This window comes from Corvus cornix, chromosome 7, assembly GCF_000738735.6.
Source record: "Corvus cornix cornix isolate S_Up_H32 chromosome 7, ASM73873v5, whole genome shotgun sequence".
Classification (NCBI taxonomy): Eukaryota; Metazoa; Chordata; class Aves; order Passeriformes; family Corvidae; genus Corvus; species Corvus cornix.
Genome location: NC_046337.1, coordinates 28,411,661 through 28,483,439, shown reverse-complemented (window position 1 = coordinate 28,483,439; position 71,779 = coordinate 28,411,661). Strand labels below are relative to the sequence as shown.

The 71,779-nt window shown below is 42.9% G+C and overlaps 1 protein-coding gene across 1 annotated transcript; it reads left to right on the top strand.

Moving 5' to 3' along the window:
* The first annotated feature begins 26,636 nt into the window (after positions 1-26,636).
* Positions 26,637-67,963, top strand: PLCL1 (phospholipase C like 1 (inactive)). The gene is made up of 5 exons (XM_019290544.3): positions 26,637-29,127; positions 31,348-31,551; positions 41,153-41,228; positions 44,362-44,471; positions 65,922-67,963. Exons 1-5 carry the CDS (start codon positions 26,707-26,709, stop codon positions 66,102-66,104), a joined length of 2,994 nt encoding a protein of 997 aa, XP_019146089.1. The 5' UTR covers positions 26,637-26,706; the 3' UTR covers positions 66,105-67,963.
* The last annotated feature ends 3,816 nt before the right edge of the window (positions 67,964-71,779 follow it).

Here is a 71,779-nt window from a genome sequence, read left to right as displayed (position 1 = left end):
CAGATGAACAGTCTCTTTTTACTCCCGTTAAATTCTCCATGGAGGTGTGAATATATATAATTAGAGACTTGGGGATAGGCTGTGAAATGGAAAATGAGAGAGCAAGACTTCTCCATTTCTGAAATCATCTCAGTGTCATCCACTAATTACAGTGACTTTCTTGTACCCGGGATATTGTGTGGCTGTGAGAGCACTGCAGCATCTCCAGACAAGCATGGGGGGCAGAGGGAGCTTAAGGCAAAGCTTTTGGCTCTCACAGGAAGGGAGTCCTGGAAGATGCACAGTTTGGGAGGTGCTATGGCTGCTTTCAATGAGTCTGAAGCATATAAAGTACGTTAAAAACACTGTGGCTCTTTCCAGAAGGTGCAGCTGAATTAAGTGCATGCCAGAAGACCATGGTGTTAGGCAGAGCTTCGTGTAAAGCAGACCATTATTATTGTGGGATGAGGCCGAATATATTGTCACACCTGTGCAGCTCAACAGGCGTTACTTTTTTACAAAAGTATGTTTGTCTTGCAAATTGTGTTGATCTTAATTTCAAAACAGCAGTAATATGCTTAACAGACTAAGTAAAATATAAATAGTCACTTGACAGTTGAGAAGGGCTCTTGTGTCTTTTTATTTGTTCACATAGGCTCCTGTTGAAAGCCGATGCTTTCTCTTATACACAATTTTGAAATAGCTTTTAATAATCTGACCTTAGGCCTCAAAGGTTGTACTTAACTGTCAAGTAGTAGAAGCCTGAATCAGACTGAGAGATTAAAGTTTCTATGCAGGGAACCAAGTTCATATTTACTATCTGTAAAGAACTTACAGTAAATGCAACCCCAGGTGTAAGAATGTTGAGGCACTGTGCAGGGTGTGGTAAGCAGCAGTTACAGTAGAGATGCTGTAGATATGAGCACGTGGATCCTTTATCTTGCTCTTCTCTTGAGACTCTTGGTGCAGCAACAGAAACCTCAGCCTGTGCTTAAGGGAGCAGGGGTTCTTGGGGACTATGCAGCAGATATTTTCAGTGCATTAGAGGTATTAACCTGTCAGTCAGCTTGGAAGAACAAACTGAATGCTTTTGAAGAGAATCCTGTAACGCTGTTTTTCACAAGTACACTGCATTTTCCGAGAAATGTCAACTAACACCCACAAAATTTTGATTTATTAAACAGTAGATAACCTAGGGTGTTGGTGTTTGTCCTGCTGTAATTAGTTACCTGAATGAAGCACTACACAGGTGTTAGGCACATGGAGGTGAAAGTATGTGTATATATTCCTTTGTATACCATCATCTTTTAAAAATGTTTGTGCAGGTCCATACCTGAGTTTTGATCAGTGAATTCCCTTCACCAGATGGCCAAGTGCTTTTTGTTGATACAGACTTCAGCTGGGTGGTGCTCTGCAAATTTTATGGGAAAGAATAGCTAATATAGACTTCATGTACACTCATTAATTGCTTTTTTCTCTTTTTTCACTTCTGATGGAGAGGTTTAAAGGATATTGAGCCTTGGGGAGCTGAATTTGCCCTTTTTGGGGAAGGTGGGAATGCTGACAAGATAGATGACCATCCCCAGAGCTTGGGTAGGTCATGGCTGTCCTTGGAGGAAAGCAGTATTGCTTTGCCAGACTATCCATCTGTTGTTTCCAAACCTTAGCCGTGTATTCTGGTTTCCTTGCTGCATTACTGACAGTGTTTAACAAGGCACGTCGCTAATGCTTGTCTTGTGATCCCTCATCAGTCAAAGGCACATTTGCAAGGAGCAGAGAATACATCCCAGTCTGATAGACCATCCTAGACCAGTCAGTCTGGATGGACTTTCTAAATGCCATGGAAATAATTGTTTAGTTGTGTGACAACTAAATGCTTTTAAAATTATTTTTGTAATAACTTACTTATATTTTCATTGCAGCTTATGGGTCTGTGTCCCTGCCACAGCAGGAAGCACACTCATCCTGTAGGTATGGTCCACTGCTGGGAGAGTGAGTGCAGAGGAGGGACACAGGGCCTCCTCCCTGGCTGTGCCCCTCTCCATTCTGGTGTCCTTTCCCCTGCTTCCCACCTATGCACCCTGGTGCCTCCACTGAGCGGAGGAAGGCAGAAATTAATCTGGAGGGGAAATTGTTCTGCCTGAGTGGGCAAACAGAAGGAAGTTGTCTCATTGACTTTGATGCTTTAATCTCTTTTTATGAGCTACCTGGAGTGCAGAGCCCTTTATTTGACCCGCTATCAGAGCTGGCAGGGGCACAGCAGGATCTCTGCTAGTTTGAGCTGAAGGATTTACTGGCTTTTGCCAGCTGCCTTCCCCTTGGCAAATCTCCCTGTGAGCAGAACCAAGAGCAGGGTGTCTTGGTGTGTGCAGCTGGATGCAGCCCCCGGGAAGCCCGGCAGCAGCTGTTACCCGAGTGCTGCACTGTGGTGGGCCTGGGCTCCTGCTTCCCCTTCTGGTCTTGGAAGGCCCTGTGCACTCCGTGGCAGATGGGTGGGAGCGATGCCCGTGTTTCCTGAAGGTTCAATCCCGCAGGCCCTTGTGTGGGCCAAGGGCTGCCTTCCCCTCACTGCGCACTGGCAATGTGCCTGGTGAAACTCTGCTTTGCACGTGGGCTGCAGTTAATCTGTATGAAAGGAAATGGTGCATCCTTGTTTACCTTTCACCTTCCTATGTCCTCCTGCAATTGCTCCCTCATCCCTGTTGAACTGCAGCCCTTGGGCCGGGACTAGCCATCAGTTTGGCAGGGGTGTTCCTGCTGCAGCAGGATGAGATAGCAAGGACCTTCCCTTCCTTAGCCTCACTGGATTGATAGGCTCCCTTCTCCTTCCCTCGTCTCCTCCAGGCAGGGGAAGAGGCTTGGATCTCCTTCCTTAAAATATTCACCTTGTTGACCTTGACTATGACCACTTACTTTTTGTGTGTGCCTAAGCTGTGCTGTTTGACCTCCATATGTGGCTGGGGGAAAACTTTCTATCTGCCTGAGACTGACTGTGGGCACACTCAGCTTGCTCAAGAGACTGAGTTTTAGTCTATAACGTAACAGGTGCATGAAAAGATTTAAATGGAAAATCAATGGAAGGCTAATGATCATAGCCAGATTAATGGTTTTAAACCACTGTTTTTCATATCTTGCAAATGAATATAAAAATTTGCAGTTTCAAAGGAGATCTTGAACAATGTAGTACAAGTGTTAAATTTAGCATGAATTGGGGGAGAAGGGGGAGAGTGTTGCATATGGTCACGTCAAAAACAGGAGCCATGAGTGAGACAGGCCACCGTGTTCCCACAGCCACAGCACTGAGAGCAGAGAGGGGTTCATGGGAAAACTGAGGACATGCGCCTTTGAAATCCCAGTGGGTTTGTTACTCTTTCCACTGAAACCTTGAACCTTTTGTTTAAAGTAAGCTGCTCACATCAGTGGGAAGCTTAACAGCACTCGAAACAGCTCCCCACCAACTTTCCATTTTCATTGAGGGTGAAAAATACAGATGAATGGAGCCCGATAAGGTCAATTCATTTAATGCAAGTCTTGAGTCCATTTTGCGATTAAATATTCTTTCATTTTTCATAAACTCTTTTCCACTTCAATTTTAAAATTACTCTTGTATAACATGGGAAATGTCTTAAACCCACCACCCCATACAATGAGCAGCACATGTAGTAATACAGAGAAGAAAACCACTGCTCTTATTAGGCTTTATCTCAGACTATGTAATTTATTGTTACTGCTCTGTGTAATTTCTCTTTATTGTTAATGCAGTATTTATTTTTAATTATTATTAACACACTTATTCTGTGTTAATAGCTTGACTGATGAGCCAGTGTATTTTCTGAGTGTCTTTTAAATTAAATTTCCTTCTAAGATTTTTTTTTTTTAGAAATTAGAATAATGCAAGCAATATTAACAGTCAACCCTTTAGGCCAACTGTTGCCTCTTTTTTTCACACACCTACCAGTGTTCTGCAACATCCCATTGCAACATCTGGTTGCTGCCATCACACAACTGTTTACTAACCACTAATTATAGCACTCAGCAATAGAAAAGAAAATGTTAAGCATACTGTGTTGGTATTTTTAAGGGTAACTAGCTGGTTTTATTTCCTACTACTCTTGTAGTTGCATGTTAGCTAACTTGCACCCCAGTGTGTTCTGCTGAAGGTTGTTTATATCTTCCATGCTGAGGTCTTGTTGGGCTGTGGTTGTTATTTTTCTGATGACAGGGCTATAAATTAATTTTGAATTGGATAGCTCTGGGAGACAAAACCCCCACATGTAACTAATGGTCCATAAACAGATGAAAGTTTGTGTTTGAACATCACCCATTGTTTGTGACTTTGTTTTTAATAAAAATGTTTTTTAATTTAATAAGGAAAAACAGAATAGAATTGAGCTTCACACTTCTCAAAGGGAGCCAAGTTTCAGCATAGGTGACTTACTTGGGGCACTGGAGGTTCATGACCTGAGCAAAATCTCTCAGATTAGTCCTAAAACCAGCTGGGCTGCCACTGGGGAGGGCTGGCAGTGCATAGCTGGAAGGGCTATCGCAGTCTTTGTGTCTCAAGAGCACATCTGTGCTAACCAAGTCATTGGGTTTTGCTGTGTCTTTCTCTTTCATCTTTCTAAATATATTTATGGAAGAGAAGTACTTCCAGACACATCTTCCTACAAAGAGGACTTGTGAGAAACATTATGTGCTTTCAAATAAGGAATAAAATGTACTTGCTGATCAATTTTCTGTCCTCATTAAGTCTCTCAGAGGTGAGTTCAAGGGAAAAAATAAAGATGGGAAGAGTTTGGAAATGAAGTCTATTTACAGTGAAAAAAGATAACTCAAGAATACTGAAAAAAGGCTGAAACTCAATGGCTGGAGAGATGGAGAACAGACTCAATTGTCCTAATGTTGTGCAGCTGCACTACCACATGAATTGTTTTCACTTTACTATCAGATATTTAATGCATGTGGGTAGCCAGTGTTCTCTTTTTGTTTGTTCTAAATATTTCCTATGTGTAATGCAGTAAAAGATGTTGTTCTCAGTTGTTAGAACAGAACAATTTGGTAGAGCAAAAAAACACTCATCAGTGTTTGCACACACTACAAATTTAATGACAGAAACAGACTAATAATAGAAAGTTTATTCCTGTAATAAAGGAAAGGAGAAAAAAAAGGCAAACAAACTCATACCTTGAATGTGGAATTTCAGTTTAAGGAAAAAATTCTTATCATAGTGATCCACTTTTAGTAATTAGTTGTGTGCACTCTTAGACCAAATTTGCACACAACGTGCAGGGTGAATCATTTCCTCCTGTTCCTGGATGCACAAGTGAGATTATTTCTCTGTTGTGCTCCTGGAAATTCCAAGGGTGCACAGAAAAGCATCCTTCTGTGCTTCTAATAAGCAGGAATGTGTCTGTAGCCAGCAATGTCCCAGAGGTTCCGATCCAAAGCTGTGAAACTTGGTTTTTCACTATATAGGCTACTCCACTGGGGGAGGGGGTGGGGAGAAGGGGCAAGATGAGTATTTTGGGTCTTGAAGGGAAGTTAAACTAAATTGTTCCCTGTGAGGTGAGGTTTGTTTCTTGGATTTGAGGTCATGGCGAGACAGGCAAAAATAGTGTTAATGCACAGCTATATATTACCAGTATTTTCCATTTATCTGACAGGTGAAACAATGCTGATGAAGTTTAATGAACAAATGAAGTAATTATGCATTATCTTGTGATGTAGTCCTTACAAGAAAGAGACGTATATAAATCTAAAGACCGCATAAATGAGGGAAGATGAGGAAAAGCACTCAGATAATTCTGCTGGTTTTCTACAATGTTGCATGATTTGCTATTTTGTTCTTCCATATTAATGTTACATTTCAAGGTGCAAATTTTGTTAATCCTTCTTCCATCACCAGTTTCTTATATTTGCTGGTGTTTCAGAAGACATGTGAGCTAATAATTGTTGAGTCTAGGGAAGAACAGTTTTCTTTCTCTCCATACCTCGTATTTTGACAGACACAGCATACATTCATTCCACTTTCCTCTTGCTTCTGATTCTCATAGAATGAGAGAGAAAGGGAAACGTGAGGGGGGAAAAAAGAAAATGGTTAAACATCCTTTATAATATTTGCTGTTGGGGAGGATAAGGGGAGGATTCAGCCTAGAAGGCCCCAATTAGGCACACACTAGTGAACAAGCAGTTTAGTTTTAGTTGGCTGTTTCCACCAGGAGGAAGTACCTTCAGTGTGAAGAGACTTCTTGGGTTTTGCGGCAACCCTGGAAGCAGGACGTGAGCACCATGCTTTGCTTTCCACCTGCTCTGCTGAGTGTGTGCCGGCATTTGGACACACTCCAAGTTAAGGTTTCACATGACCCTGAGATTGTCATAAGGGATGAGAACAAGTCCTGACCCCCTCCAGGACCCAGGGGAAGATTTAAGAAGATGCGTTGTCACGTTTGCTCTTTTCCTTGCTCTATAGCAAGCTCAGGTCTCCCTAATCTTGACAATGGCACCTCGAAATACAGGTTACAAGTTAGGCCTATTCAGTGACAATACTTTGTCAGTCAGCATCAGGAAGGTAAGGGGCAACTGGATCAATCTTTAGCCTCTACATGCAGTGGAAGTGTACACCTTCCCATTTCTTTCTTATCTCAGTAGACCGTGGAGGGAGATCAGTGTCAGTATCGAGGAGGAGGGGGACTTTCAGTGAGAGAAGAGTGGGAAGGTGAATGCCATCTTATGACTAGCTCCTTGCTGCATGTCCTTCGGAGTCAGCAGTTTGGTGCATGGGATATTTGCATGCAACTTACACTTTGGAATATGCATGTCAGAAGCCATTTGCATTGGGAAGACAATTACAGGTTGAACACATTCCATATTTTTCCATATACTTCATTGTGAATATGTACAGAATAACGTTGCTTTTATGTAGGCTGCTTTTTAACTATGGTAAGTGTCTCAGTGTTGGTTGGAGCTCAATAATTAAGTAATTCTAAACAGGGTTTAAAATCCTAGATAGCTGAAGCTATTTTTAACATGTGGATTATGATTTGGCTCTCCACGGTCTTTGTCTTCTCACCCAGTTTTATCTATTGTAGCATGGCTGATAAAGGGCTGGTGTCGTGTGCTGTGCGTTCTTTGTCTCAGCCATGAGGCTGCTGACTTCCTCCCTTTTATTTCAGGAGGTCATTAGTGCTGATGAGATTAGAGGTTTATAACTTCAGGTCTAAGTCATTATTCCTAATTTAATCAATGCATTTGAAAATGTTTCCTCTAATAAAATTGTAATGACTTTACATGATTTGTCATGCTTATCAAAAACATGGTTTTAACATTTTTGTATTTAGAGGCACTGAGCTTCTGGAGAAGAGTACACGTTAGTACATCATTGCTGGGCCAATTTCCTGCCTCTCTGTCTCTCTCTGCTGTAAATCAGAATAACCTAGTCAGTGTAATCACAGTGATGTACAGCCAGCGTGGCACTGGAGTCAGGCCTTCACAAACAGCATAAAATCCTGGGAGAGGTCCCTCACGCAAGCCCGATTACTTCCCTGCCGCCACCTTCATCATTCAGCTGGGTGCTTTGCCTCCATATGAAAGAGACTATCAGCGGGCTCATGATAAAGGAAAAAATAACCATCTATAATGTAGAGGCTTGACTGGAGAAATGGCTTTTATGTTGCAAGGGGAATGAGATAAATAGCCTCCCACAGTTACTAAGGTAAGGGGAAAGCAGCAGTGTTACGGCAGAGCTGGGTGTTTGTTTAGAGGCTTTTGAAGAAAATTCATTCAAACGCTTGGTTTTCAGGAATGCTTCTGGAGTGTGCTAGGACTACTATTTAATTCAAATTACCTCTCTCTTAAACAGTGTACTGTATGCATTTGGGTTCAGGCAGGTGAGGAAGGAACAGGGGACATGAATTTACTGTATGCCATGTAGATGAGTCCCCTGTTTGAACACACAACTGCTGCTGTTCCATGTGCTGCTCCCCCAGGTCAGCTTCTGTGGGTTGGAGCAGGAATGGAAATCGAGTGATTTTGATCTTGCAGGTGATGAACTGATGCAAGGGGGGAGGATCTGACTGTGTCTATGGTCGAATGAAGGGATCTGTGGGAGGGCTGACAATTTTATTAGCTCTTGGCCTTGCTTGGTGTCCAAAAAGCAGGTGGTGGAGTTGACAAGGTAGATGCAGTTGTGATAGAGGGGCTGCTGTCAGGCAGTGCAATGCACTGGCAGCAGAGGGGTGTCAGCTCACTGGGATTCCCTGCATGGACTTTGTGAGTGTTACTGCTCCTCACTGCTCCTAGAGAGGAAAAGCCTCCCTGTAGGGCAGTGTTTAGGATATAAACAACCAAGTCCTTCTGCCCTCTTCCTCTAACCCTAAGCCACTTGCTCCTTCTGACAAAAGCAGCGTGTGGGTAAAAAACACCAAGAGAGGTTTTTGCCTGCGTGTTTTAGCAGCGTGGTGGCTGCGGATACAACAGCGTGTAACTGGCAAATCACAGTAGGCAGATGGCAGGTCTCGCACTAGGAGAGGATGTGTAAACGACCAAAGATAGGTTTTAACAGTTTTTTTCAAAGCCAGAAGTTTGTCACTGTATAAGCTCTCAGTCTAAACATCCCTGTGAAATTTCAAGCCTCAAGTCTACTAGTGGTTTATTAAACAATTTTGGCAACTGAAATGGATGCTGTGACTCACCATGTGCACGCCTGAGTGTGGGGTGTCTTGCACGTCTCAGGCATCTGCTGCCTCTCTGCTGTCTGATGGGCTTACCCAGCTGGCCAACCTGCCTCTGGTCTGCAAAGGACGAGCAGGAGGAAAACCGACCCTGGGAAACAGCCATGTGCAAAATGCTTGTGTTTGTTGACAGGTTAGGGCAGAGCCATTGCTGGTAAAGTGGTGGCATGTTGAGTGTCACTGGCTGCCTTTGGGTGTTCACTGGAACCACGTGCCTCTGCTGCCACTGGAGGGTTGGTTGAGTTTGACCTTTAGTCTTAAGGATAGGAACTGCTGATTGCCTTCTGCATCCCCAGTCTTTGCTGTGCAGGGCTGCGTGGGGGTGCGCTGTTGCTCCGCAGACAGCTGAAAAGATCAGGCTGGCTCTTCTGCCATTCTGACCTCTCTTCTTTCTTTTTTTCCAGACTGATCTGTTTTAACAGCAAGACTCAGTTAAGGAGAAGAGTATTTCCTGTACCAATTGCCCTGTGCAAATATGTAATGTAATTCAGCTCTGTGGAACTTCCATTTTCTCTATGAACATCAGCACTGGCGCTGCCCATTTTCTTTTTTCTTTTTCTTATCAATTTTCTTTTTTCTTTTTTTCTGCCGTTTTAATACTGCAGAGAAATAATTTTCAGTTCCCAGGACCTGACAGGTACAGTGATGTTAGATACCTCAGCAGCAAGGAGCCAAGGGATGAATATAGTCCGATTACCACAAAATTAGGATCAAACCATTAGCAGCTTGAGCAGCAGATCATCATCAAATCAGCAACCCAAAACTAGCTCTAGTGATTAAACTACCCTCCTTTTATTGGCGTCAATAGTGCAACTCTCAGTAACATTTGTTGAGAAGGAAATGTGCTCCCAGGAAAACCAAGGATTTCTTTTTCAGATGCTTTTTTAATGAGGATGGAAAGCTAAACTGAGCAAGGTGTCAAAAGCTCTAACTTGTCCCCTTCTGAAGTGTGCTGCCTATGCCTGACAGCCACTTCTACATGGGCCCCTGTTTATTACTTCTGTCTTGTGTTTGTAATTTTTTCACCCTCTTTGTGTATTGTTATTCTCACTGGTCTTTTTCCCTTTTTTTTTTCTTTGACTTGAACTCTATGATTCATGCCTTAATTTTTGTTTATGTTCCCACTCTGCTTAAGGGCTCACTATTCACTGTAAGAGCACATTGCAATATGTAACATTTCATTGTCTCTCTTATTTATTTCATAGCTAGAAAATGAAGTTAAGTCATGGAATGGGCTTTATTTGTGGAATTGGAGAAAGTGTTTCAGCAAATGACCAGCAACATCAGTAGAGCCTAGTTATGTATGGTGCTGGGCCCAAAATATGTGTACACTTAGAAATTCAGACTGAAGCTGGTGACTAGTTTGAGGTGGACAAAGTTTATAACTCTGACTTCTTTGAACCAAACAGATGAACCTTTGGAAACATCAGAAACAGTAGGTTTGGAGAGAAGAGCTACAGGTCTCACTTCACGACAGTGGTCCTTGGACCTTGGATGTAGATTGAATAGTCTGATTAAAATCGTTGTGAGTTGGATGTTAGGAGTAGGTCCAAAATGGACCTTGGGCAGCATCCCCTGGGAGCTGTTGGTAGGTGAGTGCTGGTGTGTCAAACCACGTTAGCTCATTTGAAGCAATTAGCAGTTGGAGGAAGTGGGGTTAGGCTTCACTAGAGCAGTGGCTCTGGAAAATGGGTGTTGGACTCTGTGGCTCCCCTGTTACCACCTCTCCTCAGGTGAATGTTTTTGGAGAGGTGGAAGGTGGTGTTCGGCCACTGCATTTGAGTCCCACCCAAATGCTGGGGGAAGCTGAGGCAGATGAGCACACACCATGTGTGTTTGTGTGGGGTGCTAGTGGAGTTCAAGGTTTCTGTTTTGCTAAGGAGCCGTTTTTTGTCTGATGAGTGAAAAAGCTGTTTGGAGTTTCCTGAGTCATGTATCATTACTGCTATACTGCATTTAGGAGCTATTTGCTCTTGTTTTCCTGCTATTTGACTCATAGAGTTCAGCTGGGCAGTCCCTGATCCTGCTGGCATGTTACTGGCACTGAAAGGTAAGTATAGAACCCCTGGAACTTAATTCAGTGGTGCCAGTCCCTGCTGCTGGCTGAGCAGACTATTGCTTGAAACTCTTGCTCTTAGGTGTTTCTTCTTATTTTTTGTTTTATTTGCATTAGGGAGAAGATAAATCTGTTCAGCAGCATCTGTGCATCACCACTGACATTTTAATTTTCAGTTAAAAGATTTTAATTAAAGTCCAACATAATTTGGTATGAAAAATGAGATTGAATTGGTATTATACAAGCAGACTGAACTAATGTCAATTTATGTATCAGTTTCAGGAACAGCTCTGTCTGATTAATCCAGGCAGTAGCAGTGTTTGCTGGAAGGAGCTCTAGTTGCTCTTTTTGTATAATTCTGCCATTATTCTACCAAGATAATTGTAGAGAGAGAAGCTTTGTGCTGGTTTTCCCAGTTTCTCTCTGATGGAGTTCTTGTTCTGCTTCTGTCTCCTTCTGGAGGCTGTGTAGTCATGCCTGCAAGACATGATTGCCCTCTAGGCTTCAAGGAGAGATTTGTGTGGAGAAAATGTTTGTTCTTGCAATGCCTCAGAATGTACCAAGATTTTTTATAATTATGCAGGTTGCATTTGGAAAGGTGTTGGTGGAATCCCTTCATGGCTCTCTCTTAGCTGTGTGTCAGTGTGTGATGTGTGCTTACACAGCTACATGCTGGTGCTTGTGTGCCTGTCTCAAGCCACAGGACTTAGCACAGCTTTACTCTCAATTCCTTGTGTTAGTCACAAATGGAGTATAAACATGTCCAGGATGTGTATTTAAAATACATCTATTTGCTAAACATTGTCTCTTTGCAAAGGCTTAAATAGAAAACACAAGAAGATTTTCCAGGCCTTAAGTCCCATTCTTCCCTGTAGAATAAACACCTGCATCTAATAAACTTAATAGACATTTTCTGTCTCTGAAAATTCTGATTAAGCTATGGGCAGTATGTAATTTTCTTGCTGAGGCTGTGCATTTGGACATGCTTGGGAACCTGGTTTTGGGTTTGTACGGGAGCAGCTCTGCGCAAGGTCTGCTGAAACAAACATTTTTTCTTGTCATCGCTGTAAAAGTCTATAAAAAGGAAATGCCAGAGGTAATGGGGTACTTCTGTTTATATTTTCTGGTAGTACATGAATAAGAGCTCTCAAATACAGGAAGACAAAACAATTACAATGAAACTTCTAAGTAAGAAACCAGCATATAGGATTATCCAAACTCATCTGTTTATTATACCTTAATTATTGGGGAACTCACGGTGATAGGGATATGGTTTAGGTTGAGGCTTCAAGTCCATGTCTCCTGCCTGCTCTCAGATTATGTTTATGGAAAGAAATTAAAAGGGTTATTTTTCAGGTATGTAGTCTGTCTTTTTTCCGGAAGGTATTCCAAGCAATCATGTTGAAAAAAAACACTCGGGAATGATGTGTGGTGTCTTTTCTGCACTCAAAAAGAAACATCTTATTTTACCAAGTTATTACACCAAGACAACTGTTTCACTTATTTTTGCTGCATGCTGCTACATTCCTACCATAAAGATATGATTCACAAAACATGTAGGTTTGATCCAGAGCTAGAGCAGTCTCTGAAAACAGAGGGGTGGTTTTGTGGCTCGGTGTTACATGTCAGCAGCATTCACAGCATGTCTGCCTTCTGTTTCCTGCATGATTTTGGGTGCCTTAGAGATCAGCAAAGCATGAAAATGTCTCTTAAGTTTCACTGAATACAGTAGATCTGTGTTTAAATGCTTCGTTGACTCAGCAAGAGCTGGGGATGTATCATCAGACTTGTGCTTCATGCAAAACAAAGGAATGGAACTCCTTTCAACACGCTCTGCTTGTGTGGATGTTACTCTGGAGTCAGATCTGTAGCTTCAGTGATTCATATGTAAGTACCCCTGACTCTGTGTACAACATATGGGACACCTGTACTTGAGATTTTCAGAAACGGAGTGCAAGGAAAACCTGCTTCATACCCAGTTTTGTGTATTTGCCTACTGGATTTCAGAATTTGATTTCAAGCCCTAAGTGTTTTCAGGCAGTAGAGAAAGGACACTTAGCGTTAAGGTACCCAGAATGAGTGTGTCACGAAAAGTAAACGATAAACTGTGGAAGGTAACAGCCCAGCTCAGTTAATACTCTAAAAGTGTTTCACCCTTCAGTTCTTTACAGGTTTAGTTACATCACTTCTCCTGCTTCTGATGGCCACGTTGACCCTGAAATCAAAGGATGTATGCAGACCTCTTCAAAATTTGTCCTTTGAATTTTAGTATTTTGTCTGATTTCTGGATGGTGTAGTTTCCATAGTTTCATACACTTTCCCAATGTTGTGTGTGAGTTTATTCTGGGGCACATTCTTATTGATAGGAGAAAACAGTTTTCTGTGAGAGTTTAGGAAGAGACCACAGATTGAGGTTGGGTTATGCCAACTTTACAACCAAAATCTCTGTCTTGGTGTGGTGGTGCACAGTGCAGTGCTTGTTGAATGACCACATTTCACTTGGAGCTCTGAAATTAGTGTTTTGAGTTTTAAAATACCAGCAAATGGTTGCAGGGTGAGCATTCATTTTTCATGAGGGCAGTAATGCTATTTCAGTTTGCTGAGCTACAACAGTGTGCTTTGATCAACAGAGTAATTTAGCAATTACAGAGTATCTGATGTGCCTCAATTTACCGAGCAACTGAAGAACTCAATGGCAGGTAATTTGTCATTTTTAATTGTCTTTGGAAAATGAGTTAGAAATGTATTATTTTCCAAAGAACATAGTTAAAAACCAAATGTTTGCCACTTTACTGCATGCAAAGAGTTGATTCTTCTCTCAGTTACTAATGATCTCAGATGAAAACACCCTATGGGAAAAAAAAGAAATTTGTTTGGCTTACGTATAGGCGTAAGGAGGAACATAATTTCAATAAGCTTCAATATTGATTCAAAATCAGAAAAGAGCAGAGACAAAGCCCACTGAAATTAATAAGCTGTGGAGTTTAGTGTCTATGGTAGTTCTAAGAAGATTTAATTTTTGTTAATGTATGTGTAAAATGTCTGGTACTGTTACAGTGTTTTGTACTTTTCTGACTCCAAATATGCCTTAAAATTGTATATCCAGAAAATAGGGTACAGTTAAAAATGGGGTTTTCACAAATCTCATACCTTGCTCCTGTGGGCTAGATTCTGCATTCATTACACTGAGCTAAGTAAAGAACAATTGCTTTGTGTGAGCTAAGGGAATGCAATGTGATTCAGATCAATGCGAGCATTAGGGCATTCATATTTTACTGCAGCCTCTGTTGCTGAACTACAAGACAGAAGCATGTGCATACCATTTACTGTATCCAAGGACATTGTCTAGACTGTTTTCTATCTTTTCTATATTTTTGCTTTAGGAAACATGATGATAGTGTTAGAAACTGGACTGTAAACAATGTGTGCTGGATGCAGCAAGTAGAGCTGTTCTGCAATTACATAAGGTAGTTCAGATGAAAGAGCCTCTGTGTTCTGTGTCTGAGAGAGGAGACTTAATTAAGACAGACAAATTCTCCTGGGTACAACAAAGCAGTTCTCTGCTTACAGCCCTGATTAGAGTGTAGTTCTTCTAAATGCATTACCAAAGTCTTCATTATTATAATTAAACAGATATAGAATATGTTGCCCTTCATTGCATAAAGCTTTGCTTTAGGGTTAAGACTAGAAATTTCATCAAGAGCTTTGAAATGGAAAGCTGGCAAGCAAAGCAAATGATTTCTATAGTTTTGTATAATTCAAAAATTATTGTCCTTTTTAGTCTTCCATTTAAAGACAGACTTAAAAGAAATTACATCTTAAATGGTCTATTTACAGCAATATTATTTTCCTGAGGCAACCAGCTAGAAAAAACTAGTGTCATCTGTAAAAATGGAGCTCAGAAGTTGGCTTCTCCCACATATGCTGGGTTTGGAACAGTCCAGCCTGAGAATGGCTGTGCTCCCCTGGGTCTGTGGCGCTCACTGCTGCCTGCTCCTGGTGCTTTCATGCTTGCCTCTGGCCTCTTCCTTCCAAGAGTTAGCAAGTCCTGCAGCTAAAGAGAGATGTTGCTCCAAGGTAAATAAAGTGGAGGAGTATACATGTTGGGGAGCATTCATTGCTTATACATCCAGTGAAAGGAACTGATGAAAAATAACAAGAAAGAAGAAAGGAGGGAGTTAATATTTCTAGAAGAAAAAGACCTTTTCTTAACATTTGTCTTTTCACTGTATCTGCTTATGTAAAAAACATACCATTAAATTTAGAATTTGTTTCCCTGGTGGGAGGGATTACCTTTAAAAGTCTTGAAAAGCCAGACCACTGGGGTTTAAAAAGGACTTGAGGAGATGTTGGATGAACAAATGCAGTCACACCTATTTTAATCTAAATAGAATATTAACAAATGAACAGTGTGACTGTGGGGACTAAATGTGTGTGTTTGTAAGATTAAAGCTTAAAATGAGCAACAAGTGAATCACACAGTTGTTGCAAAGCATAATCTGTGCTAGAGGGCCCATTGAATGAACTGAATGCTGAGCTGATTCTTGTCCACCAACAGTGGTTCCCAGTGCTCACTAATGTCACCCTTCTGCTACCACTTGTTCACACTTGCAAAACTGAACATGGCCAGCATTTAATAGTCCTTTAGTACCCTCTGGAATTGCTCTGGGCAGAGTATGTTGGTGTTAATGACAACTGTGCAAGATAAGGGAAACTTGTGGTTTAGCAAAGGAGCCTGTGGCCTTCTGTCCTGGAGAAGGCAAATACCAAACTTGGACCTCTTAAAACAAAAAAGCTTCCCCAAACCACTGGCCCAGCTGCTCCTGCCTCCATTGCTAGACACCCCCTTTTCTGCCATGTAACCCCCCCAGGTGAGGGGGTGGATGGAGACCTGACAGAAGCTGCCTTTTCTCTGAAGGTACTGATATTTGTGTGTCAGAAACATTTTTGAGTCTTGTGGAAACCACGAGACAAATCCAGAGCAGATAGTGTTTCCTAAGGGGTCTTCCTGGGCTCATGAGCTGAACTAGAAGCCAGGAGGTTCCAACTCTTCTGGCTGCAAATCCATCATTTTTCTTCTTGCTCAACATTTTCTGAATGTTGCAAGTGTACAGAACTATTGGAGATTTGAGGTGTTACTTTCTCCATGTAAGTGCTAAGTTATGTTGCAGCTGAAGTACAGTTATGCTGCGGTTAGTGTTCAAATTTTTTCTCAAACCCCTATAACCACTAATTCATAATGTTTAAATATTAACTGGATGGAATCAATTGCAACAGATTGGTGATACACTTAAACTGTAAAAATGCATATGTAAAACCCAAGGGATTGTAATACTCAGGCGTGCTGATAGTTTACTTCTAAGAGAAAAGATTTATGATTATTTAGCAAATATATATATTGACCAGGATAAAACTACATTATAATTGCATTCCTTTATTTGTTTAAAAAAACCAAAGCCAAATGAGGAACTATGGTTTTTTTTCTCTAAGACATGGGCTATGGGAAGTAAGAGAGTTCTGCCCTTGAAGGTGGATAATTTTGAAGAAATGGGATTAAAAATTGTAGCACATCTCCATAGCAAATCAATTATTCTTTAAATAAATTGGGTGTTTATGATGCTGCAGTTTGCATCTTATCGAGGTGCTTGTAACCTGCATAATTTACTCCTTATTTTGATGACTAATGTAAACATTCTGTGTCTGCATTGGTAAAAATTTGGAATATTCCTACTTATGAGAGTCACATAATAAGATTTAATGAGGCTACCAGAGCTGTCTCTTGAATACTTCTTTCTTTTGTATTAATAGAGAAGTCTGTGTTTTGCTTGTAAGGGAGATGCTTAATTTGTCGTATGTTGCTAAGTGCTCCACCGAACTAATTGTTTTACTTGTATGTTGTTTTCAGCCCTGCCAACTCCTTTAGCAGTGTAGGAGCACATTTTGTGGCTTGAAAGTGCTGTGATACCAGCAGGCATGATTTATGTCGACACCTTCCTCTTCAGCCCAAGGATGCTGAAGGGGGATGGATGTATGGTATGCACCGTGCCCATAGTTGCAAAGCTAAAAAGCTGTAGATGGGAGAAAAATAAAAGTAAAAAATACTTGAGGGATTTTTGAGTCTGTAGTTAAGTACAGATACATTTCAGTGCTCATATTGTAGAGGAGCAATCAGAAAGTTGTCCCTAATCCTTGTTGACAAGGAGCTTGTTGAGCTTGTTGACAAGGTGTCAACACAAGGGTTAATAAATCACAAATGGGACAGGCATGGCACCGTGCAGGGAGGTGGCTCACACCTGCACCCACACCGAGCACCGGGGCTGCCGCAAGGATCTGTCCTGTGGGCTCCTGTGGAGGTGGTGCCTGTGCCCCCATGGAGAGCCTGCACACCAGCTGTACAAACTCCTACACCTCAGGGGCACTCCCCTCAGTCGATAAACAGTTTCCTCAGAGGAGCTGATGCATTTGTTGGGTATGCTGAAAGCTGCTTTTCTCTCTTGCAGAAAATGAGGGCCTTTAGATAGCACGTGGCAAAATTTCACCCCCGAGTGCATTATAGGTCAGATAAAAGACTGCCCTGTCTTGCCCATATCCTTCATATTTGACTTTATGCATTTTATCTCAACCTATTTAATAATTCAACTATGAATGACAATTGGAATTTAAAAAAAAAATCCCATTAAACCAGTTTCATTACCTAATGTTATTGATTTTTTGTAACTTCATTGCTAAATTTAGGTGTAGGGGTTGATCTGAATTGGCGTAAATGTGATTAATGAAGAAATAATTTAAGTTGATTAAAAAGGGCTTAAAATAATGTGATTAGCCTGTTGAGATTTGTGTGGCTTATTGGATTACACATTTTATTCCTGGAGGATTGCTGTAAGATTCAGAATAAAATTAAATTGGTCACCCTATTCTGGGCCCCCAGTGCTTGGTAATCTCCAGTGCCATGATGCCATGCAGAAGGCACAGTCACACTCAACCATTTTCTTTTGGAAAAACAGAGGATTTAATTTTTGAGTTAATATCTAAATAATCAGGCCAAAAAATAGCACCGAAGTCTGGTCTGCTCTCCATTAAATGGGGCTTAAATGAAATCATGCTTGATCTCATGGGATATCCTTTTGTAAGGAAGGAGGTGCTGATGAAAAAGTGATGAAGACTCTGCAGCCATCCTTGGGAGATTGTGACCATTGTCAGTTTTGCTTTTCTTGTTCAAAGTCTTGGATTAATTTTGAATGTGTTGATTTCCAGGATTTAAAAGAATGTATCACCAGACAGTACTTATCTTCAGATAATCTTTATATAATCATCTTAATAATCAATGATCCTTGTAGATCCCTTCCAGCTCAGAATAGTCTGTGATCTAAAATCTGTGACATTAGTCTACATTTTAAGTTTCTAAGGGATCCATAGGGAAATGTAATTTGAAGGGCTTTTTAAAGTACATTGATTAAGGATTTAATTAAACTACTCAATTGAAACCATTACGTTCTGAATAATAAATAATTCTGAATAAAAGTGCCCAGATACTTCTTAATTAGGGCATGATGTGTCTGCTAAAGTTTTTCCTTATATTAATGCACATTTTTATTAATACTAATTTAATAATTATTAATATGGACAATATGTGTATTGAATTAAAAGAATCTGTACTCCCTTAATTTAATGTGTTTTCTAAAATCTTCCTTATCTTTGTGGCACTTGTGAACTTTCCAGTTTTCAAGGCAATTTCTAAACTGAGAGCATCACATGATGGACAAATACAAAGATATTAGAACTTTTCTATCCTGAGTAGGTACTATGTTTATACAGTCAACTATACTATTTTGTGTTATGATCTTTTTGTTATGTTCTTTGCTGATCAGCTGTGATGATGAAAAAATTTCCCCAGAATTATTCTCCTGCATCAGAGTCCTGTAAATAAGGACTTGCCCCTTGTGGTTTCAGAATTATGACCTTGTATTTTGCTCCTTATTGGAAGATACTTATTTTTTTATGTATTGCTTGTCAAGCAGTCTTTTGACTGCTGACTCACATTCTGGTATTCATCACTGTTGAAACTTGGCTGTGTATCATCTCCAGACTCCATGTGTATTGATTTTATGCTTTCTTCCAGCTCACTCTAAAAATGCTAAAGAGCACTGGGCTGAAGAATGGGTCCCTGCAGGATCCCATTTGAAGCATTTCTTCATGACAAGTGTTTCACGTTTACTGTTGCATTTGAAAGTTATCGTTTATCTTGTGTTTGATCCATTTAATGTGTTCTGAGTTTATTTTTATTGCTGTATCTTCTTAATCAAAATGTCATTCACTACCAAGTCAAATGCATTGCAGAAACCATAATACATTACAGAGTCTATTACCAATGACTTTGTGTATCAACCAAACTTTTAATATCATAAAAGCAGAGATATCAGGTTAGTCTGACAAGCTGTTTTCCATAATGTTGGAAATAGTTAATGCTAATCATCGTTTTATTCTTAATCAAATCTTTTTCAGTTTCTCCATTATTTTGACAGTGAAAATTACCCACTCTCAGACGCAGTGCCCATGAAGTATTTAGAGGTGAAATGAAGGGGAGTACCAGTCGGGCATGTTTTTGCTTAGCCAGGTCTTTCTGAACTTATTTGGCTTTTCCTCCTTGGTTGCTATTGGCATTCTCTTATTCTCTTAATTTTTGTCCCAGATTCAGAGGAGGTTCTGTGACAGAATGAGGATTTGTACAGTGGAGTTCTCCTGCGAATGCTGCAGCTGAGATCCCCATTTTCCAGACCTTGCTGCTACTACTTCTGCTTAAAGACAGAAAGCAGCAAGTGTCTTTCTTTTCTCAGGTTTATATTCCCTGCAGGGTGATGAGTTCAATCCATGTCCAAGGTGCCCTTGCAGACTAAGAAGGATTAGAGCCTGTGAAGTAATCCAAGTACTTGGAAATAGCAGAATATTTGGGAGCGGTAGTGGTTGGAGATATTACATCCAGTGAGCTGGGTCAGTCCCTTACAGACTGTAAGTTTCCTCCCACCTGGAAGTAGATCTGGCACTTGGGGTGTCCTAAGTGAAGGGGCTTTTTCCTCAGGGAGAACGGACAGTATCCGTGAAAAATCTTCATCAGGCGGCATCTTCCGTAGGGTTATATGGAGACATTGCGTGTATGTATTGAAGTGTCTTACAGGAATCTGTTTCTCACTGTAGATGTTGCTTAATGCATAAAAGGATACTTGTACTTGTGGAAACCAGTTGGATGAAACTTTAACAATAATGGCAGAAAGCTCTGTGAAGTGGTAGCCTCATTGTAGGCTTTCATGTTACTGTGCTCTTGGAAGATTTTCAACCTTGGCTTCATGGCCTTACTTATAAAAAAGAAGGGAGAAGTAGTAACTTCAGCACGGTATTACAGCAGAAAATAAACCCTTCTTGTGTTGTGTGCTTTTCGTTTCCAAAAAGCATTTCCAGATGGAGTCTTTATGTGCTGCTGGTTTTTTCTTTTGCTCTAATTTGTCATTTAAATAGCAAAGGTAAACCTTCTTCAAGGTAAAATTGAATAAATTTAGTAATGCTAGTCATTTAAAAAAGAAAAGGAAAAAAGCAAGTACACAGCAAAGCATTTCTTAAACAGCAAATCATTTTGGTTCAGGTGTTTTTCCTAAAGATCTGCTCCAGGCATTCGTTTGTATCTCCTTCCAGCCTTACACAACAGTACTTGGAAGTGATTTTAAGTAATGGAGCAAAAGAGGAAATCAGACAAGCCATTATAGTCTTGCCTCCTGTTGAGCTTCTCCCAGAATAGCTAAGCTATTGTCTTCACTCAGTTTTCCTGCCCTGGCCGTACCTATTTTGCAGGGTGACTTTTTAAATGAGAAGCTGACTGTAGTTATTATTATAGGTCTTGGTGACAGTCCAGTGCCCATACTCAATGTCTTGGTAATCCTGGAGCTGAGGAAAGCCCACTGTAAATGCAGATATTACTTACTGTTCGCCAGGACACTTTTCTTTTCCTGTGCCTGAGCTCCCTTAGTCCTTGCTCTCTATGAATTATGGTAGTGCTGAGGCTTCTGCATGGAGCTTGCACTTGAGTTAAACTTCTGGTTAGTGACAACTCCCTGGCTTTGCAGACATGCTAGCGGGACTATTTTGGTATTTGGAGAATTGTTGGACACTGTGTTCTGAAGCTGTCTCGTGTATGTGTCCGTGTTGTATTTTCGGTCTGCCTTAAGTTTTCTGTTTATTCCATTATGTGTGTAGCTCAGCTTTTAACAGCGCATGTGCTAAATTTTTGATCTGGTCTTTGTTCCCCATGTGCACAAATCCCTGAATCAGTAGGGATTTTGCCTTGAAGAGGCTACCAAGCTTGATCTCACAGCAGTAACATCTGCTCTTGCAGTCTTCTGAGCTGTGTGTTAGCCCAGGTGTGACTGGCAGCATCCCAATAGCTGCCTGCACCAGGGATAAGGTGATTTGGCTGTTCAGCCCCTGTGCAAAGGTAGTTGCTTCGTGCCATGAGTTGTTAACCTGGATTAAATTTGAGTAGGCAACCTTTTCTTTGTTGACCTGTGAGTTGTCACAGTGGGTATCTATCTGATACCTACATCCTACAGGCCCTTGCCAAGAAAGATTAGAGGGAGTTTAACTCCTTAATTTGATGTGACAGCAGGGGCTGTGAGAAGAGTTGATAAAATCTGCAGAATGGGCAGCCCAAGGATTCTCTCTGAGATGGCCAGAACATGGCTGAGATTTACAGAAGAAAGCTTTGTGTGCTAATGATGAATACTGGCATCCAGTGATCATTGCTACCTGTAGTAATCATGTGCTGGTACTGTGGGTTCAAGCTTTGAGCTGCACCTGATCAAATGCACTAAGCCTCACATGTTTATGAGATCCAGTTGCAGCCCTGGCCTAGGCTTTGACTTTGTGTTCTCTTGGATGGTTTTTGTAAGTCTTCCCTGCTCTGGCTTACTTCATTACAGAAAAATTACACTGTCATTTGTCAGCCTGCTACACGGTGCTTTGAGTGCCATTAATGACTCACTGACTTCTTTACTTTCTGTTTAAAAGTACGTTTTCCCACCACAAGTACAGTAAAGCCTTAAGATTTTCAGGGACTGGGATTCTGTCTTTGTATAACTGAGATATCTAGAAGTATCGCAAAAAAACTTATCCTGTAGAACTTCGTTTCTCTTAGAAAACAAAGAACCAGGTAATCAGTTGGCCAATTAACTGGAGCATCTGGAGTTTCCAGAGCAGATAGCTTTTAGGATGCACTGTTTCTTACAGTCTATTTGTGAGGACAGACTAAGCTGTCTGTTACTGATTTCCTAGTGCTAGGTTCAGGAAAAATGTCAAAGATTAGACTCAAACTGGTGAAAATGTGAATAGTTTTTTTGGGGAAATAGCTCTTAATCACACTTAATGAGTTTATCTTTCAGGATTATTACTGAATTTCATATCCTTTCACAGGAGCCCTGCAGCTCTTCAAGGGTTTTTGGTGTCTTTGACTAGGTGATGGGTTTTGCCTTTCTTATCCTCCTTAGCAGAATCCTGGAAGACTGTCAGTGCTTTAGAGAGCCTTCAAGTAACTTAATTTCAGACAAATAATAATTCATGAGCTTGACCTTTGTGTGCAGGTTTGCTATTCAGCTCTTATTACTGCCCTGGTTCTTAACTTCGGATGGGCAATTTATGTCCTATAGTTTTGACAAAGAGGGTGGGATGAGGTGGAGAGCATGTTTACTCATATTTTTTTAATCCCACTTATTTATTTCTGTTAGCTCTTTGATTTAAACAGCAGAAGTTTGAGCAGTCAGAGGTCAGGGTGGATGGGGTGGAGTTTTCCCACAACTGCTGATGGCTTAGTGATCCCACTGTTTATGTATCCAGTCCCTCTGACGAGGATGATGTGTTCAACAGGAGAGCTTCTCCTATTTTGGGAGTGTGCTTAGACTGCTGTTCTGAATCCCTGCTTTAGAAACATTTAGAAAATATTAGGATGCAGTCAGGCCAGCACAAAGATACATCTCCTTGGTCCTTAATGATTTCAGAGCAGCAGTGCATGTGCTGAAATCTATTGATGTGCTCTTGTGTTTGAGGTCTCGAGGTATTTTATATAATGGATACTATGCAGGCTCAGGAGCAGGAAGGAGATGGAGTCATCCTGTTAGAGCACCTTAAAGGGGATAACCAAAGAACTGAAAGAAACCATAGTTTTGAGTCACTTTGAAAAAAGTGTCTTACCTTGGAAACATAAGGTTTCCCATATGAGTGAGGATTTCCTTTTTGTACTTGCATGTTGCATGCAAACTGATTGTGTTTGTTTCCAGGAACAGTGCTTTGTATAGAGCTTGGCTGTCTCTGGCAGGAAAGATCTTAGGATGGAAAATCTACAAGTTAGTTCCTCATTTTCACATTGATGTAGATTTTTCTTTTTGGCAAACATCATCTTTTGTTTTTGATTTTTCACTACCACAATAAATCCAGTTCCATCAGTACAAGTGACTGAGGGTAAAGGGCAGTCCTAGGCCAGTTACTGTCCAGTTACCTAGGCAAGATCAATTTTGATGACCTTAGCATATTGGAGAAAGGTAGAATTTCCAGCTCCAAGATTCAGGGCTGCATCTCATTGTGCTTTCTAATTGCTTTGGTTAATGAAGAGGAACAAGTGCTCTTGCATGCCTGAATTCTGAGGAGAGGTTTTTTGATAACTTGCAGCGTTTGATACCTTGGCAGGTAGCACAAGAGAGTAGGTTTCCTATTTATCCATGTAAGATTTTGGCAGCTTTTAGTTTGCTAGGTGACTGTACTTTTTCCTGTTCTTAGTATCCAGTAGAATGGAGCAGCAGTTTAGCCACTGGAGACATTGCAGCACAGTATTCTTAGCTGGATGTCTTGTCTTAGAAGACCAATCTGTTGAAATTGGATTAAGGTAGAGATTTAAAGAAAGCAATAGCTACACTAAAATTAGAACCCCAAGTCTGGAGTCTCAGTTGAACTAAACTCAGCATAAGATCAGTGGCAAGGCACAGGGTGTATAAATTGTCCTCTTCAGGCATTGGTGTGAGTAGGGCTCAGTGGTGGGAGGACACTTCTTGAAGAAAATACTCCTCTGCTCCCCAGGGTGGTCCCTAGGGATCTGGAGGTGTGTGGCCTGGCTAAACCATGGTGTCAGGATCCAGAGGTGCTTATTCAAACATTAGGAGTGTGGTAAAACAAAGGCGAGTGCCTGGGCTGTCAGGCTGAGAAGACAGCTTTGGAGCTTACAGAAATACCTTCTGAGTTTTTGCAAGACTGGAATAATTAACTTTGTGATAATTATGAATGAAAACTGTCACATTATATCTGAAGTAACAGCTCCCACTTTTGAAGACTGAGTATGCTCCTAGTCTAGAGAGACCGAGAGGGGAATAGCTGATGCAGTGATAAGCTCAGTTAGCAATTGCAGTTTTGTGGGGTTTTTATGTATTATACATTAGATTGAGGATATTGTTAGTTAAAATAATCCCATCAGTGTCAATAGTACTTAAATCTTGTTAGTTATAGGCAATTAGTCTGTGGATTAGGCTTGAATTCTGTTCAATTGATTGAAAGATAGAGGCAAGTCCTCCTTTGAGATGGTGAAGTGCTGTTATACAATTCTGATGTTCCATACATACCACTAAGTACAAAACCAGAAGTATCCATCAAAAATAAAAGCAGGGAGAGAGGACACAGAGGATAATCTAATCCCCACCAAAATCCCTGAGGGGTTAAGACTGAGTGTTAAAAGGAAACTTTTATCGTTTGTCCATGAGGTCAATTAGGCTTTCTTTTCCCCCACCTTAATACATGAAAAATGGCTGATTAATTCCCTGACTTACTTTGATCAAAAGGCACAGGTATCTTGAAACTAAAAATAAATGTCTTTAATTTTTTGCAGAAAAAAAAGTAGTTACATAACACTCGCGCCTCCTTAGTTAAGACAAAATGTCAGACCTGTAGATAAATCAGATAGGCTGCTCTGATGAGATTTCTAGGTCTGGCCCTGAGGAACCTCTGTCAAAGAATGAGTCACTGCAGAATCCAAGGCCATTAATACTTCTAACTATATGAGAAGAATATTCCTAATTAATCAATCTTAAATCTAAATATTGCTCCTGTAAACATAAGGAAATAAAAAAGATTACTCGTGGGGTAACCTGCTGCATTTGTTTGTATTCATTAGCGTCTACTGCCTGAAGATTTCCACAGCCAAAGCTGTGTATTAAAACACAGTATGTTAATGCAGGAACAGAATATTTTTAGCATAAAACTGTAATTAAAAAAGTAGGTGACCTGAGGCACTCGCTTTGTTTACTTTCTTCCTGTTTCTTTAAGACCCATTCTCATAATAAGTACTAAATAAATGGAAAGAGGAATTATTCTTGTCAGTAGAAGTCTCTCTATTAGTTTAATAAGAAATCTTTATCATAAGAAGTTCAGAGGTTTTAATTTTGTTCCCAGCAGATACCATGCCTTTAAATTCAGTAGTTAGAGGCCTGGGGGTTTGGAAATATTTTGGATATTATTGAATGAAGTGAGCGAATGACAACAAGGTAGAAACGTTCATACTGACTAATTTGCTGAAAGTATCTTCACAAACATGCAAATGAAGAGTGGAGAGGTTCGTATGAGCACCAAGAGTGATGCTTTGTGGCTTGGGGAGCTACACAAGGTCCTGCTCAGATGGTGCAGAGCATCAAAGGACAGAGATGGGTGGATGGAGGGCCCTGCTAGAGCAGGGCTTATATGTGGGATTTGCAGAGGAGTATGACTTGAGGGAGGTTGAATGACACAGCAGATAAACTGGAGCTCAGTGGAACCAGCTGCTGGGGTAGGGAAAGGAAGTCCAGGCTGCAGAGGGTTTGGGAGTCGGGGGTTCTGGTGCCTCAAAGCAGATCCCCAGCGGCTATTGGGAAGCTGGTGCCTGGTGCACATCAGATGTCTGGGCCTGAGGCAGCAGGGTGGAGAGCTGTGTGCTTAGGCCCAGCATTAACATTTCCTTGCCTCAGGACTCCTTTTCCATTCAAAATCCAGGCAGCTGAGGTCGCTTCAACAACAGAAGGCAGAGAATTAAGGAAGTATTGTTGGTGGCTAGGGAAATAGGAGGGAAAACAATTTTAACAAGTCTTTCACAATTAATTGCAGTCTTGAGTGATGTTTTAAAAATACTTTTGGTAGCTGTTGGATAGTTTACATACTAATGGGATAGATGGAAATCATGCAGAGAAAAGAAGGATTTATAATTTATAATTATTGTGAGATGTTTTGAATTGATAATATGCAGGGAAAGGTTCAAATTTAGTTGCTGCACTGACATTACAGACAGCTTTGCAGGCAGCTGCGTTTACATCAGTTGATACTGAAAAGACAGTCGCATGTCTGGCTGAGTATTTTCTAAAGAGGAGTTAGAATACATTTCCTAAAGACAAAGGCTTTGGATTTCTTGTCTGGCTGTCCATTTTCCTACAGTGCTTTGTAGTTGTTGTACACAGAAGTGACCAGAATAACTACTTTTCAAAACAAGTGGGGAGACAAGAGAGTGATGTATCTGCTTTGAAACTGGACATAGTTTATACAACTGGATACTGACTCCTCACAGCTGTAGCAGGTTGCTGAAATCTGGAAGACAGTTTAATAGCTGCAAATGTCACTCATGAGAACTTGCTATCTCTAATGCCACAGTCAGTCAAGTCGCTTTATAGCTCAGTATATTTTATAGCTCAGTAGGGAACTGAATTGTGGGAAGGAATAATATGTTGTGTTTTGAAGTTCAGAAGAACATTAATTATCATTACATAAATGTACCTTTTCTATTATTTATGCACTTGTGGAATGGCCAAAGAAAACCTGCTAATTTTTTTAAAAAATGTAATTATTCCACAGGATCCTTCAAACCAAAAATGTGGAAGAAAGAAAACAGTGTCCTTCAGCAGCATGCCGTCAGAGAAGAAAATAAGCAGTGCCAGTGACTGTATCAGCTTTATGCAGGCTGGGTGTGAATTGAAGAAAGTTCGTCCAAATTCCCGGATTTATAACCGTTTTTTTACTCTGGATCCTGACCTGCAGGCTCTTCGCTGGGAGCCTTCCAAGAAGGATCTTGACAAAGCCAAGCTTGATATTTCTGCTATAAAAGAAATCAGACTAGGGAAGAACACAGAAACATTCAGGAATAATGGACTTGCAGATCAGATTTCTGAGGACTGTGCGCTGTCGATAATTCATGGTGAGAACTATGAGTCCCTTGACTTGGTTGCCAATTCAGCTGATGTGGCCAATATTTGGGTATCAGGATTAAGGTACTTAGTTTCTCGTAGCAAACAACCCCTGGACTTGATGGAAAGCAGCCATAATACCCCACGGTTTGCCTGGTTAAAAACTGTATTCGAAGCAGCAGATGTTGATGGCAATGGCATAATGTTAGAAGATACAGCTGTGGAGCTAATAAAGAAGCTTAACCCCACCTTAAAGGAATCAAAGATTAGATTAAAATTTAAGGAAATTCAGAAGAGTAAAGAGAAACTGACAACACGAGTAACAAAAGAAGAGTTTTGTGAAGCATTTAGTGAACTTTGCACAAGACCTGAAGTGTATTTCTTACTTGTTCAGATATCCAAAAACAAAGAGTACCTGGATGCCAATGACCTGATGCTGTTTTTAGAGGCTGAGCAAGGAGTGACCCACATAACAGAAGAAATGTGTCTAGATATTATACGCAGGTATGAGCTTTCTGAAGAAGGGCGGTTGAAAGGTTTTCTTGCAATTGATGGATTTACTCAATACTTATTGTCCTCAGAATGTGATATTTTTGACCCAGAGCACAAAAAAATTGTCCAAGACATGACGCAGCCTTTGTCACATTACTACATCAATGCATCCCACAATACATATCTAATAGAAGACCAGCTCAGAGGCCCAGCTGATATCAATGGTTATGTCAGAGCTTTAAAGATGAGCTGCCGGAGTATTGAACTGGACGTCTGTGACGGCCCAGATAATGAACCCATTATTTGTAACCGCAACAACATGACATCGCCACTTGCCTTTCGAAATGTCATTGAGGTAATAAACAAATTGGCCTTCTTTGCCTCAGAATACCCTCTTATTCTCTGCTTGGGGAACCACTGCTCTGTACAGCAGCAGAAGGTGATGGTGCAACACATGAAAAGGATCTTTGGAAACAAGCTGTACACAGAGGCACCTTTGTCCTCAGAAGCCTACCTCCCATCCCCTGAGAAACTGAAAATGAAGATCATTGTGAAGGGGAAGAAACTGCCCTGCGACCAGGATGTATTAGAAGGAGAGGTCACCGATGAAGATGAAGAGGCTGAAATATCCCGAAGACTGTCAGAGGACTTCTCAAGGGAACCGAAGCTGATCTGGCTCTGCAGGGAGTTGTCTGACTTGGTGTCCCTATGCAAATCTGTCCAATATAAAGACTTTGAGACATCCATGAAATCTCAAAATTATTGGGAAATGTGCTCCTTCAGTGAGGCAGAAGCCAGTCGGATTGCAAATGAATACCCTGAAGATTTTGTTAACTACAACAAAAAGTTTCTGTCCAGGGTGTACCCGAGTGCTATGAGGATAGACTCCAGTAACTTAAATCCTCAAGATTTTTGGAACTGTGGTTGCCAGATAGTGGCAATGAACTATCAGACCCCGGGGCCCATGATGGACCTACACACTGGTTGGTTTCTACAGAACGGGGGATGTGGGTACGTTCTCAGGCCCTCAGTGATGCGTGATGAAGTGTCTTACTTCAGCGCAAATACCAAGGGTATTGTTCCGGGGGTCTCCCCCCAGGTCCTACATGTCAAAATTATCAGTGGGCAGAATTTTCCAAAGCCCAAGGGTGCATGTGCAAAAGGGGATGTCATAGACCCCTATGTCTGCATAGAAATACATGGCATTCCTGCAGACTGCACCGAACAAAGAACTAAAACTGTGCAGCAAAACAGTGATAACCCTATTTTTGATGAAAGCTTTGAGTTCCAGATCAATCTACCAGAGCTGGCTATGATCCGCTTTGTTGTTTTGGATGATGACTACATTGGGGATGAGTTCATAGGGCAGTACACCATCCCACTGGAGTGCTTACAGCCCGGATACAGGCACATACCACTGCGCTCTTTTGTTGGTGACATCATGGAGCACGTTACCCTCTTTGTTCACATTGCAATAACCAACCGAAGTGGAGGCGGGAAGGCACAAAAGCGCAGCCTCTCAGTGAGGATAGGGAAGAAAGCAAGGGAGTACACCATGCTGAGGAACACTGGTCTCAAGACTATTGATGACATCTTTAAGCTGGCAGTGCATCCACTGCGAGAGGCTACTGACATGAGAGAAAATATGCAGGTATGAGACTTCCATTGTGTGTGTTGATGTGTCCTGAATGTGGAAGGGAAAGTCCTGGTTTGAACTGCTGGTAGGGCATGCTTGCTGAAGCTGGTGGAAGCTGGTGAAGCTTCAGACCCACAGCTTGTCAATCTTTAAATGAACATTGGCAGGCTGATAGTTACAGGTGCTAACTAACAAGCAAATGTAGGATTAGGCAGAAACATTTTAAAAATGAGTTTTTAAAATTTGTGCCCTCTCCATGTTTTAAAATTTGTGCCCTCTCCATATTTTTTCCTGGGAAAGCAGAATTGAGGGTATATTTGTGTTCCCTGCCTCCGGTCTCAGATACTTCATTTCCTCATTGGTTCTAGAAAAAACGTCAACAAGCTTTTGGTTTGCTAACTGAGTGAGGGTTATGCTCTTAATTTTCTTTGGGTGAGTATAAGAAGCAGTCAGTGGATGTGTCATTAAGGTCTTGTCTACACCAAAGAAACCCCCTGTGCAAAGAGCAGCATGTTTTCCCAAGTGTGTGTTGCCACTGTTTGCCCCAGGGCTGCAGATGTTTGACATAGGCACTGAATGCCACTTGGATTGCAGTTTCCTCCCTGCTGAATAACTCTTTTGTCTTGGCTGGTTGAGGGCTGGCACAGACACCAGTGCCATGTCTTGGCTCAGAGGGTCCCCGGGCACTCTGTCCGTGCACCCATGCTGCTCCGTGCAGCAGAGCCTGCTGTGGCCAGCAGCATCAGGGCCCAGGCACACAGGCACTGTCACAAGTGCTTGGGTTAGACCTTCATGGATGGCAGGATGTGAAGTGGCAGCGAGGCCAAACAAGAACCTGCCCAGGGTTCTCTTCTGTGGTGGGGGTGACTTCAGGTTGATTAAAGGACAGCTCAATTCAGAGCTTCAGGCACTGCCTAGAAACAAAACTGAGTAGCATTAAACAATGAGTTTTCCTTAATAAATAGCTGGAATCAGCCATAGCTATCTCCTTAGTAAAGATACAGAAACAGTTCATTTTTTTTTTCTCTTGAAAACAGAAGAAAAACACATAGCACTTCATTGACCCCACTCTTCTGGATGGAGTCTAAAGCAAATGAAATGTTGACAGCTGGAAAAGTTTACAAAATGACATAAGCTTTAAATCACTCTCAAAGGAATAGCCTCAGCATATTTTTAAGAATGGGAAACTCTTCCCAGCCTTTCCTTTCCTTCACGCCTTGAAAGTAACTAGCTTGAACTGCTGACTCCACCTTCTGTCTAGGTCAGGCACTATATATGAGCTATATAAATGAAAATATTCGGATTTTGACTCAGAAACAGCATTAATGTGCTTTCCAAGCAAAAGTTCAGTAAAAGATCATGTTCTGGGGAATGCTGTGTAAAGACATAGTTTTGCGTTTAACTGCATGCTCTCGAATTTAATTAATGAGAAAACCATCTATTACTTAGCCAGGCATTGTCTGACCATTGGTTTTTTTTCAGCAAGTTGTGGGAGGAACATTTGCAAGGTATGGGTTGTTATAATACTCTTACTTGGGTTTTGTGCATCTTGGTCACTCCTTGTGCAACTCAAGAAGCAAAATGATGGGTGCATGTCAGCTGTATATCCTCTGACCTGATAAATAAATAAATCCTGGCATGTCAGTTTGGTTTGACCTGCATATCCGGTATTGATTTTCCTACATGGGACCTATGAAGGGGAAAGAGTGTTTGTGTTTCTTTATGATGTGGTAATGTAAGGCTGAAAACGAAGTGAGTTTTTCCTGCTTGCCTTTCCCATGGGAAATACAAGGTCTGTCAAACTTGTTCTTGCTGGAGGATGATAATGATGGGAGAACAAAGTGATTACAGCATCAAAAGCGATTGGAGTCTAAGCAGTTGGTAAGAGAAATAGCATTTTAGGCTGATGGTTTAATATGCTGGGGAACAGAACTTGTCCCTGTTAGAGCTGGATTTGCAGTGCAAAGTTGCTGAAGAGCTGGCAGTTGGGATGCCTGAGCCTGGGAGAAAGCTGGATCTGGCATTAGGCTTCGGGACAGAGAATGCGGCTGGCAGGGAATTCCTGTGTGAGATGGAATCCTGTGGTCCATGGTGGGCCCGGGGACGGTGAAGAGCGGGATAGCACTGCCTCACATCAGAGGGGAGAAGAAGAAAGGGCTGTCAAGGTAGTGGCAGGTGGAGGGGACTGAGTGGCGAGTGGCAACACGTGCTGAAGTGTTTGTGTCCCTTCCCCAGAACGCCATGGTGTCGGTGAAGGAGCTGTGTGGGCTGCCGCCCATCGCCAGCCTCAAGCAGTGCATCCTGACCCTGTCCTCGCGCCTCGTGAGCAGCGACAACGCGCCCTCCGTGGCCCTCTGCATGAAGGACACCTTTCCTTACCTGGAGCCTCTGGGGACCGTGCCCGACGTGCAGAAAAAGGTCCTGGCAGCGTATGACCTGGTAGGCACTTCGGCACTGCTACCTCTGCCTTTCCCCACTGCTGTGAATGGGGCAGGCTGTGCCCACTGGCTTTCATGCACCCAAATGGTCCAGTTAAATAAACAAAGCTCTTCAAATGACTTGGGCTCTGCCTGGTTGGCCTTTAATCACCACAATGCCACACTGGGCTTTTTGTCGTCGTTTCCTTTTTTAAACACAGTTGTGGCTAACACAGGTTGGCATTTGAAGAGGACTTTGTTTACAAACTAGCAGCAATTCAGCTTGTACTGGCACTGTTAGTCCTTGTCCTTGGGAAACGGCAAAATTTGTGTGCTGGCCTTTGCTGGCCTCCCCGCAGCAGAGCACAAGGCTGTTAGATAGGGAGCTGCAGCATGGGAGTTCCCAGGCAAAGCTGAGCCCTCCCTTTCCCTAGGCTTTGCAGCAGCACTATTAAGTACTGTCCCTGTCAGATCAAGTCAGTGTTGCTCTTGGGGAGGGCATGGCAGAGTTGGAAGGGAAGATTAAAATGCTGTTTTCTTGCATGGGGAAGGAGAGTTCAGTGTGGTACAGGAATGCTTATACAAATGCAGCGACACGAACTGGAATCATTCCAGCTGAGTGCTGCTGCTCATTGTATGACATATGTCACTGCTGTGGGTGACTGAGCAACAGCTGTGCGTGACTTCAGCAGCAGAAGTTGCTGTCACACTGTGCCTCTTGGGCTGTGGGGGTGCCCTGCTGCTTCCCGTCCTTTTTGACAGTCTGCAGCAACCGATAGCAAGATGCACAGTTCTGCCAAGCCTGACTTAAATATTGCACTGTGGCAGCCAGACTGAATCACAACTCTTGTTAAGAGGGCAGCAGTTACTTCTGCAGCTTGTGTTCATAAGGAAGAAAATGGTGAATAATGCTGGGAGTATCGAATTGCTTCCAGAGACCCTGATGTGTTGCAGAGAGTGATCGCAGCTTAGACCAACTATTCAGTGTGCCAAATGCTCACCTCCTTTGCATCTCACTTTCCTTTTCAAGGGAAAATCAGTCTGTGGGGTGGGGAAGACACTGATGGTGATTAAAACAGAAATACTAAAAGTACTCTGAAATAACCCCTAGGTTCGTTCCAGAGTAGTTTCTATTACCAGGGAGTGATTAAGTTATCAGTTGTAACAATACCAGAACAAGGATTTGCAAATCCAGTTGATTGCCTTATTTCAGATGGAACTTCTTTGGGGTAGATTTGTTACATGGTGTCATGTCTTTCTGAAAGAGCAAATACCACATAAATAAGAGATTTTTCTGTCTTTGGAGGCCTGCTTAATGGAGTTTTACCAAAATGAAAGTGTCATCTCTTATCTTTGTAATTATATACTGAAGAGTACACATGGGACTTTTCAAGGCCTCCTGGTACTCTGGAAACAGTTTTTCAATTTAAATAGGTGAAAGGACTTTTTTTAGATGCAGACAAAAACACTTGTACAACTGTTTTAAATAATGGTTGTTCTCACCTTTGTCTCTGATAGGGGAAGATGTTACTTGAACGTCAGAAGAACATGCAAACAGTTTAAAATCAGAGAGAGAGAGAAGGGAGTTGTGCCTTGCCTATGTAAGGATTGATCTGAGATATAGTTCTGTTAAGAAGAACATGATACTTTTTTTTCCCCACTTTGGCTGTGACTGCCTCTTACTGACTAAAACTATTTGCTTCTGAAAAAGAAAGCTGGATTTAATAAGTGATTTTGCTACGTTTTGGATGTTTGCCTTTTGAAACAATGCCAGCAGCAGAATATTGGAATCTATTTAGCCTTTTCTGTGTTTGAATAAATGAACTGTCTCTATCAATCTTGATATTTGAAATCACTGTGTGGGAAGGGGTTTGCATTTTGAATGTTGACAAGGGGCTTCTCCTTGCTGTATAATGACTTCATATATTCCAGGGTGTATTTCTTTTTAATAATACTTTTTTTTGTGCAAATGAGAGCACAAGGAGATGTTGTTGGAAAGCAATACAAAATATTTTAGCCTATTTATTAATTTTAATTCAAGATATACTACGGTTCAGCCTTTCATGTTGTTGATAAATATGGCTTCAAGGAACTGGATACACAAGTGCTTGCTGCATGTCTCTTCACTTCAAAGCACTTTTTGAAGGAATAGGCTTAAGAGCATTTTTAAATGCATAAAATAAAATCTGTTTATATTGGCCTGTCTCTTGTATGAACAGGCTATACTTCTTAACTCCTTTTACAGTAAAATGGAAAAAAGTTTGACCCTAAATCTCATAGTGTGACTGCAGGTCTGCCTCACTCACTGGGCCCCACAGCACAGGGAGCTTCAGTGCTGGGCAAATGCTTCCTCACCACCTCTGAAAACACTACATGTGCCACATTCTATAAAAAGTCTGCTTTGAAAATAATTTCTGATAAAAACAGCCCTAATGTGTTAGAATTTTTTCCCCTTACAGAAAATTGCTAACTGAATATACCGTTTTATTTTTCCATGGAGAGTATAGACTCTGCATGTGTGTTTTATGGGGCATAAACAGGGCTGATGGTCCAGGGCAATGGAGGTGCAAATGCTCAGAGACCTGCCACAATGATCTGGAAAACAATTAACTGTCTGTTCCCTCCTGCTCAGCCTTTGTCAGCTGTGAGATAGACAAAGACCCGTTTGTGCAGGTTGTTTGTTTTTTCCTGGGCAATTAATTTTACCATTGTGCTCTGCATTAAATATTTTCTTTTGAGAGTAACCTTATTAGAATAAAATTTAATGTGCTTTGTTTAAGGAACCAGAACAATTTTTCAGGACTGTGTTTCTCTCATTTTATGGTGGCATTGCAGTGGTTTAGTGGAGCTGTACTGTTGGCCATGTCTCGTGTAGGAAGAGGCTTCACTGATAATACTTGGTTGTGTGGGAGTTTCTGCAGAGGAGAGCAGGGAATAGGATTTGCCAAAACCAAGAAAATAAGATGGACTGTTGGCAATACACAGACAACATTTTTGAAAAGTGTGTCAATGATCAGAAATACAGTGTAGAATGGCTAATTTCAATTTACAGCTTTACTTGGTACCACACATAGAGCGTGATTAATGGATTCAGGTCATGATGTCATTGCTTCCAACACAAACATCCTAGGATAGTGTACCCTGTCACTTTTAGAGTTGTTCTTCAGAGCTTTCCTGTCCCATGAGGAAGGGCTGCTGCTCTGCCTCTCTTACCTCTGTGCTCCCCCTTGTCAGTGGTGGCTCAGGTGGGCAGCATGTGCAGTGTGCCTCACAACCTGTCAAATTAATGCTGGTGTTCTTTGATCACACCTAAGAAAGGAGTTACTCCATGTGAAGAGAAGGGATGGGGCCCAGCTGGACCTGACAGATGGTTGAATTATTCATTGCAAGCGGTTATCCTGTGAAGTTAGGGGTTTTTTTGGTTGAGAATTGTTTGGAAACAGATTGTGGTTACTCTGTCTGCACGATATATTCATGTGCTGATGCAAGTGTGCATGAACTCAGGGACACTTGTGCATTTTGCATTTCAGTTATTGGTTAAGCATTATTTTCCTCCAAGATCAAATGATTGAATCATTTGAAAATCAAAAGCAGTAAACAAGTGATAATAAGTGTTCTTGGTTTTACCCAATCTCCTGGCTCATGTGCGTACAGAAATTTTTCTAAGAAAAATGAGACCTCCAAGTTATCTTTACATGCTTTCAAATCATAAATAACAAGAAGTGTAAAAAAGGTTGAACAATGAAGTTTATTTATATAAACTCACGTTGACATTAATGTTTTTCTCTGTATTCAAGCCTAATCTTGCTATGTTGAAGCAGATAGTTATGGAAGGACAGGGTGGCTGTAGGTACTTCTGGGAGATGGCAGGGTAGTTAAGAATGTCTTGGCCAACGTGGAGATGGATTGGGGATTTTTGAGAGGAGAAGCAGCCTCTGTGAGGTTGCTGGGAAATAAGTTGAGGTATTTAATGGCAGTAGTTTTATTGATATGGGTATTGGTCCATGCACACTAGCAGAGGTCTGCTGAGGTGTGTGTGAGGTGAGCTGCTCTTTGTCTGCTCTTCTTTCGTATTCAGTCTTTTTGGGCTTGTCTTGTTGCAGGCATGACTTTATTCCCAAGAAGAAAGTCCTTTTTCCCAGTTATTATGTAAATGCAAAATGACTAAGTAGATTTTTGTGAGCTTTTTCACTGAAATTCATACCTCAGCTGGGATAGAGTCATCCCCAGAGAAACATTTTTCACAATTCTCTAAGCAGCTGAAGACAAGGGATATTGCAGAGCAGAGCATCCGCTGCCAAAGAAGTGTCATAATGCACTGATGTCAAACACAGTCCAGCACATGGACATTGTCTTGAATTTGTATTTGTTTTAAAGAATTTTCCATCCAAAATTGGACATGGACTGGGAAAGTCAGTTTCTTTTTCCACTTCTTATTAAGGAAAGTCCTGTTTCTTTCTCTATTTACAATTCTCTTACCCACTGCTCTCAAAGTTTCTTGCTTGGATTGCCCATGTCCATTAGTCACTACTAAAACAGAACCTGCAAAGAGTCAAATCAGAACTTCCCTTAGAGAATGAAGTTCCAATTGGGTACTTTGTTTTAGCATAAGCGTTTTGAAAACTGACCTCTCTCTCTCTCCCCCCCGCCCTCCATTGCTCCTGTTCTGTAGAGGACTGGTTTTCATGCAGAGATCACATCCTCCAACAATGATTCCATATTTCCCTAGAAATATTTCTAACTGAAAACACGAAATTGGAATTTAAGGTGAATTTTATGCCGTTTCTTCTCAGTTTGTGTCAGTAAGGTGTTTCAGATGTTTCCAGCTCACGTAACCATCCTTGGTAGCTGTTTCTTATGCTGGGCTGTTGCAGGAAAAGTCTTGGATACCAAAATCTGGCTTGAACTACACTAAGACAGAGACAAGGTGGTGGACAGAATGGTGGCCAGCAGCATTCCTTCCCATGTCCTGGCGCTGCATACCCATCTTTCTTTTCTTGCAAAACTTGCTGGCACATGATTGATTGCCTGACTGTTTCTTGTCCCAGATGTGTACAAGAAATGCTCAATGGTAAAGGGAATTCAAATTTTCATGAGCTCAGTTTGCTATTCAGCTGTTTTATGAACTGGTTGTTTTTGTAACCTCTTTTATTTTTGATTGATGGTGGGTTTGGTTTGTTTTTGAGAGTTTTTGTGGTTTTGTTTTTGTAACCAGGCAAAACTCTTCATTGCCAATGAAAAGCATAGAAGATTGGGACAATGGCCCTGAGGAGACACCTAAGAGAAAGCTTCCTTTTAGTCTGATGTTCAGTCAATTTCTGTTCTAAACTTTGGAATATTTATGAAAGGTTTCCTTGAACTGTCCCTTTTTTCTCATTTATCTTTCCAGCAGGAGCAGTGCTTTAATTTGCCACCAGGAGCTTTTCCTCTCTTTTTTGTCTTTTCTTGGTGAGACGCTGCTGTGTTAATTTCCTCTCTCCTTTTCAGTTTGTAGAATAATTCATAATGAAAAGAAGAAGTTGGTCTTTAGCACAAGAGTTCATTAAAGTAAAAAGAACATTCTTTTGTTCAGTTTGTACTGATCCTGTGATTAAACTGCCTTTAGTACAGGCAATAAATAACCCTGTTAATTTCATGTGAGTAATATGATACCTTCAGCATTAAGATATTTTAAATTTCACTTAGTGACAAAGTAAAGCATTGTTCTTTGTGTGAAGCACTGGGATTTTAAATTTGATGTTCCATGCTATTCTTAGACACTGAAGGGAGACAGGTCAGTTATGTTTTCAACCCTTGGACTGTTCCACTTTCTGGGTCTTATATACTGGATAAGGAGAGAACTCCTGGGTTTGTGCCAGCTCTTACTTCCTATGCTTTTTTTGAGAATCCAGCATGATTGTTACAGAGTGCTTCAGGTGGATTGAGATGAATCAAGTTTATTCTTCTTCTCTATACCAGAATTAGGTTTTGTGTGCTTTCATTCTTATTTTTGTCCAATTCCCCTCACCCCCTTCCCCAGTTACGTTAAACAGACCAATCAGTAAAGTTTATCACCTTCTTTCTGACGTGGGAAATTCAAGTTGTCCCAAGAAATCCTGCCAGCTTCAGCAGCTGCTGAAAATTTCCTCTCTCCAAGTGGACCCAGATCCCAACATCCATCTTCTAAAGGTTGCTTTTCAGTAGATGTAGCTTGGACATTAATCCCTTGAAGTTCAGCGTTCAGGAGTTAACACACTCTGGTGGAACTCAAGACTCCTGAGGGAGTAGGACATCTCTTGCTCCATGAGAGTCACTCACGGAAGTGAGCTGCCATTTGGGAGCTGACATTAAACAGCATTCTGATGGGCTCCAGCCAGATGGCTGGGACTACACAGCTGCTTGGAGGGCTGCTCAGTGCGGATCTGAGCAGAGGAAAGGCGCTCGAAAATTCATGCTGCAAACATCAGAAAGGTCACTCTTCACTTTTGAGGCAGGTTGGTGGGTTTTGAAATATTACTGGCAAAAGTGGGCTTGAAAATCTCAGGCTGTCATGTGGTTTATGGGGTTACCTTCCCAGCAGAAAAATCTCACAGCCTTCCATGTCGTGTTTTTAGGGCTGCTGGTTCTTGTCACTTCTAGAAGAAGTAGGTGATATCCTCAAGCAGGGTTTCAGATGTGATGACAGCTGGAAAAACAGGGAATGATTCAGACTAGGAAATCATGGACTCATTTCAGAACTAGTGACAAAAAAAGAAAAAGCGTATCTAGATGCCATGACCCTGTGCTGTAACTTTATTCCTGGATAGCTGTTACTTGCCTGTTGTACTCTTGTCTGTTTGAATCAGTCTGTTCTTCAGAGGGAATATCCAGGCTTTGTCCTTGCCCTATCCTGTTGTTGCCATCTTTTATGGCAGCATTGGGAAGCAGGATCTTGTGCCCACTGAAACTGCTCATGCAGCTCTTGTTGGGGGCAGTCTGGCCTGTGATGTAGGGATACAGGGTCCTGCACGCTATTATCAGAGGTGGTAAAGGTGCCATTGGCCAGCCAAAATTTTATCTCATAACTGGCTTGGGTCCCATTATTTCTACCTGGTGCATTACCTCTACCTAGTGCATAATTTCCTAGAAAAACATGTGAGGGAGGATGCCAGGTGATGAACTGAGGGTGTCCCCTAACCACAGGCACTGAGATGAGGAACTCTGAAACCACTCTCAGGATTTGTCATGGGACAAAAGCTGCTGATTTTTGTCAAGATTACTGCTGAGCAGGAGGATAGGAACATGTTAAATTCTGCTACATGATCTGTTTTTAATTGTTTGTTCTTGCTGAGCTGAGAGCAGTGAGACTTTGATGTCAGCATCAAAGGAGTGGAGGGTTGCTCTACCTACTCTGCAGTAAGGAAAAATTGACATCCTAGTGCTACTTTTCTCTTAAAAAATGAATATAATACCTTCATGTCTGAGAATCCTAAAATAGACATGCCAGAAACTCCTGGGAGTGGGTCCAGTGGTTGCATGATTCTCAAGCCTGCTTTTTTTGTGCGTGGTAGGATAATTTCCTGTGGTTGTATATGTGTATATATATATATGTGTGTGTGGGTGCGTGTGCATGTGCCTATATAGAAACCTCACAAGTCACATTCTGCTTGAAGGATATGAGCACAGGAGAGTCTGACCTGAGAATTGAATGTCCCATACCAGCTTAGCTGCAGCTGACCTCACGGGGCAAACCTTGCTGCTGGGTGGGAAGCGCAGGCACAGACCCAGTGGGGACCCAAGGCCAGGGTGGTGGCTGCATGGGGTGCAGGAGCCATGGAGATGCTGGGCTGGGCAGTGTGGGCACTGCCTCACAGGCCCCAGGTCTGCATGTGCAAGAGGTGCACGTTTGGCCTCTAGCTGCTTCTTTAGTGACTTGCAGGATTTTTGGGACTCGTACTGTCTTCACTGCTCAGACAACCTTCGGCATTTGTAGTTGTCACCTGAATGGCTTCTTCAGCACAAAAGGATAATGTGCTGTGGTACAGAAAAGCCAGAGAGAGTGGGTAGAAATTGTCATTTCTTTCTAGATGACAAGTGAAATTATCAAAGAGGAAAAAAATGAAGGATGAGCAAGCAAGTAATAAGAATGAAAGGCAAAGGATACTATGGAAAGTAATTTAAATCTTGGGCATATCCACTGGTCATGTACTGTTAAAAAACAATTTTGCACTCTGTACATATATTGGGCTTTTTTCACTCTGCCTGTGAAGCTGATAATGGATTTTGTTTTCCGTGTGTTGTTCTTTATATCAAAGGAAAGGCATAGGTATTTTTATTAAATGCAGCCTTAGTACATTTAATTAGAAATAAAGATGGGATGAGGAGCAAAATTTGCATCTAAATTTCTCCAGAATTTGTAAGTTTGAGTGTGACAAGTGGAAGTGTCTCTCATTCCTTGTGTCTAATTAAAACAGTAAGACGTGCTAATTTGCAAGTGTTAATTTATTACTGTTATGCTGTCTTCCACTAAAATCATTGAAACCTACTAGCTGGGTTTTCATATTTAGCATATTTGAAAGTAGGAAGGCTTTTAGCAGTTGCAGCATTTTGGCAAAGCTTCCAGGTGGTGACTTGTGTAATTTCAGGGTGTAACATTAAGCAGTCACTCTTCAGCTTGCTTCATTTCTAATTGGCACTGCTCTTGTGCTGTTTGAGGTTTGTGGTGAACATCGCAGGACAGTGAGGCTATTCTCAGGCATAGTTGGTTATACAGCATGTTCCTGCCTTCCATAACACATGTATGTACCACCTTTTGCAATTTCACAGAATAGAACAGTGGAACAATATAGGCTTCTGGGCTTCTGAGAGGTTTTCTCAAAAGAGAATAGTATTTGCATGCAGGGAGGCTCAGGAAACTTGTCAGGTAATGAACCCTTCATTTGTTTGCTGTTAATGGGCTATTCTAGGAAGATGTCTAAGCAGGGAGGTCTCTTGAAACCTGTGAGTATGCTTGTTGAAACTGCTGCTTTAGTTTGTTTGGTTTTAGGTGGATTTTTTTCTTGTTTTGATTTTTTGTGTTGTTGTCTCTTCTATTAAGCTTCAACAGAAATACTGAGGATAGGATAGGATTTGGATCTCAGTTTCTCCTTGGAGAAACTCAAGAACTACTACAGGTGTCTTAACTGTTATATAGCATAAAGTTCTGCACAGGCTTAAATACCTTTTGGAATCAGCTCTATTCATGACTTGGTAACTTTTTTAATAACCCCCTGTGTCAAGGACTATACTTACTTCTCCTTTTAAGAAAAGTACCAGTTAGAAAGGGCTTAATTGAACATAGAATGAAGTTTTTCTGCTAACTCTGCTTTCTTCTGAAATCACTTTTGTTTCCTTCGTATTGTGTGCAGTGATGTCTCATGGATGTAAAACTGCTGTTCATTAACTTTTGGAGCAAAACATTTTCAGAGCAACTGATTCTTAGCTTGATACGGATCTGGGAGTCCCCCAAAGTAAGGAAGGATCCAATATTTATCGTACTACTCTCAGAGCAGACCTCCTCTCCAGTTTCAACCTTTGTGCTTTCTGTTGTGTTAGATGTTGCAGGAAACCCTAGTAATGCTGATTTTTTCCTTTTCCTTTTTTTTTTGTTTTTTGTTTTTTGACAGATGATTCAAGAGAGCAGGGTTCTTATTGAGACGGCAGACACCACTCATGACAAGATTGTTCAGTGCCAGAAAGCAGGTAATCCATCTTTATTCAGCAGTTCTGGATGGGAGATAGGAAATAATGTGCCATAATTTACTTACAGTTTGTGACTAATGTAGCATTTTTCACCTGGATGTAGGTGAGCATTCCAGTCTTTCTCTGGCATGCTCTACCCTTCTGAAGACTCATCTTCCAATAGCAATGCAGGTGTGGGATCAGACAAAAATACTCAGCTTTCACCTTGGAAGCTATTTCTCCATCTGCTCTACAGCTCTGAACTGTCTGACAGCATTTAAATTAGTCAAATGAACCAGAAAGGCATTAAAAAGGAGGGGGGTGAGAAGGCGTGGTGCTTTAGTGAGTGCATTCTCTAGCTCAGTTGTTCCTTTGAACACAGAGCGGCAAGAGATTTCTATACCCACAGGACCACAACAGTCTTAAATACTATTGTTTCTGATAGGCATTTTTGGATTTGGCAAGTGATAAAGGCTACAGCCATTTGCTTGTATTAAATATAAATAATGAATGAAACTGCTGTTTTGTAGTTAATACTTCAATTCATCTTTTTATTTAGGGGAAATTGGAAGCCATTTCAGCAGTAGCATTTAACTGACTGTATGTGGTGCAAGAGCAGAATGGAACCTAGTCTTTGCTCTTCAGCCATGCTGGCATTGTGGTACCAAAGGGGTGAGAGGCAAGTGGCCATGTCTGGCTGGAAGTCGTGGACCTCATCATTGTGACATGCCTTGGGTCCTGTGTATCTGCGTAAGCAGCGTAAAATTTCTGGTCCCAAAGCCTTCATCGTGTGTAAAGGGTTTAGGAAAGAGACAGTAACAAGAAAATGCAGTACCAGGAGGGTGTCTAGACGGTATAATTTAAGAGCAATACTTTGCACTAAACTATGCAGACTCTCAGCAGCATCAGCCATCTCTGCACAGCTTGATCTGTGCACAGAGAGAAGAACCCACGACATTTGCCTGGGCACTGGAGTCTTTGTGAGCAGGAGATGTGTACAGAAAATACCATGCAGTACCATGCTACCACACTGATGTTCCGTTTCGTGCAGTTCCCCTCTCCTTCCTTCCTTCCTTCCTTCCTTCCCCCTGGAAAAAGAGAAATTTTTCAAGAGTGTTCAATTTGCTGCTGCATCCACTTGTATTTTCATTTTTGTTTGCCTTATTAGCCTTAAATTTTCTGATTGAGAAGGCAGCTGGTGAGACATGAAGCACTTCTCTGAAGCCACGGGGTTTAGAGAAAGGAAAGGGCTAGGAGAGAGAGTATCCCTCCCCCTGCTCATATGCCAATTAATTTGTTGCAAATGTTACCCAGGCGAATTTTTATGTAACACTTTCCATGTGGCAAGATGAGGCACTCAAAATTAAAAGGTGTCAGAGGTACAATTGCCTGTGACATTGTCCTTTACCCCTCACCCCAGTTGTGCTTCCTTTGAACATGTGTTCCACCAGACCTCTGTTTCATAGCCTGTTTTGGTGTGGGTTCCCTGTGCCTCAGGGTCCTGCTGCCTCTCCCAGACTGGTTCTTGTGGGACTGGTTTTGTTGTTGTTTTTTTAATGTGCAGGCTCGGCTCAATATACAGTGGTCAGCAGCAGCTTAGACCCTGCTAAATGCTTTCACTGGTGTTGCTACCTGCAGCCTAACAAATTTTTGTGGCTCCCTCTCTCTGGGGCAGTGCTGTATCCAAGTTACAGATGGAGAAGTGAGGTCCAGAGGGAAAAATAACTAAAAGGATGCTGCATAAAGGCAGGGCTGTCCACGTAGAGCTGAGATCCATTAGCCTTCATATTTTTTTCCAGGACAAAGCAAGTCATTTGAAGATTTTCTTTTACTAATTGAAGTGAAATGTTTTGTAAGTCAGTTGGCATGAAGCACACCTGCAAGGAAATCTTGCTTGGGGTGCAGTTATTTAGACTGTTTTCCAAAGGATGTACTGCAGGAACTCCGTTACCCTTGACAAGCAAAGCCTGTGAGTGGGTGAGGTTTTGGAATATAAACAGTAGAGAGAGAAATCTTGCATTGTGTGGGGTTGAACAGCCTCAGTGTTATTGAGCTCCTGGAGTCAGTGCAAAAGAAGAAAAAACTATTGTTAGTCTTCCAGGAGTGCTTTGGGCAAGCTGTGCTGAGTGCAAGCCTGCCTTAGACTGTCCTTCATCAACCTGCCAAACATCCTCTGCATGTACACTGTGCAGATGTTCTCTCCATTGGCATTTCTTTGATGTCATTTCAATGAAGCTCAAATTTGTGAGTGACATTTACCGTAAAGTGCTAGGGAAGGGAAAGCTATGAAACAACTGGAGACGGAGCTTGGTTTGTTCAGCCAGGGTAGGCTTCAGATGCTTTGGAGTTATTTAGTGCCAGTTTGGTCTTTGTAAGGTATAACCTAAGGGAACACAAGCAGCTCTTTTCCATTTTGTCTCTTAATCTACACCAGACTCAGAGAAAGGTTGCATACACTGTGCAGATCTTGTGAAACTGGTGGACTGAGTGGATACCTTAAGATTTTTAATCTGTTCCCAGATTTCCTGAATTCTTGTACCAGGCAAAAGATCTGCAGATGTTTGCCACAGAAACTAGCAATGAAATGCAACAGGGCTGTGGTTGGAAGTCTAAGTTCTCTGTGCTGCAGGAGTAGCAATCCTGTGATTAGAGTTATGTGCTGCTGACGTAATTTATCATTGTGAAGTACAAGGGCTTTTCTGTATGACTGTGATTAAAATTAATGAGGAGTTGTGCACTGGAGCCTGCATTTGCTGTGCTCAACAGATATCTTCCACGTGTGTCAGACAGCCTTCCAAGGTGCAAAGTCATCAGCTCAAGGAGAGCGACAAGTGACTGCCTTTTGTTGCAGTATTGGCAGCAGTGCAGGCAGAAGTGCTGGAGGAGTGTCTGTGCAGGGACAAGTGCTTGTGTGGAACCCCAGGACTGGCAAGAAGAGCCACAAACCAAGTGGAAGCACAGCCCCAAAACTGTACATGACACCTTTATTCTGGAAAATGTTCTCCCAGGATGAAGCCATAAAAGTAAAAGGAGGCAGGGGGAAAGCACAGAAAGAGGTTGTAGGAAGTCCCAGCTGCAAGACTGAAAATGCTCACTCAACATCTGTAAGGAAAATCAACTGTGCACTGAGTGATGTGTCAATCTGTATTTTTAGGAATGGAATTCCATGAAGAGCTTCATAACCTTGGGACAAAAGAAGGTTTGAAAGGAAGAAAATTAAGCAAAGCCATTGAGAGTTTTGCATGGAATATCACAGTGCTGAAGGTAAGCACAGAAAGTACCACATCCTGTCTCGTATTAACTTTATAAATAAACCTTTGCTCTTTTAGCTCCTCTGTTTGTACATCTTACTAATGCTGAAGCAACATGTTGTTCTTTTTTTAATGGGATGTTTCAACTACCCCCACTTACTGATATTTATCAAATAGATCCATTATGCCTCTGATTTGGAAGCTGTAAAGGGAATTATCTAAGCCTGAACAGAAGAGGAAAGATGGCTTGTTGTTTGTATCATCAGGGACATGGCTTTGGTTGTCTGTTCTGCCCCATGCACCCTGAAAGTGACATGTTTGAGGTCATTGTGTCTCAAAGACTTGTTTTTGTAAAATGAGAACTGGAGCATCTCTTTGGGAAGGCACAGGGCAGGAGGGACTGTCAAGAAAAAAACATGAGGAATATTGTAGGTCCTGCAGGGTTATGTTTCCAAAGCACAGCGCTGTCCAAACAGCTAAAAAGGGAATTTTCATCCCTTCATGCTGACTGCACAGTGACGTACCTCGGGGTGAAGTGGTTACTCACTGGGCTTTAGCTGCTGGTTCAGCACCAACGAGCCACAAATTGTCATGGTAGCTGTATGACTGAGCCTGGGTGAAAACAGCTAGGGACAACCAGAGATGGAAAGAGGAGAGGACTTGGTGCAGCCACAGCAGAAGACAAGGAGAGGACCTGAGCCAAGCATTCAGGTTGTTAGCATTCAACTCCAGCTTTCACAGCCTCATTTCCCACCTTGCTCTGGTGGATCACACTTCCCTTCTGTCAGTCCCTGCTCTCTGCTCCAGCTCCTGGGTTGCCCTGTCTGGCAGTATCTCCCAGTGCCTTTCCCTTTGCTGAAATCCCAGAGCAAGCCAGTTGATGAACTGTTCTCATCAAATATACCCCTAAATGTAGCATGCAACAGTAGTAGGAGACGCATGCATCAGCATTGTGCTGGAAAGAGTACTAACGTGTCTTGAGCAGGTGAGGGAAAAAGGAGTTGGGAATAGAGGGGCTGAAGAGCAAAAGTGTGTGGGAGAGGCCATTGGTGGTAGAGAAGTGTTAGAGAAGACCTGGGGGACCTGTGGTTTCTTGCATACCTTGATTCACCAGGAGAGAGTGGAAAAGTGAGTAATGGAGTCAGTGTCAGCTCAGTTAATGGGACCTCTGATGAAGAGAAAAGTCAACCAGTTCAAACTTACAGACTTAAATAGACAACCTATTCCACACAGAGCAATTGTGGTTAGTAGCTAGAGTCCCTGCCTCCCAAAAAAAGCACACTAGGCAGTTCTGAACATTCATCTGAATACCTTTAGCTGTGTTAGGTAAAATAAATGTCTCACGATCAGAGTCACTCAAAATGTTTTCATTTTTTTAGATGTTTGTCAAATGTGAGGTTTGTACCTCTGAGGGTGGCCTGTGATTAATGAAGGTACAAGTAGGGTATCAGAGAAACATTTTCCATGAAAAATAATTGCTCCCTAGCACATATTGTCAATATACTGAAGAGCTTTTAAAACATCTAGTCAAGGTCAAGGAATAATTTACTTGTCTCATTTATAAGCCACAACTTCTTTTCTACCTTTCTCACACAATAAAATATTAACAGAATTTGTGACAACTATCCATGAAATGCACATGAAACACCTTTTCATTTTGACTGAAGTCCAACTCAGGAATGACATTAGGAAACTGGGAATGAAGTTGTGCCTTGGGTGTGAAGTTGTGCCTCAGGTGCCTCAATCTCTGATACGAGACCATTAGTAATTGTTCTAATTTGTCATCTTTTTTTTCTTCTTCTTCCCCTTAAATAATCCTGTCTTTCAGTGATCCTGCCCATAACAAACCTGCATCTCCTCTTTAGCACTGAGTCCTCTCAGTGCTGGTGAGAGCTACTCAGGAGGATTTGGTAGGAAGAGACCAACAACCCTGCCCCACTCAAGCCATAGGTGTTCTCCCTATGTCCAGTGGCAGGGTGGACACTACAAATATATTTCACTAGATGTTGGTATAGTGTTGTAAGAAAAGGAAACATATATCCCATAACATCTCACAAATGCATCAACTGCTTTCCATGAGGTGAGGTGAGTGAATGGCCGATGAGAGAAAGCCTCTTTGTGTGCTCGGGGTTGTTGGAGGCAATTACATCATGCAGCAGGAGTCAGTTTATGTGAGGTGCCTGTGAGCAACAGCAGGTATTATGTTGTGCTTGTGCTGTGAAATGATTAATAGTCTTTTCGTAGGCTGGTGAAGCCAAGGCATATTTAATTAATGTGTTTCTTTATAAAGACTCATTGCAGTAGGTAAGCTTTGAATAAAAGAGGAGATGCAGTAAGAAATTGCCACTGGCAAAACCATTAAATAGCTACAGAGTGCAAGATTAAAGTGTATTTTATAAAAATCCTAACTGTGGACATTCTTCAAGTTTAAAAATGCCCTGGGGTACTTTTAAGAGGTGAATCAAAATAGTATGTCATTTTCTTCCTTAGTTTATATAAACTTAATTACATATCAGTAATACCCACTATAAGGACAAACTGTTTGCCAGAAGGTAAAAATGTCACTAAGAACATGGATGTTATAACTTGGTGACAGTCTAACAAGTCAGCTTTGACATCAATATTTATAAAATGTCACATCTTCCTCTTTGGTTCCATGTTGTGTAGAACACTGTCAGGCTCACAGTCAGTAATACTGAGAGGCATAACTTAAGTACACTAGACAGAAGAATAATGCTCTCACAGCAATATTACAGGAAAGGTTATGATCCCAAATTTAGTCTCACTTTCGTTTTTATTTCCATGCAGCACCAGCTTTGTGTCTTCATTTTCCTCTCTGTATTTAATTGTGTGCCAATAGAATGCAAAGGTGGCAAAAGAAATTTTGTGTTTATCGCCGCACAGGGACCGTGGTGTCAGGAACCTTTCATTTCAGCCTACCAGGCACACAAAGCTGCTCAGCTGAGGCAGCTGTTCTGGTCTGACCCTCCCTTGTCACAAAAGGTCATGATTCATTGTCATGATTCATTTTCCTTAGGTATTTCTTATTTTTAAAGCAGGTGACTCTCCATTTCCCGGAGCAGAGGCTTTTACGTGGGTGTGTGGGCTCGTGCTCGTTTCTCCCCAGATGCTGGTGCTTCTCCTGCCTGCCTGGTGAGGCCATCTCTGCTCTGGTTCCTGTGGCTGCTTTTGCAGTGAGCTCCTCCTGCCTGCGCTGGGAGAGACGGGAGCACAAGAGCCTGGAAGGCAAAAGCTGATAAACCTCCTTGGGGCAGAGAGGGGGAGCACCAGAGCCTGGAAGGCAAAAGCTGAGAAGACTCCTTGGGGCAGTTCTGGCTTTGAGCTGGATGAGTCCTCCTGACATAACCCCTGCCCTCAGTGCTGCTGTAGAGCACTGGGTGGTTTTTGGGTCAGGTACACTCACATGTGGGTGATGTCATGCAGAGCCAGCTTGGGTCTGCTCCTGGCCTTCTCAGCTCAGGACAGAGCCAGCTGCCACCTCTCCTGGGGCTCTTCTGCCCACTCTGTCTGCCTCTCCCATGGGATCTTGTACCAAGCATTTTGCAGTAACTGAGGCACTCTTAGCATCTGTCACATGTGCAAACCACTGATTCAATGACTGCTATATGAGTTTTTTGGAATGTTTGAAGTAAAAAAGTTGTAGCCTGGAAAACTACTCTCCTTACTGAGGAAAAACTGTCACAGACTGCCAGGAGGTGTTTCCGCGAGCAAAGAAGTTGGGATCTGCCTGAGTCCCAAGAGCCTGGCAAGTAAGTCAAACAAAGTTTGAGTATGTTGGCTGTGGTTCAGATTTATTGCTCTCACATGGACATGCTTTGATTGTCTGCAGACAGATTTTTCTGGGCTATTTGTGCTTTGGTGGATCAGCACATACAAAGTCTAGAAACAGTACCACAAGGTACTTGTATGCTGATGGTAAATATCCGGATAGTTAATATGCCAACATACTGGCTTATTTATAGACAAAACCTGGGGAAAAGAAGATAAAGTGGCATTTACTGTTTTGGCCTTCTGCTGAAGGGAAAAACACTCGAATGTTTGATTCTAATCTGCTCAGAAATGTGCATGTGTTTTTAAATCTTTTTTTGCTGCCCATGATAAGATTTTGCCTCTGCTGTCCGAAGTCTGTCTGTTCTGTCTTACTAGGACTCCAGCTGTTAGAGCATGCCACAAGACATCAAGTGGTTACATTTTCAGGGATCATTTCAGCTCTCATCCATGAATGTATATGTTAATTATCCTATTTAAATTAATGCTGGTTAGATATATCAAGACAAGTTTGCTGAATGCAGAATGCATACAATTACAGAATTGCTAATGTAGTTCTTTCTTTGGGGGGGGAGGCATCCACAATTTTATGATGTGGTAGTGCTCCATGTTAGCTCTGGTGTAAGTGATTTTATGCAGCAAAACTGTGCAGAAGTAGCACTTTTGCAGGCTGATGTCCACAAATGACATCTTTCTTCACCACAGTCATTTGTGACAATCAGCCTTCAGTTGCTTGGGAGACCTGCAGCATCCAGAGCCCCAAATGCACACTTTAAGGCTACTTGTAGAGATAAAAGCGAGATTTCTGACAGAGGTACATACAGACTACCTGGCCTCACCTAAACCGAGATGAATTTATCATCGCTATAAGGTATCAGTTTTCTTTATGAAGAAAAGCTATCTGTCAGACAGTGATTGTTATTCTAAAGCACCTTAAACACAGAGCTTCTGATGATCTTTGGAAGAACTAAGTCCATTCCCAGCCTTAATTTAAGGATTATTATAGTGGACTATGGAAGTATTTTTGAATGGATACTTGACAGTATTGTAAAGCCTTGGGAGATTTGTATGAGTCTTTTCACATCAGTCCTTTTTCCTGCAGTTGGGCAAGAACCATGGCTTTGTTCCTTGGCATGCTGCAGAGTGGACAGCAGAGCAGCACAGCAGAGTCTTAGGAACCTTATACGTAACTAAGCACAATGGTAACAATATATTCTGCCACATATTATTTAAATGCTACTAAAGGATTTGCATTACAATTTACTCTATCTGGATCTCAAGTGAGAGCATGATGGATTCATGAGTCCCCACAAAGCTGCTGCATTCTGTGTACCATATATTTTATTCACTGTGTCAGTTAGGCTTTCCCCAACCCCAAAATTCCTGATATCTTATCTCCCTCCTTTTCCCAGCATATCTCAGTGGACATAAGCACATTGGTGCTCTATTTGTGAAACTGCAAAATAGATGGAATGTAAGCCATAGTGTCTTAACAACAAATTCTTGTGATTTGCTGTCATCTTCTGACAGTGATAGTCCAGCAAGAGCAGTAGTCAGGAGTAGTTTGCGTGACATGGAGTCTTCATGCCTGCCTTTAAATGCTCGCTGTGTTATTCCTTATCAACTCACCTCATGTCTACTCATACCCAGATCTAGATAAATGTATTTTGAATGTGATTACCCCAAAGGTTCTTTTTCCAGAGACTAAATATATTTCCTGCTGTCTTGTCCCCACATGGTTTGCATTTGCTTTGTTGAGGCAGTTCAGAGTGCTGTTTTAAACTTTTAAACCTCTCCAGACTGTGTGCCCTGGCTACTTTTGAGGGATCTGCTTCCTTCTGCCGAGACCTGCTCAGCTACAGTGGAGATTGGCTGAGCCAGTCAGTCTATGATTGAGTGGCAGATTTTACAAACGTGAGGAAATGCCAAGCTGTTCTAATGATTCACATAGTGACTAGATCAGCTTGGTCTCTTATACATGAACTGAAGGACAAAAAAGAGAAAAATAATACAAACCAGCTGGCTTTCTGAGAGTGCCAAAGACAAGGTGAGGAGGTCCATCAAGGTCAAAATCCATTTAGTCCTGTAAATATCAACCTGCTTACTTTGAAGCAGTTAATTTAAAAGTAGCGGGAAAGGTGAGGGAGGAGGTAGATTTAGGTTTTTCTTTCTTGAGTCTGTGAAAGAGTCTGGAGGAGCCACACGGGAGCACAACTTGTTCCCAGGCCCTTTGTGTGCTCTGAATGCAGTGGTGAGTGCAGTGGAGGCTCCCAGCTTCAGAGCTGGTTCCAGGGCAAAGCCTGTGCTCCTGGCTCTCAGAACAGGCTCCAGGGCTCTTCTGTATGTGGAGGTGTTGCAAGATTTTTCTGGGAGAGGAGATTTAGAGTCCTTTAAATGATCTTGAGTTACACAATAAGGAAGTAAGTGTTGTGCTTCACATGCCAAGCTGTTTTGATCAGTGTATTTTGTAAACCAAGGGAACCAAACCATGCAATTATTAGGCAGGATAGGCAGATCTTTCTTGTACCTAGCAGAGTGCTGTTCTCCACTGATTTGGTTGATAAAGGCCTCCTCCATAAATGGTGAACGCACTGGTTTTTGTCTGTTTTGCCCAAGCCCAAAGGCAGGAACCAGAGCTCTTTAACAGACAGTCTCCATGGATTTTGTCAGTTGTATCTGGTGATGGAAACTTCTCAAGTTGCTTCAACACTGTGTATTAGAGTAAAGGGAGTATAATCCCAGTCCATCAGGAGTACTAGTTAATCAGCTGGAATATCCTGTTATTCTTGGCCCTCAGCCATTCTGCCAGAGCATTGCTCTGGGGAGGATGTAGTGAGCGGTCTCAACAAGTACAGCGTGACCTCTCTGGATACCTGGCTGTTCCCTGCAAGTTTTTGAAGCACTAATGGTGTTTCTGACAAGGTCTCTGTTTTCTTGGCCAAGGAAAATTCTGAGACATGAGTTGGATTTAGAACAAACTAAATATTTGTGTGTTTAAAATATACACGAAGGCCACCCAGGCAACCTTAAATCTTCAAGTACCAGGTGCCGGCAATAGCAGGGACTAAGCAGAGAGCAAAGATCACCAGGGTTCAGAGCTCTTGATGACCTCCTTCATGATCTTGTGAGTTTCTGTAGGGCATGAAGTCCCAGGATAGCCTGACAAAGAGGAGAGACTTTGTCCCCTGTTAATCAGTTATTGCTGGGGTTTTGTTGAATAATGTCACAGCAGGAGTGTTCCACTGACTGGCAAGGAATGATTGTCCAGACATTCAGATCAGGCAGAGTCTGTGCCTATCTGTCCAGGCACAGGGACCCACGTGGGCCTGCACTCGCCTGCCTGCAATGCTGGTGCTTGTGAGGAGCAGCACTCACCTCCCCAAGACACAGCCCTGAAGAACCAAAGTCAGTTAATAGTTTCTGTTCTTCCAGGGAGCGCACACAGTTTTCTCTCTTTTCTCCAGCCTTTACCACCTATTTGGGTGCATAGAAAATAGGACTGGAAGGGCCTGTGAGAAGCTATGTAGTTCCTCCTGCTGATGAACATTTAGCTGCTATGGATCTAAGCTCTGCTCAGATACTTGGCATGGAAGGTGCTTGGTATGAGGCTGTACTGTTTTCCATGGTGATATCCAGTACCTGGCCGACCCAGGGACCCATCTGGCTGTTGGGGAAAGAGCTGATGGCCAGGTCATCTGAACAGAAATGTGTTTCTGCCAATTTTCTCACTTTGCTCTTCTTCCTTCAGTGCCAGGCCTCTACTCCTACCAGTGTTTCACAATGGTGGGTTTAAGGACAAGGCCCTCCTGCAGTCAATGTGGACTCAAGTGTATGACAGACCAAAAATGGAGGGTCACTGAAGTTCATCCAGAAAACAAGTACTGTGAGCTGCCTTCCTTTGATGTAAACATTTTGGGTTTTTTTACTGCGATACAAAGTTCTGCAATTTAGGTCTAAATATTACTCCTTCAGTTCCACTGGGATGGGTTGGTATGTGTGCCAACACACATGGATGTATGTGTATAGGAGGTGAGACAGGCCATCAAATATATGTGCAAAACAACAGCAACTTTGACACAAAAGGAAGAGAACAGAAAAGTGAAAGGTGGTGTGAAAAGCCGAGTGATACCTTTCTGAGTTCTTGAATTTGACTAAAATAAGCCAGAGATGGATCACAAGAATCTTGTGATGTCTTTTAGTTTGAGTGATTGACAAATTGCCAGAAGCCATGGCTCTGATGCCAAGCTGCTGGCTGTGCACACAGGGTGCGATGCGTTGTGTTGTGGTGGGAGACAGGGCCAGGAGCATGTGGGGTCACCATGCATGGTACCCCTTGTGCCAGGGCCACCTCAGCAGCATGGGCTTTGAGCCCAGCCGAGGATTGGCACACTGAGGTGCTGTGCATAGAAAACCACTTTTAGTGTCACTTCACAAATGGAGGCTTGTCAAGATGTTTGAAACGCAAAATAGATACCCAGCTCTCTCCTTGTGTAGGCTGGCAGCTCAGTGAAGCCCTCTGCTTGGTTGTCTGTCATAATTCCATTATCTCTCTGTGCCTCACTTTCATCTCAGTCTTTACTGTTTCTTCTCCCCTGCTTCAAATCCTATTCCCTCTGCAATGCCCCAGTTGTATCACCTAAATTGTGCCAGTGGGGGGGGCAAAGCACCTGTGACCCCCACCCTTGATCTGGACTAAGCTTTGCATGGCTCTCACACTGTCCATCACCATGATGCAGTTCCACCTTTGCCCTGGGGTGGCTGTGTGGGACCTGGCCCTGCTGTGCTTGTGCCTTTGGGGCAGACCCATCACAGCCTGAGCCCCATCTGCTATGCTTGTCACCCTTCTCTACCAGCCTGGCAGGGATTTTGGCACCTGGGTGTGGAGGCCAGCTTCTCCTGAGGGGGTGTGTCATTCGGTCCAAAGACTTTGCAACTGGAAAAGTAATTAATAATGTTCAGGTGGAATACAAAAAGAGTTTGTTCTCTGAAAGCTGTTTTGTGCAGGAACAAGATTATCACTTGTGAAGAGGTTATTTGAAAAATCAGCTGGTAAGGTTACAAGTTTCTCGAAGATACTCATCTTTTGAGGAAAAGTAGCTACTCCTGCACGTATGCGCTTGGGCAGAACTGCAGAACTGTGTTGGAAAGTTGGTACTATTAAGGTGAGGCAGTGGTAAGAGGAGGGGTGGCATGAGGGAAAGGTGGCTAAATGTAGGTGGTTCCCCACCAAAGGATGATTGCTTGAGTATAAAAACTGGGTCAGAGTCATCTCACATCCCTTGGAGGAAGAGACAGTGCAGCCAGAAACTGCAGGTGGCACAGGAACTTAGGCAACTTCTGCCACCATCCCCTCCCTCCCCTGCAACAGTGACGTTTTCATCTGAGACATGGATATCAAAGACTGCTGTACTTGCAGTGGAGTTAATTCACACAGCCTGGAAGATGTGGAAGTTGGGAATCTAGTTTACGCCCATTTGACAACGTGACCTTGTTTGGAGGAATTAAAAAGGCTGTAACGAAAGTACAAGTTTCCGCAGAAATTCACACATTTCTTGCTTTTATCTGTCAATGGCTGTACTAACAAAGAACAAAGGAAAAGAAGCAGCTGCCTCTGTCAGGTGTTCTGGATTGCAGTGTAACCCCAGGCAAGCTGCCAGCCCTGTCCACATGGCTCAGGCAGTGAGGCGGTGCTGGGAGGCTGGGAGCCTTTGCTCTGGGCCCTCCGGTGGCACTGGGTGAGTGCCCCAGGCAGGGCCACTGCCCCAATGCCTGGCACACACCGAGGGGCTTGGAGAGACCTTTTCCTTCCTGGGTTGGCAGTGCCCACACCACCTTGCCTGGATGCTATTCATGGCACTGAAGGCCTCAGGGAGTGAAGGACTCTGCTTCTAAGGCATCCATGGTGGGTCTCCACAAGAGAGCCTCCACCCACAGCTACTTTCGGAATTCGTTGAGTATCAGAGCACTGATTTGTATATGGCAAGAACATTAAGAGAGAATTGCTTGTACACTGTTTTTTTTCCAGCATTTGCTTATTGTTAAATCTGTGCTGTGCCGTTCCCTGGGAGCTGTAGCTGGTACTCGCCTGAAATGGTTGTGTTTGAATGGTGTGTGATAAGAGGTTTAACATAGTCTAAAAATTACCCTTGTGGTATATTTGGAGCTCCTTACAGCTCCTGTCAGCAGATCACATACAGTTTCCCAGAGCTTACAAATGATGACAAGCTGACTGCCCCTTTTGTTGTGTGAATTATGTGCCAGCATCTACAAAACCTGCTCCCTGTGGGGGAATGGGTGTCTAATTTAAGATAGTTCCTTGGGGGAGCTCAGGAGGCAATGAAAGCTGCCAGTTGCTCCATTGGAACTTCCTCCTCTGCAGTTGCTAAGATGATGTTTGGGTTTTCCCTGGCACTGTCAGTGGCCTCAGTGAAATCCAGGAATATATTTTATAATGGAGCAGTACCTGGCCCTGGTGCTTGGCTGAAGCTGGGGGATGGCATGTCTCTGTGTGAATGCCAAGTCCTCACCTTCTCCCTCCTGCCTGAGCATTGATAGAAATCCTCTCTCCACATATCAGAATGTGCATAATGCAATTGTTAGCCAGGACCTTTGACTTCTTCTGTGCTTGTGTGAGTAAATGAGTCGGGGGAGCCAAATTCTGAATCCAGCAGGCAGTGATTAGCTGGCACGACCTTCCCCATTTCATTGTACCAGTCTAGATTCCATTACTGCCTTCTGACATTGAAAAGTGTTCATCCGCACCACTGCATATTCTGAGGGTTGTGGTTAAAGTGAAATGCTCTTTAACTCAGTGGTGGTATTGATTCATTTTTATTGTCTGGAGCCACTAGCAGTAGAAGGCTGTGGAGTAAAGACTTCTGTGTTTACATGTGTGATTATTGGCAATATGGGTCTGCAGGGAGGGCTGTGACAGTGAAAAGCCACAAACTGCGTTAAGTGAAAGTTGTGGGTGTTCAGTGAGACCAGGCATTTGCTCTGCAGTTATTCTCCCCTAGATCTTATGGTAGATCACATAAGCCCTAAATGTGGCAGGCATTCCCAAAACTTTCCACAGGAGCTAGGGAAATCAGAGGCCCAAATACCTGTGGGTGGAAGTAAGCTTTACTGTAGAACAATGGATTGGGAAATTGCAGTCTTGCATTTTTGACAGCCAGTCTTTTTTTACCTGGGTCAGATGAGTTCAAGTGTCAGGTGATGAACCCTGTGGGAGATAAAGGACCCTATCTTGGGGTTATTTCCCCAGGTACAGGTGGGATCAATTTGCAGAGAAAAGTGGGCACAAAACCAGTGATTCAGGTGCTGAGGCAGCTGCTATTTATTTTTAGATCACAAAAAGATGGCATTTCTGATGTCAGAAAGGCTATTACATGAGAGCAGTCAGACTTAAAGGAGTAAGTTAAAAATGCCTACTTAGTAGTTCTTTTCTCCAGTGTCCTCTGTGTTACAGAAATGACACAGGTCCGGTATTGGCAGGAAGAGCTGACTGATAGGCTGTGGTCGCTTTGAATAGTAACAATAGAGGTGATAATTGCAGTTATGTTCTCACTCTGTTCCCTGGGTTCCCATTTCATCGGGTGGTGACCTAGGGATGCTGGTGTATGTAGCAGTGGGGAGGAGCTGAGCCACATGAAGGCACAGAAAAAGCACCCCAACTAGTTTTTTTACCTTTTCAAGCGTTGTTGGGGGCAGGAGTTGGACGACCTGAGCAGCCTAATTTAGCAGTCTGAAATAAAAGGGCTGGGACTGGAGGCTGCCAGCAGCAGCAGGATAGTTTCCTTCAGAGGGTAGCTCAGTGGTCTGATGCTGGGTAGTCTAAACTCATCTTCTCTAACCCTCCCCGGTAAGGGTGGAGGTATTATTACAGCCCTCTGTATCAGGCTTAAAAATTGAGTTCAGTTTGGGTGAAAAGCCTCGTGTTTTCTGTGGCATAGTATTGTAATGGATTGTAAATTATTCTTGTTCCGTTTCCCTCATTGACATTTTGGGGCAATAAATTTGTAAATGAATACTACCCCTATCCTGCACCACTCATTTTTGTGCTTAGATCACTCAGTTTGCTGTGGGTTTCCATTCCCATCTTTCACAGACGTTTCTCACTTCCACCCAGGCCTGTTTCTGACCCCTGCTGATTTTCTCCTCCCCTCTCAGTTGCTTCCTTTCAGTAGCTCTCTGCCTGCTGGGTCGGTCAGTGTTCTGCTTACAAAAATAACCCTACCCGCTCCTGTTCGTACTTGATTTCACATCTGCGCTGGGAAGGCAGGGCTGGGATTCTACCAGGGGAAACAAGCCCTGTTAGCATGTGAGGCCGCAGCTTCTGTGCCCACAGGAGCCTCTTTAACCACTGGCTGGCAGAACATGAGCAGAGAGGGTGGCTCAGCTCTGCTTTTACTGAGCTCACTGTCCAGTCTCACCAGCAAACCTGCCTTTGACTGCAGGGGACCAGAATGACAGGGCTGATCCCTGGACAGGAGTGAGGCGAATCAGAGCATTTCCTTAGGGATCCTGTAAAAACCTGTTCCCTCCTAGTAGGCAGTGGTCTGTGGTATTTTTTTCTTTTGGCACTTAACCCTTCATGTTATTTGGAGGCTTTGGTCTTAGCTTAAAGCTTTCTGCTTCAGCATAAAGTTGGTTGTGGCCTGTGCTGCTTGTGAACTAGTTAGAAACTGGCTGCCCACAGCTCCTTGCACGAATAGAGGAGAGGGGTCTTGTCCCCTCTGGGGGAGTAGGAGTAGGGAGCTTGGGCAGCTTCTGCAGATTCCCATGGCCCAGTCAGCTGGTGGTGTTGGCCAGCAGCCACTGCAGCAGCAGGATTTGCAAACCACATAGTTGCTAAGGCATTAGTGCTTGTGGCAGGCCGAAAGGAGCAGAGCCTGAGGAGCTGCATGTGGGAGCAATGCTGAGGGTGCTCTCTCCACAAACAATCTGCTCTGACTGGCACAATTTGATTTCATCTTGATTAGATTATTTCAGTTAGAATTAAGCACAGCTGTAGGTATTTTTTTAGCTATTACCTCCAGCAATTCAAAAGAGAGCAGTAACTGGTTTGTGTGATATTGCTGCAACACTCCCTCCCTCCCTCCAAAAAGCCCAAACCAGCACTGGTGCATGTTGTCTTCAGTCAAAATGGAGTCAGCTCAGAGTTGGCTGCTAAACCCTTTCCAGGTTCTGATGAACTTAAGGGACATTTTGCTGGCTACACTGCGATGAAAGACATGATTTTGGTGTTAACTCTGTGCTTGCAGCCTGTGCCTCTGAGAGTCAGCACAGAGGGCACCTGGGAGCAAGGGGTGCCAGCCAAATGTTTTGCTTGGGGGTTGCTTTTCACAGGTGTTTCATTAGCTGCAAAACATCTCTTTTCCTGCAGCTGGTCCTTTTACTCAGAAAAATCAAATGCAAAAAAAAAAAAAAAATTGTGCACTTTCTGCCTCATCTTTCTTCCCCTTGTTTTGTTTTTCTGGGAGTCTCTGGACCTTACTGGAGCTACCAGTTAGTGCTTGCACTGGTACCTGTGAGAAATTGGGTTTTGTGACCAAAGGAGGATTAAGAAATAAGTGCCTGGACATACAGCTTCAATTTTCATTTCATGGCTGTGTATAAAAAATAAACTCCTGGGCTCCCAGCCAACCCTGTGATTTTAAACTTGTCACCAGAAAAAAAGCAGGTTCCTAGAATGGAGGGGTCAACAGCCAGAGTCTGTACATTTGTGGCTGTGCTTGCAAACTGTCTGCCTGATGTAGTGCCTAAGAGACACACAGGCAGCTGAACTGCTTAGCACATGGCTAAGATCAAATTAATGGCATTATTTCTGAAAGCAAATTCCTGCTGCAACACAGTTACAGTCAATGTTCACATTCATTGCTTTTGACAGCCTGATATAGCATAATTTAATTTAAATGCCCATGTGAGACAGAAGCATAGGCATTTATTTAAAAAATAAAAATAAAAGCCCACTCTTTTTATACATAAAATGCCTGCTTGAAGGAATAAATTAGTAGCCATACAGTGCAATTGATTTGCAAGAGCCCCTGGATTTCAGTGAAGAGCTCTTTTTAAAGATCAATAGGGAAGGCTATAGCATGAGTGCTTTTGCCACTTAGGTGTTCAAACAAATGCTTGGTGTTAATCCCCTGTCAGGCTTTGGTCGAGGGCCAGTAGGGTTTGGGAGGGCACTCAACTGAATCTGAGAGCAAGATGGCCGTGTGTGTCCTTCGCCTTTGTCATGTTAGGCAAATCCTGTAAGAGAATTACAAATACAGACCCTCTTTCCTAAGTTGCCATGGCTGCACAAAGCAGTGATATCCTCGTGCTGGCAAGGCCAGTAGCCAGAATCAGAAGGTTTTCTGAGTATTTGCTTCTTTGGTAATTGCCTGACTGTTCTCACTGAGGTTCTTCTTGTTTGTTCATGTCCACCTCCCAGGCTGCCCTCAGGGTCTCTGTTTGGCTGTGTCACATGATTTGGGAATATACAAGTGGTGGACTGGCAGTTTTGTAATAACTGGGCAGCCTTGCCCAATGTGGTGGAGTGGGAGATGTCTCTTGGTATCCAGCACAACCACTTAGATTTTAACTGCACCTTTCCAACAGCTGGAAAAGAAGGCAAGAAATGGTATGGATGTTCTTCAAGGGAGAGCCATACCAGCAGAGACAAACAGCATTCCCTCTTCCCAGCCGTTCATGTCACGCCTCGTGCTTTGGGATTGACTGCTTGGCTGTGCAATGAAATGTCACCAGCCTCCTAGAAAACTAAGCAGGCTCATGCAGAACAGCTCTGTAAATCCCTTTAGGTCATCCTCCCCAATCCAGATGTTTGGGGTGAGATCCAAATGGTGAATGAAATCAGTGTGAAAGTTCTGGGTTTTGCGTGGGACAGCCTAATATTGATCAACTGTCAGATTGGTCTCATTTGGGAGTTTAAACAAAAGTAATTAAAATCAGGTGGAACTGTTTTTCAGGTAATACGAATATTGTTTTTAACACACCACATTTACATGGTTAGCATCAGGCTCCATCCCTGGGTCAGAGTACCCCCCTGCAGTCACAAATGCACTGGGTGTGTACAGCCCATGGTGTGTAATGGCATCCAAGCCACAAGTGAGGTTAACATTTGGTCTGTGTTACAAGTTAGGGCCACTCTAATTTCTGCTTACTTTGCTCATTATTTATTTGTTTATTCTACTTATTGTAATGTATTTATTAATTTTTATTAACTTCCTTTGTGTCCCGTTGCTATGGTATCTGAACACCTACAGAGATCTTTGCCTCAAAGAGGACTGGGCTGATCCACTGGAACCCGCTGGGTGGTTAGGGCAAGCCATGGCTGAATGGGCTCTGTGCAGGTGCCATAATCCAGATTCCTGCCCGCTTTCCCTTGAACTGCTAAGAGACCTTTCTGCTTTTATATGGGACCAGGTTTTTTTGGGAGTTGCCTTGTGAATTTTCCCAGCCACCTGGAGTAGTGCTGTTGTTCTCTCTCCCTTACAACTGGCTGCTCTGAAAAAGAGACTGCTTTGTAGATGGTATTTGCAGAGGTAACTTGTCCCAGCAGTTATCCTTAAATTAGGTGCTTGCTGGCAGGAGGCTGCTGGCTGGGATGTGTCACTTTAGGGCTGTGTGTCTTGGCGAGGCAGTGAAGGCAGTGCCTTCAAGGCCTCGAGTGCTTCTTGCAGGTGTGGTTTTGTCTTTGAGACTCGTGCAAATATCAGATGCAAATGGGATTTTCTCCTGAGTAAGGAGTAAAACAGATGGGACATACAGTGCAGTCAGGGCTGGTTCTGTGCTTCCCGGTGCTTTTCCTGGGAAAAGGAGCTTGGGTTTTTACCTGCTCAGCCCCCTGTGCAATGAGAGATAGGCAGGAAAGCCTGGAGCCAGCATCCGTATGGCTGATTCACGAAGCAAAGGGAGAAAAGATGACATGAAGAATAATTTGGGCTAGATACAGAATTAGGAGGAGATTGTTCCTGTTAACTATCCTCCTCTTTGTCATCATCCTCAGCCTTGTTCTCCTAGGTGTGCCAGCTGCTGGCTACAGTGCATTGAGCTACACTGCATTGAGCAGATCAGCCGGAGAGCTTCTGACCTTGTTGCTTGGCACAACCTTAGATCATTTCATTTGGTTTGTATCGTGTAACCTTGTGTCAGAACTGCACACAATAATCTATTCCACAATAGTTACTCTTTGCTGCTCTTGCTTATAGAGATTTAGCACTTTGTATATAATGGTGACTGCCTTTCCCTAGGTGGATGTTTTCTTTTCTGTACATCTCAAATCTGTTCTCTGTGTGATATAATTGATTCTCAGCTCTCTCCTTCTTGCAAATTTTTGCTAGACCCCACTTTGGGAAATGGGAGAGGTCTCTGGCTGTCAGTAACATGCTGATATACCAAAATGAGATGCTCAGTTAGATGTCTGAAATCACCAGCACATCCTGCAAAACGTGATGACTCAGGCCCCAGCGAGCACTCGATCAGATTGCCTGATTTACTCAGTGTCAAAGTTGTTGCTGGTTTCAGCCAGGTAGAAACAAGCTCTTGCATTTGGTTCAGAATGGGCAAGTGAGAAGCTGTGCCCAAAACTCAGACCTTAAATGATATACCAGTAGCACAAGGAATTCCATTTAAGTGCCATCTTTTATACTTGTGGCCTTTTTATTTTCCTGACAGGAAGTGAATTGCTGCTGTGCAAGGGTTTAAAGATAAATTGGCAAGTAACATTTGGACCCTGCTTTTCCTGTGGTGTAACTCGTTTTTGCAATTCTTTATTTTTCAGTGTGTGAAAAGTGATTATAGCTTTGTGTCTAATCTTTGTGTACAGTAATTTTTTGTGCCAACATGTGCATTATGATCTCTGTCACAGACAATAAAGCAAAGCTCCTGACAAACTATCTGCAGGTCCCAATGAAAATGATGGGTTTTTACAGTCTCCATTGATTTAGCAACACTGTTTTTTTGGAGTAGTCTGTTCTGAAATGTGAATGTATCATGGTCAAATTCCTCTCAACTGTTCCCACATTTAACTTTGAAGGAGGCATGGAAAAATATCTGCTTTTTGTAATAAGTTTAACCTAACAGTGTAATCTTTTCATTAATGATTTCCTCCCCAAGATTACATTTTCAAAGCCATGTGAGATCATTTAATTGTGTGCCTCCTTATTAATATTAAACACAATTAGTCCTACTGTGACACTTTGAAAATGCCCGCCTTGCAGTAAATGCTGCCTCCACCCAGAGTATCCCAATATGACAGCAGCTCTCCGGCATTTGGAGTCCCTTGGCACAGATTGTCAGTGCTGTTACCATGCCTGTGCTGCCTCTGAAACGCGGAGTGGTGCGATGCTTGCGGCAGTTCCATTTGACTGTGGCTGGCTTTTTCAGCCCCCCGCTGGCGTCCACTGGCAGCCTCTGGAGATTTTACTTTGTGATTAAATAGTAATGAAAGAGCTTGATTCTTTGAGGAGAAGTTAAAAAATAGCAGTAATATCATGAGCATGATGTGGGATGGGTGTTAAGACCTCTGTTATTTGTTTGTATTTACTCAGCCCTTGAGGATTGGAGAGAAAAGCTCCCATAATGTGCTGTCAGAGAATGTGTCTGCTCAGGAGATAAGCAACTGTCTGCTTTAGCAAGCAGCAGATTAGAAAATGGCTTTCACAGCTACTGCTTCAGCCTCCCTGGAAACATGCCAGTTTGGAACACCAGGAAAGCCCTATTGCTCAGCACGGGATTTTCTTCTTCACCAGGAGCAGTGCAAGGTGCTCATGTGGGGCACCTGTCAGTGCAGTTCACTCCTGCATGGGCCCAGCCTTGGCCTTCAGGGTCCTCCTGCAGCCCCCAGTGCTGGTGTGGGAGCTGCCAACACAGAGGCTACAGGTGCTGCTGGTGCCATAACCGGGATCCCCAGCGCTGGGGGTGCCCACAACAATCATGTGGCATGGCCTATGTGTTGCAGGGTGTTTCCTAGAAAGCATAGAAATAGTAATTATTAATGTACATGCCCATATATTTATACTTACATAGAAATATACATGCAATGTATATAAAAGAAATAGTATTGTGAAGTTGAACACAAAAACGTGCCACTAACCTAATCTACCTTTCATTTCCCCAGTTCCAGAGGGGGTTGCTGTTCGATATAGAGCTGTCATCTTGACTCATAAAAACTTCGGTATTTGATTTGGAAAAAACCCGACTGAACCTACAATTATATGGAATTTGTCCCATCTGTAGCCATTGCCAGTGTCTATCTAGAGCTACTTGTGCTTCTTAAAGCCTTTCATGGGTTGTCACTGGAACTGAACAATATTTAAAGCCATGTCAGATTATGGGTTTTCTAATCAGTATTAACGTGTCAAGGTGAAGGCTTATAATCCTGCAGTTGCTTGACAAGCTGCGTTATTTGTCCTGTAATGTTAATTTGTGCTGTGGCTCTGCAGTTAGGTGTAGTCAGGTGTATGAAACCTGACTTTTAATGCTCCCTAAGGCTAAATGAAAATAGACCCCTTGATCAGTTTTTGTTAGAACACTTGATTAGTCTCTTCTGGCTTAATTCACTGTACTGCCAAATGCTGAGTTTAAACTTTCTCACGAGTATTTATTTTCAGAAAGTCTGGTGATACCAATAGCAGAAGGGAGATGGACTGTCATGGTCTCTCCTTGTCTGGAAGAGAGATACTTTGTTTGAAGGGCAAGCAGGATGGCTCTGTGCACAGAAATGATCACAATGACTGGTTTGTGAAGGTTGTTTCAATGCAATTGTGCTTGTAAAGTTTACTCTAGCTTCTATCCAGTATTTAGTTCGTTAAAATGTTGACACAATTTTGCTGACATTCTTCTTAAGTGGATTATGCTCGCAGCCAGTTTTTCAAAGCAAACAGATGGCTTTTCAAACAGAGCATGCACACAGATTTTTTTTTTAATGGTGTCTCTAGAATTATGACAGCTCTGTCAGAGAGGGCTAGTTTGTTGTTAATTTTCTCATGACAGATGATTCAAAATCATTTTTGCTTCTTTGTCTTGCTCAAATGAACCAGCTGTTTAAAAATAAAAACCACAAGGAGACTAAGACATAAATCACTTGCTCGGTACATGAATGGAATTGCACTATTTTGATAAGTCCACTTCTGTTTTTAGATCACTGTAAAATAAGAATGTCTTCAAAATATTGGAAGTATGCTCAGGAGGCGTGTGTTTCTTCTTGGAACTCAAAGACATTTTGTGCATTGCCTCAGACAAAATCTGTACTCTGAATTGCCTGGTTACCCAAATGTGAAATCAGAATATGCATAAGGGAGAGTGGGTGGCTTGGCCACTTTCACGTGGGGTGTGAAGTCCCTTGGCTTCTGGGGACTTCAGATGTGAGTCTTGGCAGGGCAGACTCAGGCTGTTGTCCTCTGAGCGGTGCATCTAATCCTAAATAGCTTCTGTCCGTGCCTGTCTCAGTCCCTGGACACAAACACAGTTTGTGGGCCACCCTGAGAAAGATTTCCATGCTTTGCTCTCACCCTGGGAAGGGGTTGCTTCTTGCACTAAGAGGATTTTTCTGTTCTTGGGCATGAATACACAGCGCCAGGTTTTGGCTTGGGGAAGTTAAGGTTGCAAAGCATCATCAGACTGATTTTTCCCTGTTTGATGGTGAAGTCTTTGGTGTCTTTGGTCCTGTGTGCATAAGAAGTAGCAGCCACCCCACTGCAGCCAGGGGTATTTCATCCTAAACCCAAACTATTTAAAACTGCATTTGTGCAATTTGAAGAGATGGAGGATGTATTGAGGAGATACACCCTTTTTGATAACATTATCCTGTTGTTAATGATACATACTTGGTTTATGTGCTGGTGTTGTCCCTGTCACTACAGCACTGGCAATATTCCTGTGCCATTTGTAGACAGGGAAGAACACCAAGGTGGGCAGCTCTGGGGCTCTTGAATTCCTGCCTACTGTCTTTAACCGTAAGCAAAACCTCTGACATAAAAGCAAGCTCACAGCTACAAGAAATATCTGCTGCATAAATTATTCTTGTTTTGTTATTTCACACCATGCCTGCTGACTGGATCCCAAGCTCTTTGTCTGTGTATTCCCATAACTGTCATGCTGCCGAAACACAAATCCCTTCAAAAGAGCTTCATAGCAAATAGCACAGAGCTGCTCATGCAGTCCCAGTGCTTTTTGTTATTCTCACACTGAGTTGTGTTCCCGGCATCTGGATGGTGATTTGCATCGTTCAGCAGGGACAAATTTGTGACACCAGGAGATGAGGCAATCACGTTCTCAGGCACAGGCTGCCGTCCCTGGATGACGTGGTGTCCCATGTGGTGTTTACCAGTGCTGCAGCCTTGCAAGCCACCATTGTTTCTTCGTTGTGAACATTGTGTACAGGGGTTCAGGCCTTGTGAGTCCAGTGCCAGGCGCTGGCAAAAAGGGAACTGTGCTCATCAGTGTAGGATACATCCTTCCTCTTAGCTCTGGGGAAAGGGAGAGCAGAGATGCTCCCACTGCTGGAAGGTGTCACGCTGTGACTCATCCAACACATCTGACTTGTTTTGAGAACCAAAGGAGGCACAGTGTTCAGTCACCCCTCCAGTGAGCCCAAGGTCCTGCTGCAGTGTCTGTTGTCTCCTGTGATTTGCAGGAGATCAGGTTAGGTGGCAGAGATCCGAAAGTGACATTTCAGTCAGTGGAGGTATTCCTTCTGAATATGAGTGTAACCAGCTGCAGCATGTGCTGTAATTCAAGCTGTATTTGGGGTGACATTAAGAGAGAAGAGCTCAAGTTCTTACTGATACTGAATTTTAATAACCAGGTGCATCTCCTGTTTTTTTTATTTGTATCCTGTAGCTCCAGAATCTTGTCGCCTCATGGTACTTCAGATATCAATATTGCGTAAATATTCGTTTTGGCATTTCTGAACCCTAACTCCTTAATATAAATTTCATATAACACATTTTTCCTGATTGTTACAAATTGGGTTGACATCCTGTTAGTCACCTCACGTTTACATGCTCTGAGAAGATACAGAAGCAGCGTGTTGTTTATGAAGTCTTGTTCCCATCTGACTTCTTGAAGATCCCAAACAAAATGGTTCAGAAGGATTCACTGGAGTGCTACAGGATGATGTGTTTCATGTGGGCACAGCTTGGCCTGCTCTGTTCACGGCGGGCCCAAGGCTGGGTAGCAAATCCAGGCGCAATGAGGGGTGGGTTATCAGGGTCTCACACCTCGTAAGGGGCTCCTGGCTGGGGACACGCAGCCATTGCCATGTGGGATCTGATGCCAGGGAGCAGGGACAGAGCAGTGGCATGGGGAGAGGGGTACCATGTTCCCTCGCTGCCCTGTCCCTGGCAGGACCTTGCTGTTGACTGTGGTAGAGGAAATGTCTTCTCCCGCAGCCTCCTTCAGTTCAGGCTGAAATTACCTCCCAAGGGTGGTGATGTGGAAGTGGGGGGAGTCTGGTGCTTGTCCCACCCTGTCCAGTGCTGGCTGCTGCCTTCCTCACTGTGCTGACACCAAGCTGCAGGAGGGGCTTGAGTCCCATTTCCAGTGGGCAGAGATGATTTGAGACGGGACCTGGGACCTGTAGGGACATGAAAGCAGTATTGCTGCTTTTGGTCCTGAGCAATGTGTGCAATCCCTGACTCTCTCCTGCATGTCTGTGCATCCCCAGGGCCAAGGAGATCTCCTGAAGAACGCCAAGAACGAAGCCCTGGAGAACATGAAGCAGATCCAGCTGGCGTGCCTGTCGTGTGGACTGAGCAAAACTGGGAGCGGGCAGGTGGATGCCAAGGCAAAACGGTGCCTGGAGGCAATACAGGAGAAGGATACTGGAGATGAGAATGGGAGGCTGTGAGGAGAGGCAGAGCTGTCGCATTTTTCACAGATTTCAATAACTCTAAACTATTTTTTTAAAGCATTTAAAAATTCACACAGGAGTGCCCTCTACAGGGTATGATTGTATTAAAATCCTCACAATGTCAGTATTTTAATGCAGTTAATTTATCCAAGTTAAACTCTGGTAGTGAGATTTCTAATGAAGCCAGGCTGTCTGTATGCAAGTGCGTGTGTGTGCGCACATGCGAATCCTGTAGACACCCTTTCACGCATTACATTAGCCATTTGCTAATTTATTCCTTTGTCACCTTTGAATAGGCCTGTTCATTCTGAAAATCAAAACAAATTGAGAGCACTTGTATCAGTTTTGGGCTTTATTTTACTCTCCAGCTTTTATCATTTAACTTATAGGTTACATTACTGTTATGCTGTTTAAACAAACAAAACACAGCAAATATCACTGACAGCTGTTCTTGTGAGGACAAAACTGGTGGTTTGCTGCAGACCCTGAAGGTGATTTTTAGTGAACAATTACAACCAAGTAAACAGGATATTAAATGTTCAGAGTTACTAGGTAGATTATCAGTAAATTTGAGGTGTATTTTTTGCTGAATTTAGCAAACTGCTCTTCAGGATACACCCAGACAGCACATACTAACGTAAGAACTAGCTAATTTAGTTTATTCCAGCAAAACATTGCTACCTTGTAGATCTGCAAGACAGCTACAGTCTTTGCTGATAGGCATTAACTTGAGTAGTAATGACCATAGCTAGTCAGCCCTGTAAGTATGGGGAGAGCTGTGAATACCCTTCGGTGGTCATGAACTCTGAAGGTGACCTTCAGGCCGTTCTGAAACACCCAGTGGTGCCAGTATTGAAAGGAAGATTTTCCAGATTTCACAAAATGTGAGCTTTAATGTAAGATGTGTGAGAGGTCAGGCCTTGCTTGCCACCTTCTGCGTAGATGTTGGCGTCAGCTGGATGAAGCAAGCAGGCTCCGGCCTTACATTTTTGTGGTTAAGATTCATGCTGTGCTAGAGATTTAAAAGCAGGGCTGAAGAACTGCTACAGATGTAGTGTAGAGAAATAGCTTGGGGAAAAACAGGGTGCCAGCGTTTTTGTGCAGCAGCTACAAAATCCTGACGCATGTCATGTGTTTGGGGTAGTTCTGAGAATTGGCTGCCTCTTTGTGCCACTGTAGAAAGGAGACAGAGAATGTCCCGAAGCAATGCATCCTCATCCCTCCTGGTGTCCGGCCCACGCGTGCTCACAGCATTCATTTCAATCGTTTAAGTACTGTGCTTGAGTGGAGTATTTGTGTTACATTTAACAGGACTAAGTGTTTTATGGTTATAAAAAAAGACTATATTTATTTAAAGCATTGCTTTTATTTTTAAAAGCTACTTTTTAAATTAATTTGATTAACAAATATGCTAATTTTCTGAACTTAACAAAAAGTAATTGCTGAAAGTTTGATCATTGGAAAATCTTAACTAGCTATTGTGTTAAGTTATTTTTGACTTCTTAATAACACTATTATGTTCATGTTGCACATTACTGAAAGAGTAAAGCTATGAAACAACTTTGACCCATGATTTTGCAGTGATTTAACACATGATCCTGGATAAAGGTGGGTTAGAGTCGGTAAGTTGCTTGAAAGAAGGTCCTGCTCTAACAGCAACTGTGTTATTGCAAAGGTTGTAACTCAGGTGCCTCAAATACCATTTCAGTAAAATTTGCCATACTTGTTCAGATCTGGCCCTAAATCCTCTGTTTATCTCTCCCTTAGATCATGAGTGTGTATTCAGACTTCACTGAGGTCTGGAGAAGTGTCTTTTGTGTTTCAGGCAAGGCATAAAGCCCACATCAGTGGTGTAAGTGTGCATGTTCATATTTTGTCCTCTTGGGTTACCTTCCTGATTTCATAATGGGTTATGTTTGTACAAAAACAACACTTGGCCTTCAGTACTTACAGTTAGGGACAATGGAAACTGTTACCCCAGCATCACCAGCTGCAAGGGATCAGCCTTTGGAAAGCATCCTTGTCAGAAGGCAGAGGTTGCTTCAGGAAGGGTGAATTAAAATTTAAATCTAGAAATACCTTGATTTCTCAGTCTAAAAGGCTGTCCTAATGTCTGTACAGGAACTGCTGGCAAAATACCTTCTCTGATTTTAGGAACAAACGAACATGAAATTACAGAGGGAAGGGCTTGCTTTCTGTGCTCACATATACAGGGGCTACCACACAGCTCTCACTCTGGATACATTAGGAGAATCAGAAGTGGCTGGATGGAAATCCCATAGCATGCACACACACCTTTTATGTCACTTTTAGCATTCATGTCATGTCCTGTTCCAAGGTCATGCATTCCGTACCAAAATACAGGCAGTGGAGAATTTGGGGCACCCTGGATTGCCCCAAGCAGTTGGGACTATTCCTGGTCCTGGCACCCAGAACCCCACAGCTCCACCCTCCCTCCTCCACCAAGAGAGGGGCTGGCAGCAAAAACTCATCTCACCTTCCTCTGAGCTCCTTTGAAGTTGCTGGGAGTGGAAGTGAATGATAAAGTGGCAGTTGGTATAATAAAAATTCAGCCTTGAGGGAGAACACATGGAAAAATCATATCCAGCATCAGCAACAAACACAGACAGGGGACTGACTGCCTGGCCTTTTTGGGAAGTGTTTCATGGTGTGCCTGGCTTCTTGCAGTGGAACAACAGCCTTCTCTGGACCTCTGCTGGTACAATGTGCCTGATGTCCCACATGAATGGGTACATATTATCTGTATCAATTCTGTGGAAGTTATGTCAGGGAAGTGTTACAGGCATTTGCAGTTGCTTACAGCATAGTTTCACAGCTAGAAATCTGAGAAGCTCTCAGGGACTGGTGTGGGGAGGTGTTTGCCAGAAGGGAGCACAGGAGTGAATCTACCTGGGTTCTCTCTGCTACTGAGTCCTCCATCTTTACACTATTTGTTTTTCCTCTGTCATGCTCTCAACTGTAGGATAAGACTGATGATGTTTTCCTTCCCAGGCACAGATTAATTACACGTTTCTGGAATACCTTTGAGTTTGCTGTTGCTCTCAGGAGAACAGCCAGGCACTGTAACACCAGTGTTTGCCAAGTCCTTTGGCTGCTGGTGAACACAGGTGAAGCAGCATGTGTGGGAAGGGCTGAGCCACCACACACTCACCACTCCCAAGGGTCTCGGTTCCTCCAGGGATCAGGGATACCTTGTCCATGTGCTTGTGTGTCTGGCCCCTACCAAACTGCACCTCTTGTCAAGTGTGGCAGAGGGGCAGCCACCTCAAAGGTGTTAAATTCCTGCAGGTTTCCCAAGCAGAGATGGGGCAGGTGGTTCAGAGAGGCCTCGGCAGCACTTCCCATGTGGCACGGGGCTATAGTGTGACCTGTACCTGTGAGGGGGACACTGGGGCCCATGAGAGAAAGGTGGATGCAGAGGTTTCACTTGGATTTTGCTGCTTACATACATGCATGAAGGAATCCAGCCATGAAGCATGGGAAGAGGCTGAATTAGTTCAGCTGTTCACAGACCTGATTAGTCTTAAATCAGCAGGAATAGTTTTTACCGAATTTCATGTGCTGGCATGACCAGCAGGACTTGACCCCTTTCCCCTCCCTTTCCTGAACTTGGCACATGTTAAAGCACCGTGCTGTTCTGCTGCTTTCTGTATCATTTTTCTTGTATTTAGTTCTCTGTTTTTAAAGAGATAATGCAAAGAAGGTGAGTTTTGTTCTTCCTTCTGAGATTCATCTCCCAAAATAGATTATCAGATAATTGCATGCATAGAGAGCACTTTCCTGTATGATATTCCATCTCTTCCATCTCTATGTTCAGACTAAAACATTAGGTCATAGCCTCCTTGGCATTGGTCCCACTCCTACAGGGATAGACAGCAGCCTCAGGCAGGGGACTAACTCAGAAAGCTTCAGAAAAAAAAGGTGAGGGGGTCACAGGAGCAGTGTCTTCAGGTCTCCACCACTTGCTGTGGGGCTGAGCATGGTGGCCCTGGCTCCTATCTCAGCAGCAGTAGGTGAAGTACACATCCAATAAATCCAAGATTTTGTTCTTTTTGTCCCCTCTCCCTGCCCTGAGTAGGCGTGAAAATCCGTCGGTTTCCATAGCATTGTACCAGTAAAGCTGTCTCCACACCAAGCAAAAGGCAGTGTGTGTCCCCAGGCAGCTGGGCAGCGCTGCTGGGGTGCGTGTCATGGGTCCAAAGCGTGAGTGCTCTTTGGGACTATTCTGGTACAGTCCTGGCAGGTCGCCTTTGCACAGTCTCAGGCTAAGCAGTCTTGCATTTGCTTTCCACAGCAAGGCCTTGAAAAAATGTTTCCTTTTTAAAGTGGTGTTGAGGGCTTTGTGAGTTCAGTAACCAAGATGTAACTGACCAGGCCAGAAATGTGATGCAAATGCTGCCTCTCTCACCAGCTGTTCCTCTGCAACAGAGTACTGTGTGAACATGCCTCTGATCAAACAGGTCATGTTTTAAATGAGGATGTTACACTCTTTCTGATTATTTGAAACACTTTATGTATAAATTGCTTTTGCAGAAAATATTCATGGAGTAATTCCAAGAAAACGTGCAGACATCAAATTCTCAGCAGACAATGCTTGAGCAGGAGACAGTGTTGTGTTTGACAGCTGCTTGCTGTGCACAGTCCACACCACCCTCCTCTGGGAACTGGAAGAAAAATTAATGATTCCAAAGGCAAGTTTGAGTTACTGAAGATGTTAGAAGTTTTTTCCGTGTTGAGTTGCGCAGCAGAGACTCATTCATTTATAAAGACATGAAAATAGTAGAATTGGGAAGCAAATGTGATACTTGAGGCCACAAGTGTGCATGGAGAGGGGGTGGCATGTTGAGTATGGGAATGCTGGGTATGAGGCTGTGCATGGGGGAGCACTGGCCAAGAGCCCAGGAGGAGCCATCAGGCCCCCTGCAGTGGCAGGAAAGGGCTGTTTGGCCAGGGAGCAGTTTGGTAACCAGTGGGGTTGGTTTGCACCAGCAGAAGTTTGCACAGACCTCAGTGAGGGCTGGAGGTGTGATGGCTGTGGCCATTTGTCCCATCCTGGACAAATGGTTTACTGAGGCTGTGCGAGAAACCCTCAGGGGATTGGAGAGTCCGTGGCTGCACCTCCGGGACGTAGCAGCATTCCCACCATTGGAGCACTCCTGGAGCTGGATGGGTTCACAGCACTGATGGCACTGGATGCCAACAGCTTGTCACTGTGGCCTGGTGCGTAGGAGTGCTGTTCACACCATTCTGGCTGCAGGTGTCAATCAGTTTTAAGTGACATCTCATCAAATCACCTCATGGCTCTGGCGTGCAGAATCACAAAACTGCTGTGCTTCAGTGACATAATGTGCCACCGAGAGCACTGTAGATATTTCTGCTTCCTATAATGTATCAGGTGTTATTTTTTGTAATACAAAACTAATGATCTCTTTTGATCCAGCCTGACTGCCTGTAGTTCACCTTGGTTTCTGAGAAGGATTTAATCGTGAGTTTAGAAGATGGGAGGAGATTGAATGTGCTAGGTAAAGCATTAATTCTGGATGGCAGGTGAAAATAAGATACTAGATACACAGGATGGACATGAGGTTAGAAGCAGACAAAGACTAGGATTAATCTGGCTTGTTTGGAAGCACGTATGGGGAGAATGGAGG

What these genes read in the sequence shown, in the direction of transcription:
- PLCL1 (XM_019290544.3), top strand. Translation starts at nt 26,707, where the DNA reads ATGCCGTCAGAGAAGAAAATAAGCAGTGCCAGTGACTGTATCAGCTTT. An exon ending in TCCTGGCAGCGTATGACCTG is followed by an intron (nt 31,552 to 41,152) that starts GTAGGCACTTCG and finishes GTTTTTTGACAG; the next exon opens with ATGATTCAAGAGAGCAGGGT. An exon ending in TGTTCAGTGCCAGAAAGCAG is followed by an intron (nt 41,229 to 44,361) that starts GTAATCCATCTT and finishes CTGTATTTTTAG; the next exon opens with GAATGGAATTCCATGAAGAG.